This window comes from Eleutherodactylus coqui, chromosome 9 (genome assembly GCF_035609145.1).
Source record: "Eleutherodactylus coqui strain aEleCoq1 chromosome 9, aEleCoq1.hap1, whole genome shotgun sequence".
Classification (NCBI taxonomy): Eukaryota; Metazoa; Chordata; class Amphibia; order Anura; family Eleutherodactylidae; genus Eleutherodactylus; species Eleutherodactylus coqui.
Genome location: NC_089845.1, coordinates 53,012,492 through 53,084,580, shown reverse-complemented (window position 1 = coordinate 53,084,580; position 72,089 = coordinate 53,012,492). Strand labels below are relative to the sequence as shown.

The window sequence follows — 72,089 nt, the reverse complement described above, 5'->3', positions numbered from 1 at the left end:
TACATTGTTATTCTAGATATTTGCCACAAAATTCTCAGTGTTTGAGTTTTCCTCTTAAGCTAATATAGTGCAATCAATTTTCTGGCCATATACAATAATCAGGCCACCAGTGTCTTTTCTCCCTCTGTCGTGGGTAAATCCATAACATATTGTAGGATACAGACCAACATGGAGGTGTCCAACTCAATCCGCTATACAATGTCAGCAAGGTTTACAAGCTCCCTCCAATACCCTTTTCATTTTAGGCTTCACCACATCATGCGACAAAGACCTGCTGAATATACCTTACGCCGAGTGCAGAATAGGCTATCTCTTACCCCAGTATCGTATAGGGATTCTGGGGTCCTGTAAACTCTGAAGCCTATAGAAAGAAGATAAGCGGTGGGCTTCACTTAGTGATTATTTAGAAAAAAGCTGCAGAATATCTCCCCAATGCTTCTGCTCTATAGGACCTACAGGAGGTGAACAAAAATATGCAAACAGTATGAAATGCATGCCTTAAGTTACATGGGATTATAAATCATATTTCAGTAAGACAGGTGGAGACCAATTTTAAATGGAGGTAATATGACACAGATGCTGCCGGGCAGAAGTGAACATTTGTCAGAGCAACAAAGTTCCATTGGTCAGGAGTTTGAGCCACTCTGCTGCTGTTACCAGCCAGCTCCAAAAACCACCCAGAGCAGCACAAGAGGTGACGTAAACAAATTTTGCAGGAAAGCTCTCAGCCAAGCAGGGCTCAAATTTTCTGAACGATAATTGTTCCATCTAAACGGGGCTTAAGAGTCCAACCTTTCAACAGGCGCAGAAAAATATGCAAAAGCATGAAAAGGAAAATGTTTGAATGCGTGAAAGTGAGCGATGGTGGTTCAGTGCGAAAGCAGACAAAAGAAAACGCTCACTTGTTTACGGTTGATAAGCGGACTTTCAGTTAGCTTAAAAAAATCTTGTTCACACTCGCTGGCTTGTCATTCCATGTGAATGCTTCAAGCTCAGTACTTCCCATAGGAGGTGAAGTTTGAATGCTCAGCACAAGCGCTGATGACCTTAGCAGGGATGTCAGCGCTCGGGTAGTCGGCCAAACGACTGTCTGTTTGTGTAAAAGGGCCTTTAAGGTGCTTTCACATCTATGTTGGGGATTCCGCTTTCTGCTCAGGGGAGCAGGAAAGGGGAATTCACATGGCCCAGAGACGGAACTGAACGCGCCGAACAGACTCCATTGACTATAATGGGACCCGTCTGCTTCCTGTTTAGCTGACCGGCTTTTGGATGGAAGATAAAGTGCTGCATGCAGCACTTTTTCTTCCAACATTCTGAGCCGGATGTGTGATGGAACCTCCAGGTGGAGGTTCCAATATAGATGTGAAACTGGCCTTCTCATATATGTCACATCACTGCAACTTTTGCATATAACCTCTAGGCATAGACACCCTTTTCTGAAGCCATAAACCACATTACAGTTCTTCAAAGTAACAGAAACAATGTCAGGGCTCTTGCATTTTTCTTGCACGTTTATTGCTGCGCTTTTTTTTTTTAAAGGAACTTTAATTCCAGAATAAACTGGACAAATAAGCAGGAACAGTGGGCACAACAAGTGTACATCATAATGGTGCCACACAGTACATGAAAACAGACAAAGCGTAATTATTTGCATATGTGCGTACATTCCTTTTAAATCATAACATTTGGCTATATATTTTTATTTTAACTTTAAATTTTTTAATTAGAAGAACTACAGACTGAATAAGTCTGTCCCTAGCGCGGAGTCTGAAAATAACAAAAAATGAGAACTATAGCAACCCTCACCCCCCAAACAACAGCGCAACTTTTATCAAAAAAGGATAGAAAACAGAGTTTAGGTCAAGCAGGTACTCTTCACTCCATCCCCTCACAACACTCAGGCAGATCCCTCTCCCACCGTTACAGGACAGCTCACTCACGTACCCCAAATCTTATCAAACTTCTCTGGGCATCCCCTGGACATATATGTCAGATTATACATAGGAATCACAGAATTTACTACCTGGATCCTTGCCCTCCTGGTAGGCCTCTCTGGGTGTCTCCATTTAGCAATATCACCTTTTTAGCATAAAAAAAGCAGCAATTTATATAAGGTATGGGTTGCCCCAGCGAGCTTTCCAACAAGCCCTGAAGAGGCACACCCCAGGATGCAGGATCCTTGGAGCCTCCAGGGGAGACTTCATGAATATGAGAGCGTCCCTCCAATAATCTCGCAGGACACTGCAGTCCCAGAACATATGCATAACGGTCCCATTAGCCATCAAGCATCGTGGGCATGTTGCTGAGGAAAGCAAACCCATAACGTGCAGTCTGGAGGGAGTGTAATATATCTGATGCAAGAACTTGACCTGACTAAGTCTGTCCCTAGCCCTAATTAGAGTGGGGCCAGAACCCGGCAGTATGTCCCCATCCCCTCCCAACAACAGATCCGGAATATCATTGACCCACTTCCAGGAGGCACAGGGTCTCAAGTTTAATCCTGGGGGATGAACCTTTCCACAGGATAAGCAGCACAATCCCACGGAGTGTGGGGGAAAACGCCATCTGGAACAAGGATAGGGGAGTTATGCAAGACATACAGAATCTTCGGCAATAGTTTTATTTTAATTAAATTAATTCTGCCTATCAGGGTAAGCGGGAGAGAGGCCAAGCGTGCCACCATTCCCTCTGCCCAGTCCAGAAGGGGGGTTAAATTAAGGTCACCAAAGGCAGAGACAACCTCCGACACCCTTATACCGAGATAAGTCATCTGAGTTGACCAGCTCAAAGGGGCGGGCAGGGGAAGCTCGGCAGTCGCCGAGTCCACTGTGACAAGGTGGTTTTTGTCCCAATTGACCTTAATGCCAGAGTGTAGGCCAAATGCATCAAAAAGGGTGAGTGCAGAGTCAATAGACGACTCCGAGCCTTGGAAAAAGAGAAGATTGTCATCCGCATACAGCACTATGCGCTCTTCATAATTGCACAGTCTGAACTCCCTTATAATCGATGACGTCCAGACCCAAATTACAAGGCGCTCTATAGCAAGGGCAAACAAGGCCGGTGACAGAGGTCAGCCCTGTTGCGTGCCTCTACCCAAGGGAAGCTGGGCAGAAACATGGATATTGGTTCTAACATTGGCCACTGGAGAGTCGTACAGGATCCGTATCCATTTAATAAACGTTGACCCAAACTGCCGCATCACTGCCCACAAGTATCTCCACTCCACTGAGTCGAAGGCTTTTGCCTGATCTATAAACACCAGGGTGTGCTTTCCACAGTGTTCATACGTCAGATGGTCAAAAAGTGGCCTTAGATTCATGCCTGGCATAAAATCAGAGTGTTCAGCATGTATAAGCTCTCTGAGGACCGAGTTCATGAGCGTCGCCAGTATTTTTGCAAGAATCTTAACGTCGTTGTGAAGAAGTGAAATGGGCCGGTAGGAGCCACAGTACGCAGGATCTTTTCCAGCTTTAGGGATCGTAACAATTCGGGCCTTGCGCATGGTATCTGGTAAGACTCCATCTTGCAGGATAGAATTATATAACGTTAGGAGTCGGGGGGCCAGGAAATCTGAATTCTTTTTATACCATTCCCCAGGAAGCCCATCTATGTCCGGGGATTTCCTATTGGGGAGCAACTTGATGGCATCCGTTATTTCCTCTACGCTTAGGACACCATCCAGATAGGCCATACTGGACTAGCTCAGCGTAGGAAAGAGAATGTCATCAAGATAGCTTGTGCCTTGTTCATCAGAGCAGCTTAGACGTGTATAGATTTCTATAAAAATGGGCAAACGTTTGGTTGACTAGTTGTGGGTCATCTATCCGGGCGCCCGAGGTGTCTCGCACCATCACAATTGGTGGCAGCAACTGGTCCTCACTGGCCAAGTACGCCAGCAGGTGGCCATTCTTATCCCTCTGTTCAAAAACTTGATGTTGGGAGTAAAGTATCATCTTTTTGGTGTATTCAAGTAATAGTAGTTTATATTCCCATCGTAAGTTGTTTGGGTCTAGGTATGCTTCTGGGGAGGGATTTGTTATGTGCCTGGCCTCTGCAGCAACAAGACAGCACTCCAAGTCAAGCCAGGCGGCCCACAAGGACCTTCTATACTCAGCTATGGCCGATGTGAAGGACCCTCTAGTGAAAGCCTTAAAAGCATCCCATGCAATTAACTCTGAGGCCATGCCCTTGTTAACCCCCCAGTACATTCCCCTCTCTTGATCAGCATATTTTTGTACCTCTCCCTGTGCTAGCCATAGGGGACTAAGTCTCAACAAAGGGCGACTACCCTCCACTCCGAGGTCAAGGACCAATTGGAGCAGGGAATGATCTGATATTCCTCTGGGCACATAGGATACATCATGCACCATGGGGAGATATTCCGGGTGTGAGGATATATATATATATATATATATATATATATATATATATATATATATATATACATTGCCATATGTTTTTTATGCTTTTATACCTGTATGCAAGTTCTATTCAATTCCAAATGAGAGAAAAAACTTATATGTCGCCTTAAATCAGATATTCCTAAGGCTTTGCAAGGCGAAGACAAGATGTTTCTAGAAATTCAGAGAAGATACGGAACCAGACACAAGGCCGCGTGTACTTGGCCGTTTTCCCAGAAGCGCTGGAACAAGATATCAAGATGTTCAACCATGTACATAATTTTCACTGTCTCAGGCCGGAAATCCGGACTTCCCATATATGGTTATGAGCCCATCACCCCTTGCTGGTGATGGGACAAAGGGTATAAGATCTCATGTAATCTGTAATAAAGCACGACGGAAGGAGAGCCATGTCCCGTGTGAGGAATGATACCAGACCTCTGTGTGGTGTTTTTTTCTTTACCGCCGGCAACGGGGCAAGTGGGGTGGGCCTGATTGGTGCTGTACTTAGAATTTTACCCTGACACGGGGAGCCAAAACATAAATCAATGCGGGAAAAGATGTTATCTGTTAAAGAGTGACAGAAGTAGGCGGTGTCGCAGGCGCCATATTTCCTGCAGCAAGTACGATTGAGCCCATACAGGTACCCCGGGCGATCCCAAGGCGGCTGGAGTAAAGCTATCCCACACTGGATCCAAAATAAGGTTAAAGTCCCCTGCAAATATTATTGGGCAAGCTCAAACAAAACCACCCATGCCATCACTTCATTCACAAATTTTAATGGAACTTTCTAATGTTAAAAGCGCATCACAAATTTGTGCTTTGCGAGTTTTGTGTTGCGTTTTTAACATTAGAACATTTGCGCTAAAAAAAACACTCAGCGATATCGCGTGAAACAAAAAGGCGGAAGAAACACGCAAGTGTGCAAGAGCCCTCATAGTGTGTTCAAGTGCTCTGAAGAAACATACTTAGATTGTGCAGATTGGGGGTGCTGAGGCTTCTCCGAATGTGCTTCGTTTTGTTAGAAATTGCTTCCTTCACTGTAACGGCCTGGAAGCAGAGATTAAAAAGGTACAAGAGTTGTAAATTAACTTTACTAGGACAGGAGTTGGGTAAAAATGGGGTAATCTATGAGCAATTCACAATCTGAAAATTCATATGTTGGTCTCCATATTCCTCTTATTTCATGCAGAGGTTTTCCTCTATTTCATTCTGTACAAATCCAGCATATAAAACCATGGTACCCTCCATTGCATGCTGTATTCTATTCTCCCCTAGAAACAGGCATATCTTCAGCCCTTAGCTCTCCTTCCCTGCACCTTATCAGCTGATTTATGACAAAAACAGAGAAAAACTTTCTTGTGGCCAGAAAGTAGATGATATTCACGAGTGAAGAAAGCTGAGGAAAACAACCATGTTGATCTAGCATCACTGGCAGATCTTACATTAACCCCTTAAGGACATGGCCTATTTTGGGCTTAAGGACGCAATGATTTTTGGCGGATTTTCATCTCCATTTTTCAAAAACCATAACTTTTTTACTTATCTTTTGACGCGGCCGTTTAAGGGCTTGTTTTTTGTGTGGCGAACTGTAGTTTTTATTGGTTTTCTTTTTGGGTACATAGACTATATTGTAAAACTTTTTTTTTTTTTTTTATGATAACGGAAAGATTTTGTGTTTCTTTTTTTTTTTTTTACAGCGTTCATCATGCAGCATAAATAACAATATGTTTTTTTTTCTGCAGGTCGGTACGATTACAACGATACCAAAAATCTTTTTTTTAAGGTTTTTTCACTTTTCTGCAATTAAAACCCTTTTTTTGGAAATCTTTTTTCTGAATCGCTGCATTCAAAGTCCTATAACTTTTATTTTCCTATTGCCGGAGCTCTATGAGGGCTTATTTTTAGCGAGACTAGCTGTAATTTTTATTGCTACTATTGTGGGGTACATACGTTTTTTTTAATCACTTGTATTGCATTTTTTGGGAGGCAAAATGCTAAAAATTAGCATTTTGGTTGTTTTTGGTGGGTTTTTTTAAACGCTTTTTGCCGTGTAGGATAAAAAGCATATGCAACTTATTGTACGCATCGTTACGGACATGACAAAACCAAATATGTGGGATTTTATTTTTTTTAATGCTAATATGAGAAAAAGCACAAAGGGGGGGACGTTACATTTTTCTTTTTTGTACATTATCTTTTTTTTTTTTTTTAAACTCCATGTGTGTCCCTGTAGGGAACTTGCATCATAGCGCCGATGATCGCTATGATATGGCATTGCAGGACTTCTCTCCCGCAATGCCTTATTGCTTGTTTCAGCGATCACAGGCGATACAGGACGCCAGTATCTGGCATCCTGCTGCCATGGAAACCAGTTGGGCTCTCCGTGATTATATCTACATAGATCGCGTCAGGGAAGGGGTTAACAGCGGGGGTGGCTGCTCAGATGCACCCCCGCCGTTGCAGCGGGAGGCCGGCTATCAGTGACATCTGGCTCCCGCTGCCGGATAGCATGGGATCCCTTCTGATCTCACGCTATCCACAGGACGTAAGTGGACCCGCTGTTGCAAGAAGTACACTGCTGCCAGGACGTAAACTTGTGTCCTTGTATATAGACTGCAGAGTATATATAGAAGCTGAAGATTATAAATGGTGCAATGTTTTAATTGAATCCTATTACAAAAATGATTGTCAGCCCAAAACACGTGCATTTAAGCCTGCCCCCCACAGCTGATTGCCTGCCATATCCTGGAGGTCACCTCTGTGTATTGCAGCCACTTCTCTGCAGTGTAGCCTCCTGTCTGATGCTCATCAACCACTGCCCTTAGGGTGCGTTCACACAAGCGTGTTTTTGTGCGTACTTAGGTGCGTACATGCGTCCGCACCTAGGTATGAGCAAAAACACGTGTGAACACAGCCGCGTGCTTGTTATCAATGGAGCCGCGGCTGCTGCTGTCCTTCTGCATTCTTTTTCAGGGCAGGTCTTTACATATAAGCTCTTCCCTGAAAAAGAAAAATTTTAGTGTTAAAAAAAAAAAATTTACTTGCCTTTCCGCCACTGCCGTGACCCCTGCTGGCATGAAGAACACATCTGCCTCATGCGGCAGATGTTTTCTTCACCTCCGCTAGTTAAAAGAATACCCTGCTGCTACATCTGCCACAGCTGTGGCAGATGCAGCAAAGGGCATTCTTCAATTCTCAACCGCAGCTGTCACACATGACAGCTGCAGTAGAGAATCCTGCTGCCGGCATCCCGTCAATGGCTTTTCATGCAAGGGCTTCATAAGCCCTTCCCTGAAAAGCCATTTAAAAGGTGTATTAAAGAAAATAAATAAATACTCACCTCCCTTCAGCTGCCGGGGCTCAGCAGTGACTTCTGGCGCTGTCCTCGGCTCTGTAGTTCTGAGCTATCACAGCCGGGGATTTTAAATCCCCGTCTGCTGATAGCTCAGCAACGCTACAGAGCCGGGGACAGTAGCAGAAGTTACTGCTGAGCCCCGGCAGCTGCCAATGGCTTTTCAGTGAAGGGCTTCATAAGCCCTTCCCTGAAAAGCCCTTTAAAATAGTGTACAAAAAATATATATATACTCACCTGCCGGGGCTCAGCCGCCACTTCTGCAGCTGTCCCCGACTCTGTAGTTCTGAACTATCAGCAGGCGGGGATTTAAAATCCCTGCCTGCTGGTAGCTCTGATTGATTGTGATTAGCTGAACTGCTCAGCCAATCACAATTAGAGCTACCAGCAGGCGGGGATTTTAAATTCCTGGCTGCTGATAGCTCAGTACTACAGAGTCGGGGACAGCGGCAGAAGTGGCAGCTGAGCCCCGGCAGCCGTGAATGGCTACCAAAACATACTAAAATAAAAGCAAATACTGACATTGAAATTAATACAGAGTAAATAACTTTTGACCATTGTCCAAATATGCTTTCTAGTCGGCCAGTGAAGGGGTTCTCAATACCAGGATTTTCAACAAGTTTATTAGAGAGTGCTGTGAGGCCCTCCAATGCTCGTGTAACACTACCATCAAGAGCAGTATTATTGGGAATGAATGTGCAACAGTAACCTCCAATCATTTTATAAACACCTCATTTGTCTGCTAGCAACATATCCAGACACATTATGTTCTGCCAGGCCATAAGCGATGTAGGGCCCAGTTGCTCAGCTATACCTTTAGCAGCATCTCTGGTGCAATTGACAAATTGTTGCTGATTATAATATATGTAATTGATTCAGTCAACATTTTTATTCACGGTCATCCACCAGGCCAACAGAGACTCAAACCCCACTGAAATCTGACTCCGGGCCTTGTATTCATCTGGCAAGCCTTGGGGAACTCCTATTGTATCGATGTAAACATTGGCATCAAAAGATCCTTTAGGAGAAGTGTCTCTAGTCTTCCTGATGTGGTAATTAACAGTCCCAGCAGTCATGAGGTTCACGGGCATGACTAGTTGTACTAGCGCACAATCCCCATTTGAATTTGGTACAAGTGTTGCTCGCAATTTCCTGTCTATACACAGCCACCAGACATCTGCACAAGGTCTCTGTGAGCCACTTGGGAAGTTGGAGAAATCCTTTATCTTGTCCACATTGATCCTCTCAGCACAGTAATCTTCAGGTAGACTCCCGTAGTCTACCCTACTTTGGTTGCCAGATAAGCGAAGACAAGTGTAATTCCCGGAGTATGAGACCACAGCGGGGGGAATCTGACTCCTGGCCACGGGGGAAAAAGCAAACAAAGTATGACACGAATCATTAGTCTGAGGTTTGTAGTTATGGTCAAACAGTTTTATCATGCATTTCAACCCTTCAGGATCTATGGCATAACTAAGTGGAAAGGGTAATGTGCCTAGGTGTGGCCTTGCTGTAGCACAAATGATGCAATTCTCTTTTTTTAAGCTATGTGCAGTGTATCTTAACCATTCCAACCACTTATTTTTTCCTTCATAACCCATTTCTAAGGCTAGCTGATCTTCCATTGTGAGATTTGTGAACCTTACAGTGTCACCCAGGTTTTCAACCATAGTTTCACTCTGTCCTTCAGTTATTTTTTTATATTCTGTGTTCTTATTTTGCTTTATCTGTATAAAGAAATATCCTATTGGATCTATTCTAGAAACCCATGCTCCTATAGCAAAGAGCCTTTGATCTTTTAGAGTAGGATTTTGCAGTGTGATCAACAATTGGTTACAGTCTTTGTTATGTGTGCATGGTGAGTGCCCTGCCTTTGTTATTGATAACCTTTGTTTCAAACTTTGTGCATCTCTCCTTGGCATTGTATAAACCCAATCCTGGTCTGCAGTAGTCCATAATGCTTAGGGCTAACCTGTGCATTCAATTCCAATATCAAGGACACATATATATTTGTCTGCCCAGGTAAGTTTCTTTGACGCAGTATGATCCCCACAGTTCATCAACTGACACATGTCTACCAGTATGGTACTTGTCACTCCTTGTTTGAAAGTTAAATTCAGAGCTCTACCAGCACCATTCCATCGTGAAGAATCGGGGTAAATATGATGATGACCTCTGACAATTTCAGGGCTGTCATCAATAGCGTTCCCCAGACTCACCAATACACCAAAAGGAAATGTTATTTCTTTAATTTTGTTTTTACTGATGTTATCGGAGCTAATAGAGCTCCTCTTCCGTTCACTGTGTGGGCCAAATTAGATACTCAGAAATTTTGTGCACAAGAGGTAACAGATTGACACAATGCTCTGTATCAAGCCAGTACGCTTCTGATTTATTCAAAGGAATACAATCGATTTTACGGACAAGCGTTACGTCACAAAATAGGAGGTAATGTGCTCATACAGGATTGGTTAGTCCCAGGATATGGTAATTCACGTGTTAATAAAGTATCAAAAGTGAAAGAATTTGGAAAAAGCATATAATGTTATCAGTAAATGAGAAGCTTATCCAATCAGAATGTACAACTCCTCTGTGGGAAACATGAGGGGGAGGAAGATGCAAGGGCCTAAGAAATTCTGAACAAGTTTGTATATGAACACGTTTAACTGATAACCTTTTACTAAAAGAGTAGATATAACAGTATATGTCTAAGCTGATATAAGAAACACATGATAAGATAATAAATGATAAATATCATTACTACAACAGTCCTTTTTTGTGTCTTAGAGCAGCTAGGCGAACAGCTAGTCAGGTACTTACACCTGCTCTAGTGGCAAGTGCCGGTATTCCCTGGATCCCCCAACTGATGCACCCCTAGCCTTACAAGAAAAAGTGTCATAGGAAGGCACTGAAAATAGAGAGGGTTGATCAAAAGCAGATTCAGCTTCAGAGTCAAAGGCAAAGCATCATCATACATAACAGGGACAGCTTTGTCAAGAGTCTTTGGGAAAAATCCTTGAAGGCACAAAGTAATGCAGTCAATAATAGCAATGTCAGTAAGAATAGTCACTAAAGTTCTAGCAAAAGATGAAATCCGGTGGCTCCATCTGCTGAAAGTATCAGTCCACCAGTCATCAAAATGGGTCAGAGATACCAGAATTTGCTGTTAGTTCTTTAAAGAGGCTAATTAGACCCTTCAGAGCATTAGTTATGAAACCATAGTTGTGAACAGGAATTGAACAACTTAGGAGAAAGCATATGTTCATCATAGTGGGAAGACCCTCTTGCAATGAGAAGCATGTATCTGATTGGATTTGTCCTTCCAGCTGAACATTTGTAGCGGTGGTCAGGAACACTTGCTATGGACCGTCAAGTCTGGGTTCTAGGGCTTTGTGGCTGTGTCTTTTGGTAACCACCCAACCTCCTAGTTTCACAGAATAAGTTCCTTTTAAGATATAAGGATCTGGAAGGGAAGTAAACAGTCAAGAATATACATTAGTTAGGTGTTTTATGAGAGCAAAAGCACAGTTTTTCAGGCTACCAGGCTGCATCTGGAGTTATCATGGTAAGTACAATCCTAACCTTGGGGCTGACCCAAAAAGGACCTCATATGGGCTGAGGCCTATTCTGGCAGGTGTGTACCTTACGGTGAAGAGTACCAAGGGGAGGCACTCGGTCCATGATCTATTGAGCTCTGCGCCATGGCCTTCTGGATCGTAGTTTCTAAGGTACCAGTTAAGCTCTCTGTACCATCCAAAAAGCAGTGATAGAGTAGAACATAAAAGGCCAATTCTACCCCCAATACTTTCATTACTTTCTGCATCACTTCTCCCGTGGAGGGAGTACCTCGGTCACTCAGTTGTCTCCAGTACTCTGTATCTGTATACCACCTCAGAGATCAGTTTCTGGTGGTGGAGTTTGTGAGAGGGTATGCCAGACTGGCTACCCTAAGAACTAGTCTAGGCAGACCAGAACAAACTTGTACCTGGGGGGGTGATGTCTGAGGAGGCACCTGTACCACCCCAACCCCTAGAGGATCAACTCTGGGCTTCCTTGTGGCTGTCTTCACATCCTAATCAGCTGGGTGATTTACGGTTGCCTCTTTTGTCCCATCCTTGGAGTGGCCTTTTGTTGCGTTTTCAGGCCACTTTCTCGGACAGCAAGAGAGCTGACATCAGTGCTTGTACACCTTTGCTGTTTTTTTTTAAATTGCTTGCAAGAAGAATCTCGCTCTCCAGATGGGTAAAGAGAGCACAACAGAACCTGTATAGAGCCTGCCTACTTGAGCATACCTCGATCCATCCACAAAGTGCAAAATCAGGGTTATCTAATAACTGATCAACATGACTGAATCCCCAATCCCCTGGGCCATTAGCTAGTGCATAGTCATGTGTATCAAGTGGAAAGGAAAAAGCTATCAGGTGATTATTCCCACTTCCCTCCTTTTCCAGATGTAGCAAGGTAGCTGGACTGAGGGTGTTGCAACGCTGACACGTTAAGTGGCAAAAGCAGGGCGCATTGTAGGTAAAACTCTGAGCGAAAACCTATAACCGTTTTCTAAATACTATCATATGTAAATTGAAAGCTCTCAGAACTTTGTATACTTTTTTCTTTGCTGCTATGAATGTACCTAACTGAGAAAAGGGCTAATGGAAGGCACTCAGTTCAAGGTTTGCCTGTTTCCTCCCTTGCCTTTTGTATTTTTTTTTTATTTTCGGGTACCGTTCATTCTTACTACTTTTCCCACTACTCTGTTGGTGGTAGGGTGTGTGAAGGGCCTGTTATATACCCAGGGCAGGCATGATGTGTTGCATTATTTCACCTGTGAAGTGTGTACCTCTGATTCAACCACTTCCGGTACCCTGTATCTGCAGATTACCTCATTTATGAGCGTCTTTGCGGCTACCAGCTTATTTACCTTGGTAACCGAGTAGGCCTCCAACCTGAAAAGACATCATCAACAACAAGAGCACATATTCATACTTCCCAACAACTGGGAGCTCAATGTAGTGAATTTGCAATTTTTGAAATGGGTAGAATGGTCTAGGCCAGTGTTATGTGGCCCCTTTACTTTTGCCCTGGGTTGCCTATGGCATAGATCATGCAAGACTGGATAAATGATGCAGGAGCTACAGAGGACCCAGGAGCCACCCGTCCTGAAACGTCGACATCATTGCTGCTTTTGATAGGTGCATCTTTCCGTGTATCAGCTGGGCCATCATGGGGTACAGGGACCGTAGTAGGCAAATTTTGTTGACTGTTTCCCATACACCGTTCTGTCCAGCTGCTCCCATTTTTAGTCCATTTTACATTTTCTTCCTTGCTGGCTTGTAACTGTAAAGTCCTTAGCATATCAATGTACAAATGTTATCAATCTCCAAGTTTTTGTCTCTGACTTGTGTTGTCAGTATCTTCTTTTCTTCCATGGCTTGAGGGCCACTGCCTTTGCTGTGCTTTGTATGAGGGCTTTGCCTCTTGCTTCTCCAGTGTAGGAATTGGTGTGAGCTTTCCACTTTGTGAGGTAGAAGTAGGGCCTCCATGAGACTCTGCACCATCCTTAATTGGCTGTCCTGTGGAGGTCAGAAACCGTCTGGCCTCCCATTTTGAGCCGTAATCATGGGCTATGCCAACTGCATACCGGGAACCAGTGTAAATGTTTGCAGTCTTGCCTTCCACTACACTACACGCCACGCCTCAGTGAGGGCCTTCAATTCTGCTTCTTCTGCTGAGACATGCAGAGACAGAGCTTCTGCTTTTAGGACATCTTGTTGTGTGACCACTGCATATCCGGTGTGGAGTTGTCCATCCTCACCCTGGTACCATTTACAAAAAGCTCAAAATATGCATTGTCAAAAAGGGGTTCCAGTAACAGTTTTTGAAACCAGAATTTTCTTGTTGCATCAATGCTAAACAATCATACTGATATTCTATTTCAAATAGATCAGAATCTTGTTGAAAAAAATTTAAAAATAGTGGATCTGCAATACCTACATCACCTATGCCTCCCCCCTCCCCCATTTGAACCAGGATACTCAATTGGAAGAAGAGTAGCCGGGTTCAAGGTAGTACAATATTGAAAAGAAATATGGGGGGGCATAAAAAGAGCACATTGTAGCCTGATCTGACAAGTCAGAGATAAGTGTTTGGGTTGCACTTGTGAGAGTATTCTCTGGATGTCATGAGGGGTGAGAATCACTAGAGGGTAGTCCAATACCAACTCAGAAGATTTGTCAAGCATTGCCTGTACTGCTGCCACCGCACAAGCACATGAGGGAGCTCCTCGAGCCACTGGATCTAGCCTCAGAGTAGTATCCAAGTGGCCGTGGTCAGCCTCTGTGCTTGTGTGTCAATACTACCGTCGCATTGCCAGAAAGTTCAGTACAGAAAAATGTAAAGGGTAACGTGTAGTTGGGAATACCCAAGGCTGGAGAGCTGAGAATGGAGAGTTTTAGAGTGTAAAAGTTGTCTGTTGCTTCAGGGGTGAGAGAAAAAGGGATGATTGAAAGACAGTCAGAGTGGTTGCATAAGAAAGGGAAGCAGAGTGGATCCATGGGCAGCAGTATGAAACCAGGTCCAGAAAGGTGCAGAGTTTGGCAACGGATCTAGGTACGGATATGACCTGAACAGCAGCCTTTCGTTCCTCTGTCAGATGTCTAATTTCTTGGGCTAAGCAATGACCCAGGAAAACAATCTTTGCTTTGCAAAATTGGAATTTGTCTTTGGAGGCTTTACAGCCATTTTCTGCAAGAAAAATTAACAGTGAAATTGTGGCCCGTTGGCAGGCCTCCAAATCATCACCACACAGCGCCTACATGTGGTAGGTGTCTGGCTGACCCTTCAGCATCTTTTCTTGACTGGAAAAAGAGGGGTGTTTGCTGGAAAACGTATCTCACGCAAAGCCCCCATTGGAACCAAGTCCCCCACTTGTTCCACAATGAGCATTTTTCTTGTGAGAAACTAAGGGGATACTGTTTGACCCGGGGGTGTGTATCCTGGTTTCAGATATGCCATCATAGGGGGTACATTCAGTTTCCCTATGTCTGTCTTGGAGGTGGCCCACCATTTGTCAGGACCTGCGGAAATATGAGTTTCTGCAGCAGCTGTCAGGACAAACACATGAGCCGATCCACCAACAGCAGTTCGTTTACAAAACTCTTCTGAACTGGCACCTGAGGTCTCAACCCGTACCGATCCATCCGGTGAGAATTTGATGAATGCAGATAAGCCTTGTAAGATGTCAATGCAAATATCAGAGATATGAGTTACATCAGAGCAGAATAATCCACAAACATCAATTGAAAGGCATTAAAGTGCATCAGTTCAGCTTAAATAGGGGTGTAATGACTAATGAATCCATCAGGTGAGCTCAGAAGGAAAGAGCTGGGTAACCCTCAGTGCTGGACAAAAGCAGACAGGGAGAACAGAGGGACGTTAGCAAATGGCCGAGTGTGATAAACAAAAAGTTACGGAAGTTCTACAACTCTCCTCATCTTGCATGCAAATGCATTTAATCGCTACCACCTTTCTCTGGAATTCATGTTATCAGGGATAGCAGCAAAGAAGACATTCAAACTTTAACTGTTTGTAATACTAGAGATGTACAACAGATTCCACAGCAACCACTTTGTCATTAATATTTTCCCATAATAGGAACACCCATTTAGCAATTACACACACGTCCAACAAATCACAGAACTGACATTTACACAAACCGCAAGACTATACCTTAAAATTCCTCTCTCTCCTATTTTTAAGACAGTATAATTCACTAGATTCATTACAGGTTCTATTCAAATCACACAAGCAAAGAAATAAGATTTAGGGCGCCCACCCACTGGCGTTTTTTTTTCCCAGCGAAATTCGCAGCATTTTTTTTCTCCTGGGGTCTATGGGACCTGTAATGTTAAAATTGTGATTTTGCGCGATCGCGATTTTAACATTACAAGTCCCATAGACCCCTGCAGAAAAAAAATGTGAATTTCGCAGGGAAAAAAAAACGCCAGTGGGTGGGCGCCCTTACAGTCGGTTTCTCACACTACATCTTTCTGTTGGTTCCCTTATCTATAAGGAGGGGGCTGCGCCCACAGCTCCAGCTCCTCGCAGCACATATTCCCTTTTCTCACTAAAAACGAGAATGACAGCCCCCACCTTTTCAAAATAACTCTGACTTATCTTTGTGAAACAGCATAATAGCTATATTAGCACTGCTACATTAATTACAAGAGGTATATCCCTCTGAATGTCCAAGTAGAAATATGAATAGAATATGAAACAAACTTGGCGTATTTTTTTTCTTTAGCTATTCCCTGCAGTTAAGCTAAAACAACTTTGTTAAGAGCTTCTGATAGCACATCATTTTTTGCATTTTTAACCTTTATATTCTTAAAAACCCCCACAGGATGTGAGTGGGGTATAACTTTCTTACACTTGTATGAAGGAGATGTTAAGGAAATCAACAGTTTCCTTTATATGTTGTTGGGTTCCAAATTGAAATAGCGTGTATGACCGGCCGGAGAAAGCAGTGACAGACAGGTCTATGTGCAAATCAATCTACCTTTATTACATATGTCACAACGTATATAGTAACATCGCGCAGGGCAGGCTTTATGCCCGATGAACTTGTTTTTACATAAGCATACATTGTTGGTTAGAGAGATTGAACAGTAAATGTGTTTTCATATTCCAATGTTAGATTCCATTGTTAGTTACAGCTAAACAGGATATGTGATTAGTAACTTTTTCGGAGTTGTACTGCTAGCAGTATGCCCAGAAAATCCTGTTTAGCTGTGTCAAGAAGTGGTAGACTAGACAAAATCATATTTAGGCCTGAGACCTTCACAAATCCCCTATTTAAAATTGTCCATCGAGAAAGAGTCCATAAGATGATGGTATGTTCTAGGGTTGTATTCCACCCATGCCAGACATCCATTATATTCTTCAATTCTTCTTGACGGATTAACATCAAAAAGGCTCTTTAAGATGGCTGTTTTAACTATATCGTAGGGGCATCTCCAAATTATTAGCTTGCCTTCTCATAGTGCAGAACATTCAGAAATTGTAAACATTCAAAATAACAGAGTAAAAAGTATAAATAAAGGATGGAATACAAAATTCATGACTTTCATGACATCATTGAATGGCTGTGATTGGCTAAAACACACGTGCGCCTTCAGCCAATCACAGCCATTCAATGATGTTATTGAATGGCTGTGATTGGCTGATGGCGTGTGTTAGCCAATCACAGCATTAGCTTTCTGGAGGCGGGGATTTCAAGCCCTGCGTCCAGAAAGCAATGCTCTGCCGGGGACCAGGAGGGAGCAACAGCCTGCAGAACGCCGGGGGAGGTGAGTAATTTTTTTTTTTTTGACACTTTCTTTTTTTGTATATACTGGCGTATAATACGACCACCGACTTCAGAGCAGATTTTTCAGGGTTCAAAAGTCGTCTTATACGCCGTATATATGGTATAGGTGCAACAATCGCTGCAATAGTGGCACACCATTTCACCAAAACCAAAGAGGTTTAAGTAAGCAGCTTCTGCAAAAAAACATCATGGCCACAGTTTTCGGGGACACAAAGAGGGTCTTGCTTTTTGTCTTTCTTGAACACGGGAAGACCCTTATTGTGACACGTCACAATTATCACTCAAAATTCGTTCAAACGGCTAAAAATGAGCGATCATTGTTACATGTAAACATGAACATTGTGCAGTTTTGGCTTGAACAATGATTTTAGGGTGAACTTAAAATCCATCATTCAGCTACTGGAGATAAAGCAAAAACATTGATCTCTCAGACAGCAGGCAGTTATCTCCACGGGAATTGGCAGATAACATTGTAATCTACTGACAGCCACCAAGGGAACAATGCAGTAGGGTGCACAACTGGGCATGTGATTAATCACAGGTTGGGCTCTGCAAACAGCTCTTGAAGCCCTTCTACATGCAAATGAAGTTGATAAAGTGTTAATGGACATTATTGGCCATTAAGACTTTATGCAAAATGATCACAAAATCTTTCAGTCCTTTGAAAGATTATCTTTGCGTGTAAATGGGCCTTTAGACGTGCTATCCAAAACAAAAAAACGAGTTGCTTACCAGTGGAGTTGTACTTTTGCATGATAATGCTCGACCACTCACTACAGCTCAAACTATTGAAATGTTGCAACAATTTTGTGGAGATATTTTTGACCACCTTCCCTACAGCCCCGATCTGGCGCAGAACGACTACCACCTCTTTATGTATTTAAAGAGATGGCTTGCATCACAGCAGTTTGAGGAGGAGGATGAAAGCTAGAATGGTGTTAATGAATGGTTCAGGATACTGGCAGCAGACTTCTTTGACACCGGGATGAAGACACTGGTGACACACTACCAGAAAGGTGTGCAAGTTATATAGATTTTTTCTCATTTTAAAACGCACCTTGTCTATACCAACCTGCCTAAGTCCTCCTCCTCTATAACATGCTGCCTGTGGATAAAGTGATCAACAGGACCGATTCCCTTTAAGCAGGACATGCACATTAAATACTTTGCTATCACGCAAACATTTTCGATAGATATTCCTGACTGTCAGAAGATCTTAATGTGTACTTGTGCAGTCTGTCAGTCCTTCAATGTACTGTCTGACTGTCCCTCTTCAGTACTCACAGAAACATCCATGTTGTGTAACGTATGTCGGGCCAGAGGCAGGGGTTGATTCATAGAATATTACATTATTCCTATTCTTGTTGGTGTTTCATTTAATTTCAGTGTACTTTTTTAGCCTATTATGTTCACATTACTACTGAGAACCATAGTATATGCTGTATTACATTTTTTTAGGGACGCTAACTAGTCTTTATGACTAGTCTAAGGGTATGCTATCTTAGCTATTCACTTACATTATGAATAGTTAATGAATTATTTCTATTATTCGATTACTTACTGCATTAAGGCTCCTTCATACAGGCCATTTTGCGCAAATTAATTTCAATGGGTTCCCTTACCCTCACATTCAGTGTTTTTGAGCACGTATTTCTGTCAGGGGAAAAAAATACTTGACCTACTCCAATTTGTGCACATTTGCACACCAAACACCTACGGCACCAGAGGAGCTAATAGGGGTGCGCAAATGCGCACCCTGTCAGTCTGAAACCACACACATAACACCTGGGACTAATTAGGCTACTCAGCTGGTTCAACAACGGTGCGGATGTGTCCCACGCTGAAGTGAACGGGCCATGCAGCGTAAAAAAGAACAGTAAAATGCACATGATTGCTCTCTATTCACAGCGCAATCAGGTTATGCTCCTGCGAGTGTATACACACATATACGCTCATATGCAGGAGCTCTTAAAGGGGTTGTCCCGCGGCAGCAAGTGGGTCTATACACTTCTGTATGGCCATATTAATGCACTTTGTAATGTACATTGTGCATTAATTATGAGCCATACAGAAGTTATAAGAAGTTTTTCACTTACCTGCTCCGTTGCTAGCGTCCTCGTTTCCATGGAGCCGACTAATTTTCGGCGTCTAATGGCCAAATTAGCCGCGCTTGCGCAGTCCGGGTCTTCTTGTTTTCTCAATGGGGCCGCTCGTGCAGGATGCCGGCTCCGTGTAGCTCCGCCCCATCACGTGCCGATTCCAGCCAATCAGGAGGCTGGAATCGGCAATGGACCGCACAGAAGCCCTGCGGTCCACCGAGGGAGAAGATCCCGGCGGCCATCTTCAACCGGTAAGTAAGAAGTCACCGGAGCACGGGGATTCAGGTAAGCGCTGTGCGGTTTTTTTTTTAAGTCCCTGCATCGGGGTTGTCTCGCGCCGAATGGGGGGGGGGGGGGGGGGGTTGAAAAAAAAAAACCCGTTTCGGCGCGGGACAACCCCTTTAAAGTATTGCCTCCTTGCTATGGTTTTAAATTCCCAATCATTGTTCTAAAGACCTGTATAAAAGGGTCAAACATTGATTTGCAGGAATGCTGCCATTCAATAGGTGGCGCTGCAGAGGTATTGTTCCGTCTTCCTTATGTACATGGTTGGTTTACAAGTGCACACGGGGAAATGGGAATGACTATCAAAATACAAATGTGTCTTATTATATTTTTCACTCATTACGAAGGTGACAAAATTCCTAAACTTGCGTCCATTTTCATCATTAACTTCCCCAAGAGACTGATGACAGCCACTTATCTTAGGACCCTCATACACGGGATGGTCTGTTGGGTGCAGATGTCCGACAGGTCATCCCAAGATAAATCCGTTCTTGTGCTTTACACAGGAACGAACATAGCTCAGTGACTGCAGGTGGGTTGGGCCGGGGATCGTTCTGGTCCGCCCGAGGCCATTGACAATAAACAGCCGTTCGTAAGTGAACGTTTGCCTGTTTATACAGGTCGATGCATCGCTCAGTTTTCTGCATGCAGAAATTGAATGAAGCAAACAAATTCTCATTCGTTGCTCAGTCAGGGCATGCATTTAGATTGGACAATAGTCGTTCAGATTCCCACTGAACATGGGAATCTAGACTATTTCTCGGCCCGTGTAAAAGAACCCTTACACCCTACTGAAATAACACGCCCATCATATTAATCTGGGAGGATACCTATAGGATGAATCATCATTCAAACAACTACTAACTTATGTTATACTAGCTGATATACCCGCTTCGCCAGAGTTAATTTGGTACTGGTGTTTATCTGGTGTTCACATGGAAAATCTTATGAAGTCGTGGTTACTTTAGAGATACCGAGGAATAAACTATGTTTACCATTTTGCATAGTTCTTTGCGTTACCCAGGAAACACCACGTGGAGGTAACCACGCGACGTTTCCTTTATATAAAATGACATCAGGAAGTGAGAGAATTAGATTACATACGTAAAATTTGGACGCTAATTCTTTTGCGCTTAGAATTGAATAATCCAGTTGGGCCCCATTGGCTTTTCCTATTTATTGTTCAAATGGTTTTTATTTAGTCTGCCATGAATAAACATTGGTTACAGAAATGGGAAGAAACGTCATTAACATAATTAACATATACTCAGTCTGTCTTCCTTCTTCCATCCACACACACTGTTTCTAAGGCAGTTTCTTTTTTCTGTATAAACAAATCTATTATAACAATTGTGTGCCTAGGCGGGCTAAAAACTAATTATTTAAACAAAAGAAAGAAACAAAGAGCAGAAAGAAAAAGGAGTAAGAGACAAGAAAGAAGAAAAAGATGAAAGAAAGAAAAAGGGAGGGGGGGGACTTTACATGGGGAGAGGGGGTGGGTGGGGAATAAGCAACCCTGGCTTTCGGGTGAATAACAGTAAGGTTGTGGTTTATAGAATAGTAGAGCTGGCTGTGGTGGTAGTTATATATGAAGCGGGCAGGGCTCCGCTGTCCAACCACGCGTTTAGGTCTGGGGAGAGTCAAAATTGGTTCCAGGTCCACCATGTTGAGATATATTTGTGTCTCATTTCGTCCTTTGCGCAGCTTTTCCTATTTAGGACAATCAATTCTCGTGCCAAATTTCTATGACAGACATCGGGAAGTGAGAATTAGATTCTGTACGTAAAATTTGGGCACTAGTTCTTTTGCGCTTAGAATTGAATAATCGAGTTGGGACCTATTAGCTTTTCATATTTATGGCATATGCTCATGCCAAATTTCAAATTTCTAGGACATCGGGAAGTGAGAGTATTAAATTCCGTGCGTAAAATTTGGACACTAATTCTTTTGCACTAGAATTGAATAATAGAGTTGGAACCACTTTACTTTTCCTATTTTGGACATAATCTAATCTATGCTTGTGCCATATTTCATGCTTCTACGACATCGGGAAGTTGTAGAATTATATATACACTACCGTTCAAAAGTTTGGGGTCACATTGAAATGTCCTTATTTTTGAAGGAAAAGCACTGTACTTTTCAATGAAGATAACTTTAAACTAGTCCTAACTTTAAACAAATGCACTCTATACATTGCTAATGTGGTAAATGACTATTCTAGCTGCAAATGCCAGTTTTTTTGTGCAAAATCTACAAAGGTGAATAGAGGCCCATTTCCAGCAACTATCACTCCAGTGTTCTAATGGTACAATGTGTTTGCTCATTGGCTCAGAAGGCTAATTGATGATTAGAAAACCCTTGTGCAATCATGTTCACACATCTGAAAACAGTCTAGCTTGTTACAGAAGCTACAAAACTGACCTTCCTGTGAGCAGATTGAGTTTCTGGAGCATCACATTTGTGGGGTCAATTAAACGCTCAAAATGGCCAGAAAAAGAGAACTTTCATCTGAAACTCGACAGTCTATTCTTGTTCTTAGAAATGAAGGCTATTCCATGCGAGAAATTGCTAAGAAATTGAAGATTTCCTACAACGGTGTGTACTACTCCCTTCAGAGAACAGCACAAACAGGCTCTAACCAGAGTAGAAAAAGAAGTGGGAGGCCGCGTTGCACAACTAAGCAAGAAGATAAGCACATTAGAGTCTCTAGTTTGAGAAACAGACGCCTCACAGGTACCCAACTGGCATCTTCATTAAATAGTACCCGCAAAACACCAGTGTCAACATCTACAGTGAAGAGGCGGCTGCGGGATTTTGGGCTTCAGGGCAGAGTGGCAAAGAAAAAGCCATATCTGAGACTGGCCAATAAAAGAAAAAGATTAAGATGGGCAAAAGAACACAGACATTGGACAGAGGAAGACTGGAAAAAAGTGTTGTGGATGGATGAATCCAAGTTTGAGGTGTTTGGATCACAAAGAAGAACGTTTGTGAGACGCAGAACAAATGAAAAGATGCTGGAAGAATGCCTGACGCCATCTGTTAAGCATGGTGGAGGTAATGTGATGGTCTGGGGTTGCTTTGGTGCTGGTAAGGTGGGAGATTTGTACAGGGTAAAAGGGATTCTGAATAAGGAAGGCTATCACTCCATTTTGCAACGCCATGCCATACCCAGTGAACAGCGCTTGATTGGAACCAATTTCATCCTACAACAGGACAATGACCCTAAACACATCTCCAAATTGTGTAAGAACTATTTACAGCAGAAGCAGGCAGCTGGTATTCTATCGGTAATGGAGTGGCCAGCGCAGTCACCAGATCTGAACCCCATTGAGCTGTTGTGGGAGCAGCTTGACCGTATGGTACGCCAGAAGTGCCCATCCAACCAATCCAACTTGTGGGAGATGCTTCTAGAAGCGTGGGGTGCAATTTCACAAGCTTACCTCAACAAATTAACAGCTAATATGTCAAAGGTGTGCAATGCTGTAATTGCTGCAAAAGGAGGATTCTTTGACGAAAGCAAAGTTTGATGTAAAAACAATGTTATTTCAAATACAAATCATTATTTCTAACCTTGTCAATGTCTTGACTCTATTTTCTATTCATTTCACAACGCATGGTGGTGAATAAGTGTGACTTTTCATGGAAAACACAAAATTGTTTGGGTGACCCCAAACTTTTGAACGGTAGTGTGTGTGTGTGTGTATATGTATATGTGTGTGTGTATATATATATATATATATATATATATATATATATATATAGATATAGATGTGCCCTCATTAGCCCAAATACAGTGCCAATGGCTGACCCATGTTTGATCCACCTGTAAAGCCTACTGTGTGTAAATACGTTAGATAGTGTTATGCAAGGTATCATGTCTGTAAGCATTTTAGGTGATGGTTCAGTGATGGCAATAGGGAGTGATTTGTTTTAAGCTTCCCTGGTCCGCAGCTTGATTAGCCTTTCCCACCCTCTTCCCAATATATCTCCCCCTCCCCCTTCCCTGCTCCACAAGATCGCTCGCCCTCTTTCCATGTTGTAGTGCAGAGCAGAACTGTGTCCCATGCCTTGGGATTGGAAGCAGCCTCTGTAATAATACCTGGTAACTATCCATATCCTCATCACCACCAACATCATCCTCATCTTTCTGGTAGGAGAGAATACACGATGTAAACAGGACATGCATGGCTTTTATCACATAGTAACAAAGCACTAGTAGTACTAGAACACAATGTTACATACACAATGCTAACTATACAAAAAGGAGAAAAATGCATTTCTAGCACATTGCCTGTCTGTCCAATGCTAATTCACATACTAGAGCTGCGCAAGACAGAATTTTTTAAAATAAAACTGGGATAATGAGGTCAAAGATCACTGATTCCGTTGCAACACTTGGGTTTATGTCCTATCACATATTTCCCCACTTATGTAATAGCTTTCCTACTTTACTATTTAGGTGGTCAAGTTTTATCTCTAGCTGGGTCGCCGACTCCCCCTTTACTAAATTCCCAGCATCCTTCAGCCCATGTACTGACCCCGACTACCCTGTGGCCTGTTCTTGAGTCCAGGAGCACAGAGTTGCTTCTCTTATACAGACTAGAGAAATACATGAATGAAAACTTCCCTACGTACCTCAGGACAAACCATGGCGGGCAGGTATTCTTCCACTGTGTGAATGTTTCACACGGCTGAGAAACTCACCTGAAATTTGTGCGTGAGAATCACGAATCTCACGCAAATATGAGCCCCCATTCAATGGAGTCCTATACATAAGCAATGTTTCCCACATCGCATATCGGTGCAAGAAAAAAAATTGTGGCATGTTCTATCTTTTCGCTGTTCCTTGGTACGCATCAGCCATCGTTTTCAATGGGACAGTGAAACGCATATCACGCCGTGCACTTGAAAACAGCTGCCGATCCTCTAAATGTGCCTGAAAGCCGGGACAGAGGATCGCTACTTCACAAGAGTGAGGAGACGTTCTTCACAGAAAAACACCTTGCATCAGTGTGAAGACACACATTGGCGAGTGTGATATCGGGCAGAATTTCTCGGCCCAAAAATCCCACTCGTCCATATATAGGTGGCCTTAAAGAGCACTGTGCGAGAAAGGTGCATGTTGTTCACATGAGATCAGCAGTTTCCTACGGTTGGGGCAGAAAGGCCGAAAGAAAAACGGGAGTTTTTCTTACAGATAATTCTCTTTCTTGAAGGCATCATGACAGCATACACTTGGAGGTTGCTCCCCTGCTGACCTGAAGGGACAGGAAAAGGCAGAGCATAAAAGGCACCTCCCCTCCACCAACACCAGTGCGTTTCAAATAACCACAGTGACAGAATACTTAACCAGAAGGTGTGTTTTATTGGCATCACACACCTCAGATAAGGAAATCATAAGCATACACATTACCTCATGTGTTAGACAAAACGAGGGTAACCATATCGGTAGGGGGGGGGAGCCTGTATGCTGTCATGATGCCTTCAAGAAAGGGAATTATCGGTAAGAAAAATTCCCATTTTCCCGCCGACATCATGACAGCATACACTTGGAGGAATACCAGATAACTGGCATGGGCTTTTTTAGGGAGGGATTACTGCTTGAAGCACCTTTCTACTGACTAGATTTAAAGTCCAGCCTGTAGTGTCTAATAAATGTATAACTAAAAGTCCACGTGGTCGCGTTACAGATCTGTTCGATCAAGGCGTCCGCTCTTTCTGCTCAGGAAGATGCCACCGCTCGAGTAGAGTGGGCCTTCAATCCTTCTGGGGGAGGGATGCCCCTGGCCTTGAGCCTCCTGAGCCACCGGGCGATCGCATCTTTAGAAGGGGCCTTTCCTTTGGCCTGCCCCTGAAATTGAACGAAAAGTTTATCAGTTTTCCTGAAACTTTCCGTCGCTTCGAGGTACGCTAGTACAGCTCTTTTAACGTTGAGATTATAGAGCCTCTGCTCCTTTTCATTTTTAAAATTTTGGCAGAAGGCTGGAATGACTATTGGTTGGCCTCTGGAAATCTGACAAGACTTTAGGTTGGAAGGAAGGGTCTAAAGAGAATACAATCTTGTTGGGGTGAATAGTCATGTATGGGGGTTTCTGTGAAGGAGCCTGGATTTTACCCACGCACCTAGCTGACATGACCACCACAAGGAGGGCTACCTTATATGTCAGCAAGGCGATGGATAGGCCACTAATTGGTTTGAACGGGGGAGAAGGCCTGAAGGACTATGGTCAGATCCCAGGGGGGGTGCTGTACGCCTTGTAAATGGATGCAATCTAGTTGCCCCTCTAAGAAACCTTCTAATCCACCTATGCTCGGCAAGCGCAAGATCAAAGAATGCCCCCAAAGCTGCCACTTGGACTTTGGATAAAAGGGTTGAGTCCAAATACCCTCAATCTGAAATTTTACAGATGTCTGCCTGGTCTAACTGCTGGATGTCCTGACTTATCCATTCCGAAAATTTTCCTCCAGACTTTGGAATAAATCTTTTTTGTTGAGGACTTAAGGCTCTCGCAAATAGTAGCAATCACATTGGACGATAGACCCTTTCCTAAGAATTTTACCCGTTCAAGATCCAGGCTGTAAGCATGAACTTGTGAACCTCCGGGTAGAGAGGAGGACCCTGCAGCAGGTGGTCCGGTCTTAGCGGAAGATGGGAGGCTCTCCCACTGACAGAGAACTCAGGAGAGGAAACCAAGGTCTTGGGAAAAGAAAAGACGGCACTTGTTTTGTGCTTGATGCAAACAGGTCGATTTCGGGTACCCCCATTTTGTCACGAGAAGGTTGAACACCTCGGGATGGAGTTCCCACTCTCCTGGGTCCACTTTCTTCCTGCTTAGAAAGTCCACGGCTGAATTTTAGGCTCCTTTTAGGTGGAAGGCCGACAGTGACCTGGTTGTGAGTTCCGCCCACTGAAGGATCCTTCCCGCCAGGTGCTGAAGAAGATGATTCCTGGTGGTACCCTGGTGGCGAATGAGTGACACTGCCGTCATGTTATCGGAAAAGATCCTCACATGCTTCATCCCTAAAAGCGATTGCAGGCTACGTAGGGATTTCCATACCGCGTTAAGTTCTCTAAAGTTAGAGGAACTGGATCTCTCATGAGGGTCCCACGTACCCTGTATATGACCGCCTTCACAGTGGGCCCCCCACCCTTTGGCGCTGGCATTGGTTGTTATTATCGTGGGTTCCATTCAGATGCCCGCGAAAGGTTATCTGAGGACAACCACCAGCGGAGTGAGGATCTGGCCCTAGTGGAAATAGGGATTGTCTGGTCTAGTGAGGACTGTAACTTATCCCAATTTTGAAGGATAAGTGCCTGGAGATCACAGTTGTGGAATTGAGCCCAGGGAACTACACCAATACACGAAGTCATTAACCCCAGGATCCGCATTGCCTCTCATTGTTACTCTAGATTGGAACATTCCTTTAAAATGAGCCGTTTCCTTGGAGGAGGAACTTTGGAGATTGGAATCCAAAATAACTCCCAGAAATTTCTTCTGGGTTTCCGGTTTCATGTTGGATTTCGGATCAATGATCCAACCCAGGTCCTTAAAAAGTTGAAGCGTGGAACCCAAGTGGGAATCCACCACTAGCAGGAAGCCATCCAGATAAGGGACGATAATGATCCCGTAATTATGTAAAAAGGCTACCATCTCGATCACCACTTTGGAAAAGATCCGAGGGGCTGAGGAGATTCCAAATAGGAGGCAGATAAACTGGAAGTGACGGATTTCCCCTTCCACTCGCAGTGCAGATCTCAGGAATCTTTGCGAGTTGACGTGAATGGGGATGTGAAAATAAGCATCCTTTAAGTCAATCACGGCCATTACCTTATCCCTGGCAATCAGGGGTGTTGCGGTTTTAAGAGTTTCCATTTAAAATTTTATATACTAAATAAATTTGTTTAGTTCTTTGAGGTTAATTATTGTGCGGTTGTAGCAGTCTGGTTTGGGAACCAGAAAAAGGGGGGAATTAAAGCCTTTCTACCATTTGCTTTTGGGGACCGGGATAACCGCGCCAAGATCTACCAGGTTTTGTACGTCCTTCAGTAGAGCCTGTTCCAGGGTTGGAGATTGTCGAGGTTAAAGTAAATCTATCAGGGGGGGGGGGGGGGCGAGATTCTTGTTCAATCTTGTACCCCTCCGTAACCAGGTGTAAAGCCCATTCATTAGTGGTTATGTTTCGCCAGAGAGATTCCGGGCTCTCCAATGGTTGTGTTAGCTTTGTCCTGTCGCTGCTCGAGGTCATACTCGAAGAATTATTTCGTCTTCGCGGGTGTGTACTATGGGCAGCGACAGGGCATTTCTATGGGCTCTAACACCGCCCCCAACCTACGCTAATATATTTATGTGTCGCTTTGAAGAACAGCATGTACAAACCTCCCGATTCTGGCCTAAGGTTAGGTAATGGCTACGCTACATTGATGATATCTTCCTGATCTGGGATGATTCATTGGCTTCATTGATCGATTTCCAGGGATACTTGAATTCGGTTTGTCCAAAATTGCAGTTTACGTTGGTTTCATCAACTGAAAACGTCCAATCTTTGGCCGTTTTAGTACAGAAAGATGCCAATAGCTTAATTACTGATCTGTTCATTAAAAAAAAAAATAATAGAAACAGCTTGTTACATTACAACAGCTTTCATCCCGTTAAAATGATACTCATTACCCTTTAGCCAAATGCTAAGAGCGTGTAGGGTCACAGATGAATCCCATGTAGACTCCAGATTGGAAGAGATGAGTCTTAAATTTAAGGCAAGAGGATACCCAAGCTCGTTAGACAATGACACAGTTGAAAAGGTGAAAGGAATCAGACGGGAGACCTTATTGATTCCAAAAGTGAAGAACTCAACTAACAGAATCCCTTTTGTTTCCACATATGGTGTGATGAACAAGAAGGTGTCAGGCATCATCAATAGACACTGGCCATTGCTATTCAATGGATGTGAGAACATCAGTGAATTTAAAGAGAAGCCAATTATGGCTTATAGACGAGCACCTAATTTAAAAGACAAACTGGTGAAACCACTCCGATTCAGGGACTTCAACTTCACAGAGGCTATTGGTCCTCCTTAAAAAGACAGGAATTAGGTCCTACCTGTTAATTCCCTTTCTTGAAGTCATCCTGACAGCATACACCTGGAGGTTGTCCGCTGGACACCTGTTGGGCCAGGAAGCAGAAAAACACAAAAGGCAACTCCCACCACTGGCTCACCAGTGTGTACCAAATAACTACAGTGACCCGGCTCTTGCTCAACCAATACTTTTTAATACAGAAATCATAATACAGTACGTTACTTCACGTGAACATAACTCAAGGGGAGGGAAAAGCCCCTATGCTGTCAGGATAACTTCAAGAAAGGGAATTAACAGGTAGGACCTAATTCCTGTCTTCCCCTCGTCATCCTGACAGCATACACCTGGAGAAGTACCAACAATCTGAGGGCTTTTTTAGGGGGGGGAACCACCGCTTGTAGAACCTTACGACCAAAGGCCATATCACAGCTGGCCCCTAAGTCCAGGCGGTAGTGTTTGGTGAATGTGTGGGTATTCGACCACGTGGCGGCCCTGCAGATTTGGTTGGTTGTTGCCTGGGCTCTCTCTGCCCAGGAACAGGCGACCGCCTTGGTGGAATGGGCTTTAACGTTGCCCGGGAGGAAAATCCTTTGGGATCGGTACAAGTCTTCGATAGCCCTTCTGACCCATCGCGCTAAGGAGTCTTTAGTAGCGGCCTCTCCTCTGCCCAGACCCTGAAATTGAACAAAAAGGTTGTTAGACTTTCTGAAGGAATGCGTGACTTCCAAGTACTTTAAGACTGCCCGCCTAACGTCTAACTTATGGAACCGCTGTTCCGTGGTGTTACGGGGTTCCTGGCAGAAGGAGGGAAGAACTATGCGCTGTTCCCTATGAAAGTCCATGAGGACTTTAGGCTGGAAAAAGGGGTCAGGTTTGAACTCTATTTTATCTGGAAAGACGGTCATATATGGAGTCCTGATGGAGAGGGACTGGATCTCCCCAATCCGTCTAGCGGATGTGATGGCAAGTAGGAAGGCTACTTTATAGGAGAGGATCCTGACTGATAGATCCTCCAGGGGCTCAAAGGGGTGTGCACAGAGTGCTTGTAAAACTAGGTTAAGGTCCCAGGAGGGCATAGTTTCCTTCACAAAGGGGTGAAGTCTGACTGGCCCTTTGAGATATTTTCTAATCACTCTATGGTCACCCAAGGGGGAGTCAAAGAAGGCTCCTAAGGCAGCTACCTGGACCTTGAGGGTACTAGGTCTTAGCCCCATATCCAACCAATCTTGCAGGAACTCTAAGATCTGGCTAATGCTAGGTTGTTGGAGGCCATGGATGCTATGACCCAACCACCTAAAAAAGGTATCCCAAACCCTAGCATAGATATCTCTAGTGGATTTTTTAAGGCTCTCGCATAAGGTAGTTACTACCCTTCCTGATAGACCTTGGCTCAGGTATTTTAGCCGTTCAGTTTCCAGGCCGCCAGTCTGAACTTTCGGACCCCTGGGCATATCAGAGGACCTTGCTGCAGGAGGTCGTCTCTCTGAGGAAGATGTAGAGGGTCCTGGTTCGAGAGCGCGGCCAGGAGCGGAAACCAGGGTCTTTTGGGCCAGAATGGAGGCACTAGAATGACAAAGCCTGGGGACCCCTGGATCTTCCTCAGGACCAGTGGGATTAGGGGTATGGGTGGGAAAGCATAGGCGAGATCTGAGTCCCAGGCCTGGGACAGAGAGTCCGCTCCAAAAGAACCCCCGTCTGCTCCCCTGGAGAAAAACGGGGACATTTCGTGTTCTCCTGTGAAGCGAACAAGTCCACTTGATGTGTCCCCCCACTTTTCTATAATCAGCCAAAATGCGTGCGGGTGAAGAGTCCATTCCCCCGGAACTATCTTTCTGCGGCTGAGGAGATCCGCCATAAGGTTTTCTGGGCCCCTTACGTGGAAGGCTGTGACGGAAAGTGTCTGCTGTTCTGTCCAGCCGAGAAGTTTCGCAGCTAGGCCTTGGAGTCGGGGGTTTCGCGTGGATCCCTGGTGATGAATGAGGGACACAGTTGTCACATCTGAAAAACTTTTTGTGTGTACCTCTGACCTCTGCCTCGAAGCCACGAACAGCCTTCCAGACAGCACAAAGTTCTTTATAGTTGGGGGACTGAATAGCCTCCTCCCAGTTCCAGCCCCCCCTGGACGTAATAACGACCTAAGTGGGCCCCCCAGCCAGTTGCACTCGCATCGGTAAAAATGGATATTGGGGATGCGGGTTACCAAACTGTGGACCTGGCAAGGTTGGTAGTGGACATCCACCACTCCAAAGATCTCTTGATCTTGGGGGCAAGGAGAACTAGCTGGTCCAGGGAAGGTGGTGACCTATCCCAGTTACCCAGGATGAAGTCCTGGAGGGTTCTGCAGTGAAGCTGAGCCCATGGGACTACCCCGATGCATGATGTCATGAGGCCGAGGACCCTCATGCCTCTCCTAATGGAAATTTAAGTGGAGAGAGAGAGTGCCCAACACTCATCCAGGATCGCCTTCTGCCTCTCCACGGGGAAGGACAAGCACTGGCGGTGAGAGTCCAGGATAACCCCCAGGAATTTTTTCTTTTGTTCGGGAAGGAGGCTAGACTTATCGGAGTTGACAATCCAGCCCAACAATTCGAACAAGTGGAGCGTGCGATCGATATGGAACCGGAGCTCTGCAGCTGATCCTGCTATGATCAGGAAGTCATCTAGGTACGGGACGATCAAGACTTTGTTTGTCCTCAGTGCCGCCACCATCTCCAACACTAACTTGGAAAACACCCGAGGTGTGGAAGAAATCCTGAACGGCAGGCACGTAAACTGGAAGTGTGAGACTGATCCATCGATAACCAGAGCGAACCGCAGGAACTGCTGGAAATCTGGGTGAATGGGGACGTGGTAGTAGGCGTGCTTTAAGTCCACGGTGACCATAACGCTATCCGGTGCGATTAAGAAGATCGCTGACCGCACTGATTCCATCTTAAATCTCCTGGAAGAGATGAATTTGTTCAGGAATTTCAGATTAATGATAGTTCTAGAAGAACCGTTGGGTTTTTTGACAAGGAACAGGGGGGGAGTAGCAACCCCTGAACTGCTCTTCTGCGGGAACCCGAATGATGGCCCCTAGAGATAACAGCTCCTGCACCCCCAGCTGGAGGGCCTGAGTGAGCAGACGAGGACCAATGGCAGGGGGTGACCACGAACCGAGGAGGAGGAAAATTCGATCTTGTAGCCTTCCCTAACAAGGCGTAGGGCCCAGGGATTGGAGGTCACCTCCTTCAACTTGAGGGCGAACCCCATCAGCCTACACCCGACCTGTAGGGTTCCTGAGGGCGGTATCTCACCCTTTCCGCCCTTGGGGTAGGACCAGCGTCCAGTCTTCTCTTTTCCCTTGTATGTCCTGGAGGAAACAAAGGATGGAGGGTAGGAGGAGGGCCACCTGAATGACTTCTCTGTGGGTAGCCCCTGGCTCTTGTCCGACGCCTTCTCCAATAAGGTATCTATAGAAGGCCCGAAGATCCTATGCCCTTGGAAAGGCAGGGCGCAGAGCCTGTTCTTTGACGTGCTAACGCCCGCCCAGGCCTTGACCCAAACGGCTCTCCTGGCTGTATTGGAGAGAACCGCTGAGCGGGTTCCGAACCTCACGGACTCCATGGAGGCATCCGCCAGAAATCCAGTTGCTTGTTGGAGAAGGGGCAGGCAGCTGGCGATGTCTTTCCTGGAACCCCTCTGGGCAACCAGCGACTGGAGCTGGTCCAGACAGACTGTCATGGACCTTGCAACCGACGTGGCCATGATATTTGCCTTCATGGTCAGGGCTGCGATCTCCCAGGCTCTTTTCATTGCCGAATCCACCTTAGCGTCCAGTGGATCCCGCAACTGTGAGACGTTCTCGAAAGGAAGAGCCGCTTTTTTTCGAAACCCTGGCCACAGCCAGGTCCACCTTGGGGGCGGCTTCCAGAAAGTCAATATCATCTGTTGCAAAGACCATACCGTCTCTGAATTTCTTTGATAGAAAGAACTTCTGCTCCGCCTGCCTCTATTCTGTCAGAATTAGTTGTTTCAGAATGTCGTTTACCGGGAACGTGGGTTTAGGTTGAGGTTGGAGACCCGAAACAGGCTATCCTGGAACGATGGCTGTTGCGGCACCTCTTCCACCTGCATGGTGCGTCTGACTGCGTTTAGCAGTTGACCCATATCTGCTGACGAGAAGTATTTTTTAACATCTTCCGTTGGTGGCAAAGATTCCGAAGGGGAGTCTTCCAGGAGTCTCTCCTCAGAATCGGACACTTCCATATGCATCCGCCTCGCCCTTTTCCTAGGGGGCAGAAGAGGAAGAGAAGAGAGAGAGGCCTCAATTTCTTCCCGAATTACGGAACGAATGTCCGCCATGGCAGAGGAGCCCTCCTCTCGGACCACCTTCGCCGTACAATCCATACACAGCGGTTGCCCATGGCCATCCTCTAGCCGCCGCAAACAGACCGGACATTTACGGATCCGTTTCTTGGCCTCTCTACTCTTTTGCGCATCTGTCAGGTAGACTGCTTTCAGTTTCTTCCCTGGCTGACATCTTGCATTTAAGGTGCAGACAGAAAGATCCCAGCCTTTTAAACTTTGAATTTGGCGCCGACACGTCCCGAGTGAGGCTCCGCCCCCCACGTGACAGCAGCACTGACGTCATGCCGCCGCGCCGGGCAAGAGGGCTACGCTACACACTCTGGGCCGCACACCAGGAGGGAGAGTGAGGCACATACAGCGCTATCGCCTCTGCAGCACCGCAATCGAGACCTCGGCGCTCAGCTGCCCGGACCCTGGGATTGGAGCCCCGGCGCTCCCAAGCCTCCCCTGCTGCACTGCACTAACCCATCCCCGTCCACTGCGGATGGGACGTCCCAGAGGAGACGCCGCCGTACCTTCTGCCCGATGGGCCTGCTGGATCTGGGAGGGAAGTGCCGCACACCTCAGGCTGACCTCTGCTCTGCCGTCCTCAGGTACCGGGGGGTCGTTCCCCCAGCCAGCAACCCTCTGGGCAGCGCACTGGGGGGAGAATTCCTCTTCAGAGGAAGTAGGTGCTGGGTAATCCTGCGGGTGATGGTCCCCTAGCAGGGTCTCACCCGCGCAGACCCTGTCAGCCCAACAGAGGAGTCCCCCCCAGGGCAGACAGGCTGCTTAGAGTTTTCCTTCTTTCTTTATCCTCTGGCATACACTTGGAGGTTCCGCTTGGACTGTCCTGTAGGGACAGGAAGACACTGGTTAGCTGGTGGTGGGAGTTGCCTTTTGTGTTTTTCCACTTCCTGTCCCAACAGTTGTCCAGCGGACAACCTCCAGGTGTATGCTATCAGGATGATGAGGGGAAAGGTAACTACCCCCCTTAAAATCAAGCATAGGTACTCATGTACTTCGACTTTTGTTGTATACTTGAGCACCTTCCCTTGTGGCTTAGGCTACGTAGGTGAGACAACACTAGAAATTAGGACACGAATTATAAATCATAAGAGCACAATATGAAACAAACGTATTAATCTTCTGGTACCAAAACAGGGGGGGGGGGGGCACACATACGATAAGTCTGTTAAGATTCCAAGTGATTGATCATGTTCTCCCTTTAGTTAGGGGTGGTGACCGCCAATTGTTATTAAAAAAAGAATTGAGATGGATATATGAGCTTGATACTTTGTCCCCTAAAGGGCTCAATGCTGAGTACCATTATATGCCGTTCATTTGAGGTTCGTCTTGACGTCAGATTCGTATAGGTTATGCTTGCTATTAGACATATTCATGCTTTTGATTTTAACATGCTGAATATTTTTGGCTTTTTTAGATGGGTGATTTTTGGCTCCATGTTCCAGGGTTGCCCACCTGTGATTTATTGCCTTCTTATTGACTTACTATGTTTCCCCCTGCCCCTCCCCCCACCCCACCCCTGGTTTTCTACTCCGTATAGTTTGGTTTGTGACAATTAATTGAATCAGAGATCTTATATTAAATGAATAAATATAGATGAATATTCCTTAATTAATTGCATTTCGAAACATAGTGGAAAATTAAAAATTGACTTCATGCACTTGATCATAATTGAATGTAATTTATTATATCACAGATTCTATACATATTAGATTAATTGCACTTGAGATGTAGTAGGTATGATTATAAATCAAATTAAATTTTATGCACATTATAATCTAACGTAAACAGCACTGCAATCAAAATTATTTAATATCTATGCACTTTATTATTGTAATTTTATATATTTTGTTATATAGTATAAATTTTATAAACATCTAATGCACTTTATTGAAGTAGTTTTATTATTTTGACATAGGATACAGTGTATATCGATACTTAATTAACACACAATGGGCACTCCTGCTTAATATACTTCATAAGGTAACCAGTTGTTCTGGGTCTGTAATATAACAGATTTAAAACTTGCACCGTTTCTCTGAGAGCCGGTTGAATAATAATGTCAAGGATCAGGAGTTATACTGCAGCGCAATTGAGTAGGACATGGTTGCTGGGACAACCGGGAGAAGCCACGCATACGGGTTGGGTTAGAAGTGATGCGGTGACGCTTGCCGTAACGCAATAACGCAGTTACACAGTGACGTAATGACGCATGGCGCTTTCGCGCATGGGCACTACACGGCACCATTCTCTGTGGGTCAGCAATGACTATGTTGTCACGGCGCTTGCGCAGTGCGCCGTTTTGTGACGTCGGAATCCCCATGCGTTGCCTGCTAATACCGATGACCTTGGAAGTGGAAATTCTCCACACCAGATGGTATGTGCAATAGGGGCGTTCCTGATTGGGTGATATAACTGACCACTACTATTTAAATGATAGCCTGTGTATAGGGTGGGCATCCTGGAGCATGGACTTACCGCCCTGTTTGATACATTAGCGGTATGTATTTTAGTTTGTTTGTATGTGTATACACTGCTGTGTTGATATATGTTTTACCATTTCTGATCTATGTATGGTATATTCATTGTTTGTATTGTCTGGTGTTGATTTGTAGGCTTGATAAAGACCGTAAGCGGTTGAAACGTTGCCTTTTTAAATGAAACGATAAAGAAAGTCATTTTTACAAAAAGATGTTTTGAAGCACCTGTTATGCTGCATCTGCCTCAATAGCTTTACATTTGAACATTACAAGGGGTTGTTGGTCTACAACCTGGAGGTTGGCTTTGCATTGTTTGCGAGTTTATACGCATTTGTTTTCCTCCTTCCCCGATTGGGTAATTCCTCCTGGGGATAAATTGAGTGCTGTTGACATACTACTCTTTGGAACGACAGGAAAAGCACTGGTGTTGGTGGAGGGAAGGTGTCTAATGCTCTGCCTTTTCCTGTCCCTTCAGGTCAGCAGGGAAGCAACCTCCAAGTGTATGCTGTCATGATTAAAGGGAAAAACTGGCTTTTAAAATTTAATTCCAAGAAAACCAACAACCAAAGCACAAATAAGTGCTCGTTCACATGGGCTTATGTGTACAATGCCGCAAGTCTTCCGCAGTATTGTACACATTACAGCCAAAACACTCTGCCGGCAGAGATTATGTACGGGTTGCGTTCCACACCGAGCATGCCCGGGAAACTGGCGTCACGGAAATGCATTTGAAGGGAGGGGAAAAAATAAATAAAATCACACTGCGCATGTGTATCATACGTGCCTTTCAATGGACTGCGTATGATGCGCAGAGAAATAGAGCATGCTGCGATTTATTTCTCCTACGTATTGATACGCAGTGTCCACACGCAGGGGTGAATGGAAGAATGAAAGTTCATTAACTTTCATTGCCTCCATTCGCGGCGTGTTATGCACAGGATCTACGCAAGCATAATATGCGGTGACAATACGCCCGTGTTAATGTGCCCTAATACTCCTTTCTCAGCGCTCACATAGGTGTATGCCACCCGCATATGACATGCATATTTTTCATATGTGAAAAGCCGCAGCCTGTCCTATTTTGGCGCATAATACACACCGACACAGGCTATGGGGACTTAAAATACGCAGCAAATACACGTGTATTTGCGGTGTATATTATGCATACGTACAACACGCGGGTCACATATGCCCATGTGAGTGAGCGCTCAAGCACAGTTCTGAGGACCGATACTTCAACTGCTGCATAAAAGGCACAGAAGCTCGTCCTGTCAGCAGGCCGTACACGGAGGCTGGGTCCACTCAGCGAGGGAATCTCTGCATGCATTCTTAAGCTTAAAAGACTAAGCTGCAACGTGGACGACATTTTCAAAAATCTCATCCCCACGCTGCGGACAAGCTGTGTGAAGTTCAAATCCACGACATGTCAATTGTATCGCCATTTCTGCTGCGGGCTCTCTTCTCTCTATAGGGAGATTCCCACAGCGGAATACAAGTGGAAAAGCCACTTCAAACCCACATCAAATGGCGGGCATTTTGAAAAAGCCTTTCCGCTGTGGAAATAACGCAGTACGTCTGCGCGATCCAACTGCGAACATTCTGTGGGAACCCAGTCTAACAGTTGTGAGCTACTTCACAGGTTTAAAGAAAAGAACACTGCAACAACTCCTCAAGCCCACCTGTCAGCTCCACTTTGCTTCCCGGTTTGGCACTCTGGCACGCGACGCATTTTACAACTTCCGCTTTATTATTCACCAAGCAGACATCGCAGTCCCACGTTCCAGCCGCTTTCTTGAACTGATCCAACAATCCAAGAGGATTCTGAGCCAAAGTTGGAAGTGTAGAAGCGATTGCAGGAGCCGATGATCCTAGATGGTAAAATAAAGAGTCAACCTTATTTTTAACCCCTTAAGGACCGACCTATTAGCTTTCAGACCTAGAAGTTTCTTTCATTGATTCCAAGAGATGTAAAATGTAAAAAATTGCAGTTCCACCGCGGAGAGCGAGGTGTAGAGGAAAATCCCCTCATTTATCAAAAAACCTAAAAAAGGCTTTCCTGGTTGCCGATAGCAACCAATCAGAAGTACTCTTTTATTTCTTAAAACTGCTCTGAAAGTGAAATGAAAACGGAGCTTGGACCGGTTGCTATGGGCAACAAGGACAGACCTAACAACTTTGATAAATGAGGTTCCTAGTTGTCACTATAATACACCATGGACAGCGCAGTAGGAGCGTTCCACGTATCAGAATGATTACGCCAAATTGAGATTTCTACTCATTTATGTTGCAGTACCTTAGCTGGATGGAAGCATCACTCTTAGTCGTATAGGTTCTGTGGGATAAATTCTATAACAAATTACAGCATTGTTTGTGGGGCTTTCCTCACCATGGGAGCCATAAGGTGTTATAATCCTCCCTCGGGTTGTTACAATTGCAGCGGTACCATATGAATTGACTTTCCATTACAAATTATTTTAAAAAATTTATTTTATATATATATATATATATATATAAAATATAAATTTATTTATTTCACACAATTGGGGCGGCTTCACACAAGTGCATACATTTTTTCAGTACAGTATTTGCACTGAGTTTATTTTGCTTACGTATCAGCACATTTTAATATACGTTTCGCGCTTGCACGGTACGTTTTTTTGTGCATTGGACACAACCACAGCCTGATTTAAATGGCTATTCAGCCTAATGCATATTACATGCAAATACACCGACATGAAGCCGCCCTAAAAGGTACGTTCACACAGCAGAAAGTTGACACGGAAACCTCTCATATTCTATGGCAAATCTGCATCCCATTATTTCAAATGGGAATCCGTGCTGTAGTCGATATGGCAACACTGGATTCCATGCCTCATCCATGTGCAATCCACATTGGAAACTACCATGTTTCCCTGAAAATAAGATACTGTCTTATATTTTTTTGCCCAAAAAAGGGTACAGTGTCTTATTTTCAGGGGGGGGGGGGGGGGGGGGGCTTTTACTTACCTGGTCCGCAGCATCCTCCCCGTCTCACAGATGCCTTCTACCGGTGACGGGGCTATGAATACCCCGCCTCCATCAAAGAGAGCGCCGTGATTGGCTGATTGAGCGTTGGCAGCCAATCACAGACGGCGCTCGATGAGCCAATCACAGCCATTCACTGTTGTCATTCACTGAATGGCTGTGATTGGCTCATCAGGCGCCGCATGTGAATGATGCCGGCGCTGGATTAGCCAATCACAGCGCTCTCTTTGCTGGAGGCAGGGTATTCAAAGCCCCGTCGCCAGCAGAAGGCAGCTGTGAGACAGAAGAGGATGCCGGACACCCCCACCGCTGCTGCCGACACCACCGGGACCATGTGAGTATTTTTTTGTTGTTTGTGGGGCACCCGAGAAAGGTCCTATTTTGGGTGGAGGCCTTATATTTAAAGCCTTCCCCGAAAACCCAATAGGTCTTACTACCAGGGCAGGGCCTATTTTCGGGGAAACACGGTACACACAGCTAAAAAAAAAAAACAAGATTTGGTAAGAACTTACCGTAAAATCTCTTTCTCGTCTTGTTCATTGGGGGACACAGCTCTGACCTTGGGTATAGCTTCTGCCACTAGGAGGCGACACTAAGCACAAGTGTTAACTCCTCCCACTAGCTATACCCCTCCTGCAAGCAGCTTGCTAGCTCAGTTTGTGTGCAAGCAGTAGGAGCAGCCAGTAGGATACAACATAGATAATAAACAACAATACTCACGAACTGTAACTCATTCCAACACCGTGTGCGACTGCACCGAGGACCCTCCCCTAGGGAGTATACGTCACAGTTCCAATACCAGACTGGGTGGGTGCTGTGTCCCCCAATGAACAAGACGAGAAAGAGATTTTACGGTAAGTTCTTACCAAATCTTGTTTTCTCGTCTGTTATCATTGGGGGACACAGCTCTGACCTTGGGACGTTCTAGAGCAGTACCCAAGGGGCTTCCGACGAGGCACACGGCTTCCAAATAATACGGCCTGAGAATATGACCTTGCTGGCTTAGTAACCCTGAATTGCTGCAAGGCAGAGTCATTGTAAGGAGTCCACTCTGGAAAAGCAGGGATCCAGTCGGAGTTGTCAGGATTACCGGCAGCGCACCAGCGTGACTGAAGCATGCTACCTGCACGAGGTACTCCGGCGTAGTCAACCGAGAAACCTGCCCTGGAGCGTTCCTTGGAAATACCAAGAAGGCGCTTACCGAAGTGGATCCTGATACCGGCAGTAGGCCATACAGCGGGTAGATAACGACCGTTTCCTGTACCATCCGTACCCAATAGGCATCCGAAGATGAAACTGTGGAGCCATAGGCGCCGAAACATCAGGGTTGTGGACCTTCTACCGGGCGACTTAGTTGTAAATCAGGTCCCGTATACCTCCCGGTATTCAATCTCACCTACACCGTCCTTCCGTGATAAAGGGACATTCGACTCCAGACGCCAGTGGAGAAACGACCTGTTGAGATATGCAACCGTCTCATACTGGAGTCCTGTGTTGACCACGGTTGGAAGGCCTGCCGTATGACCTTGATGCTGTATATGCTGACAGCCTCCGTCCATGGCATCGGCTGTCTGATTAGCTGTAACTTGAAAAAGGGTCGTGAGAGGAAAAAGTTTGGTTCCATGATTCTGCAACAATGCCCACGGCGTCCGCCTCTGCATGGCCCCATGGGCTAGCGAGGACTTCTGCCCATTTCGTGATCAACTAGGGCTGGCCCCGTGCTGGGATGCAATGTAACCGTGTGACTCCACTGGGTACAGAAAAATTGACCGCACAAGACAGCAAGGGTACACTGGTCCGAGACTCACTGATCCCTTTGAGGAAACCTCCACAGTAGGGATGGAGGAACCCTAAAATTGCAGACAGTACAAGTATAGACTGTCTTACGCTGTCCTGCAAGTCATAATGCAGGGAGAACAATGCACGAGAGCCGCAGCGAGTCGCTGGATCTGTCAGTCTTAACCCCATTGGACGTTTTACCTTCCTATACAATCAGTCTCGCAAGCGACTAGGAGGGCCTAGTTTGCTGAGGATCAGCGCTCTACACCTGAACCGACACTAGCGACCGTTTAGAATACCAAGCACTCCTACGGTCAGTCTCCCCATCCCCAATGGGAGAAACGTGGCCTGTTCTGCACCCCACCAGGGTCCGCAGGAGCTGTCTCCTGCAGAGAGCTATCCACGTCCTACTGACACGGCTGTAGAACTAGCAGTCCATGATTCCTAGAGAGTACACATGCCTTGTAGTTCAGAGAACGCCCGAAAGAAACGAACTCGGCATTACAAAGTGCCGCCGGAGGGGCGCCCCGCGTCACTTCTGTCTGTGGTGGGGGCCTAAAAAGTATGCGGCTCTTCTGTCATCGTAGATCGCCCTAAGTTGCCTGTAGGAAGTTGCAGGTGGTCACTCCAGGGAGGCTAGCCGTTAGGAAAAATGTCTGGAGCATAAGCTTCTGTGGGGTGGAGGCGAATACGACGTGTTCACAGAATTCCTGAGAATGGAATATTCCTCAGAAGGGTACCACAAGACTTAGCCAGACCGAAGGAAGCCCAACGGCTGTTTGACTTCCTTAAAGGGGTTGTCCCGCGATAGCAAGTGGGGTTATGCACTTCTGTATGGCCATATTAATGCACTTTGTAATATACATCGTGCATTAAATATGAGCCATACAGAAGTTAGTCTCTTACCTGCTCCGTTGCTGGCGTCCCCGTTGCCATGGTGCCGTCTAACTTCAGCGTCTAATCGCCCGATTAGACGCGCTTGCGCAGATGGGTCTTTTCTCTTCGGCTTGGCTCGGCATCATCGGCGTTCTGGCTCCGCCCCCTTGTATGCGTCATCGCGTAGCGCCGCCCCCTTGTACGCGTCATCGCGTAGCTCCACCCCCGTCACATGTGCCGATTCCAGCCTCCTGATTGGCTGGAATCGGCACATGTGACAGGGCGGAGCTACACGATGACGCGTACAGGGGGGCGGAGCCAGAACGCCGATGATGCCGGAGGGAGCCGAAGGTAAAAGAACCATCTGCGCAAGCGCGTCTAATCCGGCGATTAGATGCTGAAGTTAGACGGCACCATGGCAACGGGGACGCCAGCAACGGAGCAGGTAAGTGAATAACTTCTGTATGGCTCATATTTAATGCACGATGTACATTACAAAGTGCATTAATATGGCCATACAGAAGTGCATAACCCCACTTGCTATCGCGGGACAACCCCTTTAAGAGTTTTGGCCTGCATACTGCTGCCCTAACAGCTTGCTCTACACAAGGCCCAAATACATGTTGTCCATAAGGGGACTAATTTTGGGGGGAATGCAACTCTCGTACAATAGCGAGACCCCATACCGATGTGGTACTAGCCAGACCCTGTCCGCGTGCTATCCCGGCATCGGACATAGCGGTCTGGTTGCCTGCAGGAAAAAGCGGGGGGCTAGCTGTAAAGCCAGGGCAACCCGGTCAGGCCTAACACCAAGGCCGGGGTACCGCTAATAATCAGCTTGTAGACCAGTACGGCAGCAGAGCGCGCACTTTATATGCGGCTCGGTCCCGAACTGCGACTCAGGGTGCAGGAAACTACTGAGGGGACGAAGCAGACTCTTGCTCAAACCAGTGTATGCGCTGCTTCGGGCATGGAAGTACCCCCGGTCTCAGCCGCCTGGGGTACTGCCGACAAGCACCTTGAACCCTGTTGTACGTAGGGCAAGATATTCTCCAGCTGGATGTAGTCTCGTTCCTTAACAAGCGCGCACCTAGTATGTGACCCTTGCCGGCCGCTGTCATCGTGTCCTCCTGGACACGGACACCGTGATGCGATTGTCGGTAGAGGAGTTCAACCGGATTCGGGACAGACGTGAGGAAAAATGAGTCCAGAGACTCCTGTGTGATTACTGACAAGAGATCGCATACTGTTATCTGTAAGACGAGATTCTCTCTGCTTAATCTCGAACTACAGCGCGAGCGCACTTGGTATGTGGCTCTGGTCGCCCCGCCCGCATGTCCTCCTGGACGCGGACACTATGGTACATGTGACCGCGGGGGGGAACCACAGGGGAGCTGCCGACATGTAAGGCTCAACCCGATGCGGAGCCGCCATGGGGAACGATGAATCCAGTCAGCGAGCCCCGAGTAATGCTGACAAGAGTTCGCACACTGTTGTCAGTATATATAGAGCTGTAGCGAGAGCACACCTGGCATGTGGCTCTGGCCGCCCTGTCCGCGTGTCATCCTGGAATTAGACACCGCGGTACTGCTGGCTGGAGGGAACTGCAGGGGGGCAATGGGGGAGCTTCCGTCAGGCAACGCTCAACCCGGTCCGGAGCAGATATGGGTAGCTGTGCGGTACTCCTTCTGTTATGGAAGGGGTTATAGGGGCGCTATCAGCGACCAGGAAGCCACCGATAGTCTGTGTGTAGTACCGAAGGAGTCCCAGCGACCTCAGTTTCACTGAGGGGATTGCGTAAGGAGTGGACAGCTGCTGCCTGCGGGCAAAGCGGGTCGCACAGTAGCATTATACGCCAGCCTATGGCAATCGAACGTCGCGAGCTACGCAATCTGTTCAGCAGTAAGGCAATGGTGGCCGTGCGATACGGTTATCCACCAGCCGTCCTGACCAGTGGCAACGCACGCAGGAAACGTGACCAACTCTGCTGTAGGGGGCGATGCTGGTTTACAACCTCAAAAAATCGCGTGGCCTGTTCTGCTGCGTGTGGCGCCGAGAGTGTGGCCACTTGGAGGGGATTTTAAAATGTCCCTGCGCCGACACGTGGAGTGGGGCCGGCAAACCGGCTGTGCGGCGCTACGGAAAGAGGGACGTGGGGCGCCACAGGGTAATCGCCCGCTCGGCGGGAAAATTCAAACGCCCGTTGGCGGGAAAATTCAAACGCCCGTTGGCGGGAAAATTCAAACGCCCGTTGGCGTCTGCATGCCCAGCCGACGGCGCGAGGAGCCCCTGCACGAAACGAGCAGCAGGCACGCTCCGGGACCGCGGCAACCTCAGCCGCGGGTGGCCGGCAGCGCAAGCCGCAGCCGTCATCAACAGGCGCGGGCGGCCGGTGGCACATCAGCCGCGGGGGGCCGCGCATCAACCGCGGCCGTCACCCACAGGCGATCGGCGGCACATCAGCCGCGGGCGGCCAGCAGCACACCGGCCGCTCACAGCAACCGCAGGGGGGGACATCGCGGGCGGCCAGTGGCACATCAGCTGCGGCCGCCCAACAAGTAGACGCGGGCGGCCAGCAGCACAGCAGACAGTACGGGCGGCCCAGTGGCACATCAGCCGCGGCCGCCCAACACAGCAGCCGCGGACGGCCCCAACAAAATGGCCGCGGCCGAGTCCGGCCGGTAGTGCCTAAGCCGCAGCCGCCGACAGCACATCAGTCGCGTTCACAACTGCGCCAAGTTTAAAAGGGCCGCCCACCATACCGCCGCGGCACATAAGCCGCGGGCGCTCACCGAGACAGCCGCGGGCGCAGCATAAACATCGGTGCTGCGGGTGCATAAGCCGCAGCCGCCCTGTAATAGCGCAGCAGGCGGCATAACTAGCAGCGCAGCTAACAAGCAGCGCAACGGGAAACGAGTAGCGCAGCAGGCGGCATAGCAAGCAGCGCAACGCACATCGGGTGGCAATAACAAAACAAAACCACATACTTACCTCCCTTCCTGAGGTAGGGTGGCTCCCGGGCTCCAGCAGAGCTTCTCCCCATCATCGCCTGCCTTTGGTGGGGCAGTGGATGCGGGACCATAAATAAGGGGGGCTCTATGGCTGGCGGGTCACACTCAGTTTGGTGGCCGAGTGTGCCTCCTTTTCTTCTGAGGGGGCCCGGCAGACAACAGATGTCTATAGTTACCTCTGTTCGCCGCCCTCGGTGGGTTAACGGGGAGAGTCCTGCCTCCTCGTTATGCCCTGGCCTTCCGGAGAAAAAAACTGATAAAAATAAATAAAAAATAGTCTCAGCAGGAGAGACAGTCCTGCCTCCTAGACACTAAGCTAAAAACTGAGCTAGCATGCTGCTTGCAGGAGCGGTATAGCTAGTGGGAGGAGTTAACACTTTTGTGCTTAGTGTCGCCTCCTAGTGGCAGAAGCTATACCCAAGGTCAGAGCTGTGTCCCCCAATGATAACAGACGAGAAAAGCTAATGTCACTATCTGGTGGTCTAGCGCCCCCTATCTTGGTACTCTAGGGTAGACAAGAGGGTTACTGGCCAACAGTCTGCTCCTGTTAAACTTGGTGCTCATTCACATGAGCATTTAAGGACTCTTTGCACCCATGATCAGCAACACAAAGCCAAACGGTCTGGAAGGACCCCGCTGACTAGAGGGGTCCATCTAGTTTCCATTCAGGAATATTCCCACAACATACCGTGCTATTGGACCCTCTATTTAACGGGACCTGCAGAGGAGGCTCCTTAGAGAAGCTTTCATTTCATTTTTAATACCATTGCTGAGATAAAAATAAAAGCTGCGCTGTGATTGGTTGTTATGGGCACCAAAGCTTTCCCTTCATACAGTGCTGATAAGAGCGAGGTGTCGGGCTACTAGGTAGTCATTGCGTTTTGACAGCAACCATTGGGGAAGCAACGGAACCGAGACCCCATCCTGCAACGAGCTTTCTACTAGTAACAGTACTAGACACACCCGGCTCCGCCGCGCATGCAGCTCCGCTACACACCTTTATATTAATGACTACAAATATAATTAGCCAGTATAATAAAACACCTCATGCTGCCCGGGTCTACATCCTACTAGACTTGCCCTATACTTGAGGTATCGCACAGGTTCTTCACACCAGGACTTCTCATCTCCTTACGACTGACACTGCTTCCTGTTGGTGCCCATTTCAGGATGGCCTTCACGGTGGGTGGTCAGTATAGCTCTCTGGAAGCCATCACTGAATGGCTGTGATTGGCTCATTGAGCGCTTGGCAGCCAATCACAGCGCTCGCTTTGCTGGAGGCGGGGTATTCAAAGCCCCGTCTCCAGCCGAAGATAAGCGGTAAGACGAGGAGGATGCCGAGCGACTGCAGCGCCGCCGGAGACCATCGGGACGCCACGGACCGGGTGAGTATTTTTTTTTTTAGGGGGGTGGGGGAGGCAGCTGATATAGGTCCTATTTCTGGGGGAGGCCTTATATTTCAAGCCTCCCCCGAAAACCCGATAGCAAGACCTATCGGGGTAGGACCTATTTTCGGGAAAACACGGTAGTAGCCGAAGCAAGGAGATTTTAAATTTCCCAGGCCCGCCTTAGCTTCTGCGCTTACATCCACCAGTTTGACGACGTAGTTGGGAAAAGGTCCGCAAATAAAGATCCCGTCGGGGGACATTGGCAGAGGCCTTAGGCAAGTCATTTGACCTCCCCTCTTGTTTTGGATATGTGACGGGAGGTGAAACCAAATTTTTATTTATTTATTTTTTTTACTTGTACATGGTCGGCGCTACTTGTACGCCATCATATGAACAAGGACCGCGTACTGTGCCCCCCTGTGAAAACCCCACGCTCTCGGCTATGGAGCAGGGAGATTTTAAATTACCCGGCAATCCGTAGCTTTTGCGCATGAGTTAGCTAGCTTGGCGACGGGCTTGTGCGCAGAAGCTGGGGTGAGGTCCACAGATAAATACGGCGGCCTTATGTACATCATTTTATCTCCCCTCATGGATATGATCCGTGAGGGGAGATGAAAAACACTTTTTTTTTTTTACTTTTACATGAGCGTTGTTACCCATTGGATAACAGCAATCATGTGCCCGGGAAACACATACAGTGGCCTCCCGACCTTAAACGCTTGCGTGTGACGTAATGACACTGGTATAAACAAACGTAATGTGACAGCGTATTACACACGCATAATATGCAGTGAAGTCAAAAGTTACATTGATTTTCATTGATCCATTCACATTGCTTACAAGTGTTTAAGAACGGCGGCAGACGCTTCTATTTTACAGCGTATTATCAGCAACAGAGCTCTATGGGTGCAAAATAAATGCTGTACATACGCAATTACAATTTTGTATGTGCGGCGTTAATACGCAATGTCGTTAAACGATAGAGTGGGAGGAGGAAGAAAAAAAACCACGAAAGACCGTGCATGACAGCGTGCGTGAGATGGCCTATCGCCGCCTATGACAGGCTAGCCCACACAACGGTAAAAAAAGTGCTTTACACAGTGTTTTACAACACGCCCGTGTGAGACGGCCTTAACTGGCATCCTCACAAGAATGGTCCACGTTGCCGGAAGGCAGTGAGAGGGACATCTTTGTTGCCAAGCGACTTCTCACAAGCTCTATATCACACCCATGAAATTGTTTACGTTTGTCAAAAACTACAGCGCAGGCATGTGTAACAGAAAAAATATGTAAGGGCAGAGCTCCTATTTGGGGGTCATAAATCAGTGGGTACTTGTTGAGTGGCTACTTACAGCAAAGACACTTTATGAAAAGCTGATGGTCCAGGTCATGCTATCCACAAAGTGAACACCGTGCCTAAGACTATGAATGTGTGAAAAACAGAAACCCTAAGCTGGTCGCCCAATTTTGAGGGGTTATAAACTTGACTTTATGTCCAACAATGATGTGTTTCACGGTAAAACCCCCTTCTGCTGGAAGTCAGAGAGCTGTAGCAGAGGTGGGCTCAGCTGTCAGACTGCTTCTCTACTAAGCAGACAGCCAAGCCCATACGTCAGCTACAACCGTCTACCTCTAAGCAGTTTGAGGATTTGCTACAAAATCCTGGGGGCTATGTTACTTGCAGTTCTTCTGTCACCCCTCTGATCCACCACTTTCAAACCATGTTTGCTGCAGCCATTTTGGATTGCCGAAATCTTCTATCTAATGCGCACGATGTACTTCAGATTGGCCAGCGCTCATCACAGACCAATGTGTGCGGCATCGCAAGTGTACAATTCGTGCATAACGGAGACACACAGATTGCAATACAAGTCTGTGCAATTGTAAGACTCTGAAATAGATGCATGAGGTGGGAGCCTGCATATCGGTACAATGGTCATCTGTCTCATAGTACTTACCAGGACTGTTGGCGGATATCTTACAACTCTGGAAAGGGAGGGATGATACTTTCATAGCCGGCACACTAAGGCCTAACGCCCACGGCTGTGACAGGAATACCACAGCGGCGCCCGTCGCGGGACTCAGGGAGATGAAATTCATCACCCCTGCATATATTTGGGGAGTCAATAAAGGAAAATATTACTGCTTCAAGGTCCAGTTACTTCACCCGTACCCATTTAAATGCTTCCATATTCTGCTTTTTAGTGTTTATGTATAGAAGACAAGTGCTCAGAACAGTGTATTGTTATAGTAAACCACAGACATGCTCTTCCATTAATTATTTTGAACACTTTACTACAGTGTGCAATCTCCCTTGCACAGAAACATTTCAGGGGGTTGTCCCAGTTTTTCTTTTTTTTTGTCCCTCCTCCCTTTTGAAAGATTCCCGCTCCCCATGACCAAACAAAAGCAGCTGTACTCCCCCTCTCCCGGCTTCCAACATAGCGAGCACAGCCCCCATGTTCTGGCCACTGGGTCTGTTTAAGGGATGTCACAAGCTGCTGCAGCCAATACTGACCAAATGAACAGAGACCCATGATTGGCTGCAGCAGCCTGTAAGCACAGACCTAGAGGTCAGAACACAGGTGCTGGGCTGGACATGTGGGAGGCCAGGAGAGGGGGGGGGGGGGGGGGGGGGGTTTAGAAGAAGTTCAAAAGAAAACACACACTTCTCATAACCAGGGCTGTTCTGGGCATTTGTGTCTATAGCAAAAATTTGACCTTTTGGGAATTCTAAAGGGTCCGCTACTAACACAAAATGAGAAGGAGACTTTTCTCAACTATAACCATCTAATTTGAAATCCCTAGTTCAGCAAAGGGTTATAATATTAGGCCACATACACAGTTTAGACCCAAAACAAAGCGTCTGTCAATGAGAAACGCTACGGCAGAAATTCTACTACGCGCGATATTGGTTCTTATTACTTACAAATGACCCAGGAGGTTGTGCAATGGAGTCAGTTGGTTTTACAATGGGAGCTGAAAATGTGAACTCGGGATTGTTACTGGTGGAGCTGGTGACCTGCGCCTGCCAGGAAGAACAACATGTCACTTTGTGCTTTTCAACAAGTCGCACTGACCGTTACCATCTTTACTAAAATTCACTTTACAAAATAGGAGGAAAAAAATCCAGACAGAAGTCGCATGCAACACAAAACTACACAAAGGACAGACAGTTGTATACAGTCAGATCATGTGCCATATATGAACTCCTAAATAGCATGTGCTGTCAAACTGGAGGCCCCCTAATAACCGAAGCAGTGATCAAGCGTGCATGCTGACGTTCCATTTATTTCGGTGGGACTGCAGGAGATACGGAGTTCAAGTACTCTTCAATGGGACGTCCGAGAATAGCAATGTATACAGCAGTGGTCCTCATTCAGAGATACCTGGGACCCCTGTTCTTGTAATTACGAGGAGTCCCCTTATCCTTTAGTTGGGGGGATAACTACATTTTGGCACAACTCCGCTATATTCTATTTTAAAACCAAAAGCGAAAGAAACTTACTGTGCTAAAAACAGATGGAGGAGGCGGTGTGGTCTTAGTCTGGAGACTAGAGGAAATTGCTGGAAGTGCAGTGGTGCTTATCGGTAAAGATATCTCTGGCAAATCGGGAGCTTCCACATCCTAAAAGGGAAGGCAGACAATGACCATCAATGTGTCGGTGAGATCCAATGATAAAATATAAAACAAGAAGGGGAAGGGGAGGTGGGGGCACACACACAACATACCTCATCTGGTAACTTTGTTGTAGAATGGGATCCTCTCTCCCTCATTATTTTGCCATTAGATGCGGGAGTACTGAACTTGGGGTAGGAGAGGCTGTGGAACGCAAAAGCAAAATAGTTATCTACAAGGCAGCAATATAAAAGAAAGCCATTGACAAACTTTAACCCCTTGCAGTAATGTAACTGATGTAATTGTAGATATATTCAGTGAAATTCTGTTCTACTGACTACACTTCAATGTACCTCGGGGTTTTAGGTTTACCAAAATGCATTTTTGTTTTTTTTGCCAATTGTAACTAATTCTGCACTTCAGCATTAACATCCCAGGCGCATGTGCAAACCAACTCAGAACAAAAATGTTAGGGTGGTTTCACATCTGCGTCGGGGATCCCTCTTTGCTGGTCCGTTCATGGTCAAGCGTCTCCGTCTTAGGACAGAACCAAATAGCGCTGTTCACTCTCCGACCATTGCCAGGCTCTTAGCAGAAGAAAAACAAGGCATGCTGTGTTTTTTCCCCGGTATTTTGCACCAGATCTGTGATGGAGGTTCCAACACAGATGTGAAACCGGCCTGACAAAGACAAAACCTTTAAATATAAAATGAAGTCATGAAAAACGTATTGCCATACTAACCTGTTTGCGAGTTGTCGTGTCGGTGCATCAGGGGCATGATATTTGGGGGGTTCCTGTAACTGAATATTACACAATACATTACAAAAACTTGTCAAAACAAAAGTCCTGTTGATTCCAGTAAGGGGAACACTGAACTCAGTTGCAGAACATCTGACAACGGTCGGCTACTCATACGACGTGATGCAGCTGTTGCTCAATTCCACCTCAACTGTGGGAACTGCATCAGACATGTGAAAATCAAGTTTTCAAGCCCACCCAGTCTGTACAGGTAAGGCTTTCTCCATACTACATTCATGGCTTCTGTTCATATGGATCCTATTAACTTACAGGATCAGTCAGTTTAGTCCCCCCCTTCTAAAAGCAGAAACTGTCTTAGAGAACCTGTCATGGGATAAAGTCAGCAGGGTTTGCTGCAGAGTTCTGCAACCACCCTCCCACCCAGACTGTCCCAGTTAAATTTTTTAAAGGACATTAACCTTTGTTTACTGCGACGGGCTTTTTTATTAGGTCTGGCTCTCTTTACTCTCAATGTGTCAAGTAGGCCGTCCCCATCGCTCACTTTCAATGGCCAACGTCAGACTTTGACTGCCCAAGTCACACGTTGAAAGTGAGTGGTGCGTACTGTCCACTTGATCAGCCAACCCCATTGATTTTATCCCATGACAGATCCTTTCACCCCTTAACGCTGCAGGGCATATAGTTACGTTCTGCAGGTTTAGGGTAAATATAAAGGGAGATCACGGGGCGATCCTGCTCTATACGACACGGGTGCCGACTGTTTCTTACAGCCAACACCCACCGGCAACAGCTTCGATAATCCATGCTGCTCATCCGAGCGGTTAACTCTTTAGATGCCGCCAATTCTGACAGCAGCATTTAAATGCCCCAACCAATGTTCGCAGTATGATATAACACTATAGCATTAAATCTTATTGCAGGAGCGATCAAAGCAGCTAAAGTTCATATTCCCTCTGGAGACAAAAAAAAAAACAAACAAACAACTTTTTAAAAAGCGCAAACGTCAAGTTTAAAAAAGTTGTACTAATTAACAAAAAAAGAAAAAAGGATTAACCCTCCCCCCCTTTGCCATATTTATTATGAAAGAATCTAAACAAAACAAAAACCACATTTTTTATCGCTGCATCCATAAAAGTCTCAAAGTAAGGCATTTTTTTTACCACGCAAGATAAACGTAGTCAGAAAAAAATAAAATAAATTGCTTTTGAGTAGTGCTTTTTTTTGGTCACTCCATCTCCAAGAAAAATGTAATAAAAAGCAATCAAACAATCGTACAGAAACTGTAGGACGTCCCGCACAAAATAAGCCCTTCCACAACTATGTTGATGGAAAAAAAAGTTATGGCTGTCAGAAGATGGCGATAGAAAAAAATGGAAAAAAACCACAACAAATCTCTAAGTTTGGTATCATAGTTATCGTACTGACCCATAGAATAAAATGTCATTTTTGTTGCAGTGTGTACACCGCAGAAACAAGCAGCACTCAAAGATGGTGGAATTTTGGTTTTTTTCCTATTTCACTCCACTTAGAATTTTTTTTTAAGTTACGGTACATTAAATAGTACCATTGAAAAATACAACTTATCCTGCGAAAACACAACCTTCAGACCTCTACATTGATGGATACATAAAAGTTATGAGGAGGAAGAACCGAAAAGAGGTGGGAAGTGCCACGGCCTCAAGGGGTTAAAAATGGGTTGTGTGAGGAGGGGGAAAAAATGTGTTAATCACTGATCAGGCAAAGTAGGACAGTATACTACTCATCCCTCTGGCATCCAGCTGAGCTCCTCATACTGTCCTGTCGTCCTCCCAGTCCATAAACAGCAGCCAGAGGGCTGCTGCAGTCACCATCCAAACTCCTGGCACTCAGGATGTGAGCTTTGATGCCATGATGCCAGAAATTTGTTGCGGCCTCCGATTGGCTGCAGTGGTCACCTGAATTTTGGCTTCTGTCTGTTGATTGGAAGGACGATGGGGTAGTGGTTCAGTTGAGTACCGGAGGCCAAGTAAATTTACAAACTTTACCATTCCATAACTTTTAAATGCTTTATTAAGAGGCGAGGAGCCACGAAGTACCGCTCAGTAGGTTAGCGGCATGTGATCACACTCTGCTTTCTGCCACCAAGTTTTATTTGGTAATGTGATGATTTATGCATAAAGCAGCTCAAAGTTATTGAAGTGTCAGTTTTGTACATTTAGTTGAGCTCTTTTCACTGTCACTGACTTTGGTGCATTACCAGAGGCCGAGGACAGGTGAGTATATGACTTTATTTTATTACCTGCCTGGTCGTTAACATAAATTTTCTTATAATCACACAACCCCTAAATCTTCTGCGAGCAGCGATTTAACCTTTCCGCACTCTGTAACCATTTTATAGGATTTTCTACATTCAGTGACAATGTGGACCCTCAAATGACTGATTCTCAACGACTGCTGTTCCCATTCCATTTTTCAGGACTGGAGCACAATCCTGTTCATTGAATGCTATGGGAGACATGGAAACAGCTGTAACCACCATGAATTGATAAATAGGGGAGGGAAGTGTCAAAAGAAGAACTATTCTCTGAATGGATCCCACCTCCAAATAGAAGTGGGTCCTGTATCAGACGTTTATGACATTCTCACGGTGCCATCAATTTCTACCTGTTTGGAACAACTTTTTAGAAGAAAGGGGGAGAAAAAACAAAAGAAAGGTACAGGTCTAACAAAATTATAGATCCTTCTAAATAAAGTGTATTTTTATACACTTTGCAAATTCATAGTGAATGTCAATGTTATGCAACAGCATTACTAAACCCCTAAAAAAAAAAAAACATTTTGAAATGGCTAAGACAAGAAACATTGAACAAGAAACTTTTAATAATATTAATAATAAAAACTTTTAAAACTAAGGTCGTTTTCTGTCTGCAAAATCTTTTTGTTGAAAGAGCCGCCTGTTTAGGCGGAACCTCTTCGGGACACTCACAGCACTTGGTGTAGAACGTTCTACAGATTTTGGTGTGACAGGATGGTAGGAGGCTTCCACCTAAAATACAGGAAAATTATCTATTAACCCGAGGTGTTACTTCTAATGCAAAACGGCAAAGATTCATCAATGTGTGAGCAACATTCATTTATAGTCAAGGCTTCGCAATTATAGATGAGCGAGTGTACTCGCTAAAGGCAATTGCTCGAGCGAGCATTGCCTTTAGCGAGTACCTGCCTGCTCGAGACTGCAGGTTCGGGTGCCGGCAGCGGGCACGGAGCTGCGGGGTGGAACGGAGATCTCTCCCCCCCCCCCCCTCCCCCGCTGACAGCGGCTACTCACGGCTCCCCGCACTGACACCCGAACCTGCAGTCTCGAGCAGGGGAGATACACACTAAAGGCAATGCTCGCTCGAGCAATTGCCTTCAGCGAGTATACTCGCTCATCTCTATTCGCAATCCAATTTCCCTGCCATCCGTACCTCCCAGCTCTTATTTGGGGTATGCTCACACGAGCATCTGCTAAAATCGTTGTGCATAAAATGCGTATCGCTCGCACACCATCACGCACCGGCTTCCTGTTTTTTTATTTTCTTGCCACGTTTTATTTCCTAGCAACATGGGTATAAAATAACGCACATACACAATGTTATTGCCTATGTACAGCGTTTTCATAGAGATCCATAGACAATAGGGCTCTATTGCGCGTAATAAGTGGTAACATAGAACATGCTGCATTATCTTTTTTATATATGCAAGTCTGAATGAATCGATGTACTTTAATTGACTCAATTCACCACCTTTGATGCGCGGTATTATGCAATGAAATTACGCCCGCGAGAGTCCGGCCTTATTTTGCGCAGGAAATCACATTTTGAATTCCTTGGAATGACTCAGGAGAAACACATAAAATGAACTTTATGAGCAATTTTTTAAAAACAAACCTCCAATCCCATGTTGTCCTTTGGCTGATGAAGAATTCCCTGCATACCTCCCATGTCAGAGCGCTGTCCTGCATAGTGTTAGAAACACGTGTGTCTGATCTTGTCTAACATCAGAGTTATGAAGGGAAATCTTAATGTCAGGCAAGGGCCGACACTGGATTGGAAAGGGTTAAATGTACCTAGGAAATCTGTATTCTTCACATTAGCCCGCTCATTATGCATCAGTCAAGCACTTCCAGATTGTGTGCTGCTGTGCACAGCCCAAAGAAGCTCATGAATGGATAATGTATGTGTGGGACAGCCGCATGTACAAACTGCGGTAACATCCACATGTGTCCGATGGAACAACGCTACACTGTCCTGACAGAAATATGGTCTTGTAGCCGGCCGACAATACTGACTGCAGTATGAGGGACGCGGCAATGCTTCTGCACAGAGAATAGCGGGTACAAATTGGTCTAAGACCGATTTCACATGACCAGATTTGAATTGCAGATTCCACGGTAAAATGGGACCGCAGCAAAATGGAGCATGCTGCAATTTGTTTTCTGGACCAGAAGGTGCGCAAAACAAATCTGCATTCTTTAATTAGGCTGCGGTCTCCCATGTCTCCCTATGGGCAGTCTGAATTGTGAATCGTCCGCAATTCAAATTTGCCCGTGTAAGTGATAAGCGCAGAGCAGTGTACTGTTAAAGGGGTTGTCCCGCGAAATCAAGTGGGGTTATACACTTCTGTATGGCCATATTAATGCACTTTGTAATGTACATTGTGCATTAAATATGAGCCATACAGAAGTTATTCACTTACCTGTTCCGTTACTAGCGTCCTCGTCTCCATGGTGCCGTCTAATCTTCAGCGTCTAATCTCCCGATTAGACGAGCTTGCGCAGTCCGGTCTTCTCTGTGTTAAATGGGGCGCTCGTGCTGGAGAGCTGCTCCTCGTAGCTCCGCCCCGTCACGTGTGCCGATTCCAGCCAATCAGGAGGCTGGAATCGGCAATGGAATGCACAGAAGACCTGCGGTCCATCGTGGGTGAAGATCCCGGCGGCCATCTTCGCAAGGTAAGTAAGAAGTCACCGGAGCGCGGGGATTCGGTAAGTACTACCCGTTTTTTTTTTTTTATCCCTGCATCGGGTTTGTCTCGCGCCGACGGGGGGGGGGGGGGGGGGGGGGGGGGCTATTGAAAACAACCCCTTTAATGGAAGAGCATGCCTGGGGTTTGCTTTAATTATTTTGGACACTTTATTGCAAACAATGTGCAATCTCCCTTGCAGAACATTTCAAGGGGTTGTCCAAGTTTTTTTTCTCTTTCCCTCTTTGTAAGATTCCCGCTCCCCATGAGCAAACATAAGAGCAGCTATACTCCTCTCTCTCGGCTTCCCACATGGCTAGCACAGCCCCCATGTTCTGGCCACTGGGTCTGTTTACAGGATGTCACAAGCTGCTGCAGCCAATACTGACCAAACAGAGACCCATGATTGGCTGCAGCAGCTTGTAAACACAGACCCAGAGGGCAGAACACAGGTGCTGGGATGGACATGTGGGAAGCCAAGAGAGGAGAGTATAGCCTCCTTTAAGTTTGGCCATGTAGAGCAGGGGGTTGTAAAAGAAGTTCAAAAGAAAACACACACACTTCTCATAACCAGGGCTGTTCTGGGCATTTGTGTCTGTAGCAAAAATTTGACCTTTTTGGAATTCTAAAGGGTCCTCTACTAACACAAAATGAGAAGGAGACTTTTCTCAACTATAACCATCTAATTTGAAATCCCTAGTTCAGCAAAGGGTTATAATATTAGGCCACATATACAGTTTAGACCCAAAACAAAGCGTCTGTCAATGAGAAACGCTACGGCAGATATTCTACAACGCGCGATATTGGTTCTTATTACTTACAGATGACCCAGGAGGTTGTGCATTGGATTCAGTTGATTTTACAATGGGAGCTGAAAATGTGAACTCGCGATTGCTACTGGTGGAGTTGGTGACCTGCGCCTGCCAGGAAGAACAACATGTCAGTTTGTGCTTTTCAACAAGTCGCACTGACCGTCACCATCTTTACTAAAATTCACTTTACAAAATAGGAGGAAAAAAATCCAGATAGAAGTCCCATGCAACACAAAACTACACAAAGGACAGACAGTTGTATACAGTCAGATGATGTGCCATATATGAACTCCTAAATAGCATGTGCTGTCAAACTGGAGGCCCCCTAATAACCGGAGCAGCGATCAAGCGTGCATGCTGATGTTCCATTCAATTCGGTGGGGCTGCAGGAGATACGGAGTTCAAGTACTCTTCAATGGGACGTCCGAGAACAGCAATGTATACAGCAGTGGTCCTCATTCAGAGATACCTGGGACCCCTGTTCTTGTAATCACTGGGAGTCCCCTATCCTTTAGTTGGGGATAACTACATTTTTCATTTCAAAACCAAAAGCGAAAAACTTAGTGTGCTAAAAACAGATTTACTAACAGATTGAGGCGGTGTGGTCTTAGTCTGGAGACTGGAAGAAATTGCCTCTGGAAAACCAGAAGCTTCCACATCCTAAAAGGGAAGGCAGCAATGACCATCAATGTGTCGGTGAGATCCAATGATAAGGTATAAAACAAGGAGGGAATGGAGGGGCACACACAACATACCTCATCTGGTAACTTTGTTGTAGAATGGGATCCTCTCTCCCTCATTATTTTGCCAATAGATGCGGGAGTACTGAACTTGGGGTAGGAGAGGCTGTGGAACACAAAAGCAAACGTTACCTACAAGGCAGCAATATAAAAAAAGCCAATGACAAACTTTAACCCCTTGTAGTAATGTAGCTGATGTAATTGTAGATATATTCAGTGAAATTCTGTGCTGACTACACTCCAATGTACCTCGGGGTTTTAGGTTTACCCAAATGCATTTTTGTTTTTTTGCCAATTCTAACTAATTCTGCACTTCAGCATTAACATCCCAGGCGCATGTGCAAACCAACTCAGAACAAAGATGTTAGGGTGGTTTCACATCTGCGTCGGGGATCCCTCTTTGCTGCTCCGTTCATGGCCAAGCGTCTCCGTCTTAGGACAGAACCAAATAGCGCTGTTCACTCTCCGACCACTGCCAGGCTCTTAGCAGAAGAAAAACAAGGCATGCTGTGTTTTTTCCCCCGGTATTTTGCACCAGATCTGTGATGGAGGTTCCAACGCAGATGTGAAACCGGCCTGACAAAGACAAAACCTTTAAATATAAAATGAAGTCATGAAAATGTACTGCCATACTAACCTGTCTGCGAGTTGTCGTGTCGGTGCATCAGGGGCATGATATTTGGGGGGTTCCTGTAATTAAATATTACGCAATACATTACAAAAAACTTTGTAAAGCAAAAGTCCTGTTGCTTCTAGCAAGGGGAACACTGAATTCAGTTGCAGAACATCTGACAACGGTCGCACTACTCATATGACGTGACGCAGCTCAATTCCACCTCACAACTGTGGGAACTGCATCAGACATGTGGAAATTAGTTTTCTAGCCCACCCAGTCTGTACAGGTAAGGCTTTCTTCATACTACATTCATGGCTTCTGTTCATATGGATCCTATTAACTTACAGGATCAGTCAGTTTAGTCCCCCCCTTCTAAGGAGAAACCGTCTTCAAGAACCAGTCATGGGATAAAGTCAGCATATTTAAATCAGTTTTCTGTGGAATGCATTTTATTCATTTTAAAATGTTCCATTTAATATATTGCGGCAAAAGATAAATAAAAGTTTGTGCCGTGGAATTGGGGGAAAATTTGGGGATTTTTTAAAAAGACATTTTTATAAAAATGTGTGGTTAAAAAACAACCATGGACATAAAGCCTAACAACCAACAGGCTTGCATGTAATATATATGTGTGTATAGAATATACATACACCTACCAGGTTTCTTAGTCTGAATCTTCCATTATATAAACATGAGATTTAGACTTAAGAAACAACATGCTTTAATATTTTGAGTTAACATTTCCTTAAAAAGCAAATATTTCAAATACTCTTTAAACGTATTTCTTTATTGCCGTCATTCCAAACATCCATATAAATCAGAAAAACTGAACTTTCAGTACTTTTGCTGACTTGTTCCACCGCTGCTTTACGGCTAGCTTAAGATTTGCACAAAGTTATTTATATGGCTGTTGGGGAGTGCAAAAACTACATCTCCCACAATGCCCCACTGCCAGTTACTGACAACTGCACATTAACAGCTGATTACAGAATCTGAAGGCAGTGAACGTGCCTGAGCAGTAAAACAGCGCAACATAGAGGTCAGAACCATTGGATACCAACAGAGAACTAAGCAGGGGGGACCCACAGGTAAAGCCACATCTCTGAAGCGGTGTAAAACAAGTTAGAACATTATGATGCAAAGTTACATATTTTACCAAGTATCTAACACTCACTTTGTATTGCCGAATACCGCTTACAACAGTTTCTGCTGGTAATCAAATATTTACCTTGTTTTACCTCAACAGACATTTGCTTTCATTTATATTGGGTCAGCGACTACACTGGAGTTTCAAAATCAACCATATAAAGAAGTAAATGCAGTGAGCGGTAATAGCAGTTGGCAACTTACCGCCAAAGGGCTTGACATCTCCCAAGACTGCAGAATTCTCCGGGCAGCGGTGCTCACCACCCCGTAGGACTTGGCAGTCGCTGGCCTAGGTATTGATTGTCTTACAGGTGCCTACAGTGATCAAAGGAAATAAAGATTATAAAGTGATGCACCGATGACATTCCGGGCAAGACAGATTCCAAGACAAAGGAAGTCAATAGAAGTGAAAATCTGCTGTTTGTAAGGCCGCTTTCACACGGCCGAGAAAATCGCACCAGACTTGTCATATACATGGGGTCATAAACATGAGCAATTTTTTTTCCGCATCGCAGGAAAAAAAAAAAATTGCGGCATGTCCTATATTTGGGGGTTACTTCGGAACGCCTAGCCCATTGTTTTCAATGGGGCTAGAAAAAACATTGCATGGCCTTTGTTTTTAACTAGAGATGAGCGAGCGTACTCGTCCGAGCTTGATGCTCGTTCGAGTATTAGGGTGTTCGAGATGCTCGTTACTCGAGACGAGTACCACGCGGTGCTCGACTCCATTACATTTCCTTCCCTGAGAAATTTGCGCGCTTTTCTGGCCAATAGAAGCACAGGGAAGGCATTACAACTTCCTCCTGTGACATTCCAGCCCTATCCCACCCCCCTGCAGTGAGTGGCTGGGGAGATCAGATGACACCCGAGTATTTAAATCGGCCCCTCCCGCGGCTCGCCACAGATGCATGCTGACAGAGATCAGGGAAAGTGCTGCTGATGCTGCTATAGGGAGAGTGTTAGGTGTTATATTCGTCTTCAAGAACCCCAACGGTCCTTCTTAGGGCCACATCTGACCGTGTGCAGTAGTGTTGAGGCTGCTTTTAGCAGTGTTGCACAATTTTTTTTTTGTATATCGGCCGTGCAGAGCATTACGTCCGCAGTCTGCAGTCATTCTACAGAGTATAGGGCCAGTACTGGTGAGGCAGGGAAAGACATATTCAGGCTATATAGGCAGTGGGCTTTTTCCAAAAAATTGGGGAAAACTACTATATTTGGGCTGCCTGTGACCGTGTTCAGTTTACTGCGTGTCTGCTGGGGGTAGTAGTCGCTAATTAATACCCAGCTAAGCATTACAGCAGGCTTGCACATAATTGTTTCCTGGCTCTGCTGTGCCCGTTACATGATCGCCGTCATCCCGCCACAGGGAAACAGTATACATAATATACGCTGCATACAGTATCTGTCTGGTTTTTCACCTCACCATTTTAAAAAATTGAAGCAAAATACTGAAGGCCTACCACTGGCCTTTGGCCACTTGACTGGTTCTGCGCTGTGAATTCCAGTAGCTCAGTCATACGCACCTAGGTCTCACTGCAGGCTTGCGCATAATTGTTTCCTGGCTCTACTGTGCGTTCCTTAAGCGAAGTCAGCCTCCAACCGCAGGCCAATAAGCGGCACATTTAATTACAGCATTCTGTTTCTGCTCTACTCGTAATACACCATGCTGAGGGGCAGTGGTAGGCCTAGAGGGCGTGGACGTGGAGACCCAAGTCAGGGTGTGGGCACAGGCCGAGCTCCTGGTCCAGGTGTATCGCAGCCGACTGCTGTGGGATTAGGAGAGAGGCAAGTTTCTGGGGTCCCCAGATTCATCTCACAATTAATGGGTCCACGCGGTAGACCTTTATTAAAAACTGAGCAGTGTGAGCAGGTCCTGTCGTGGATGGCAGAAAGTGCATCCAGCAATCTATCGACCACCCAGTCTTCTACGCCGTCCACAGCTGCAACTCTGAATCCTCTGGCTGCTGCTCCTCCTTCCTCCCAGCCTCCTCACTCCATTACAATGACACATTCTGAGGAGCAGGCAGACTCCCAGAAACTGTTCTCGGGCCCCTGCCCAGATTGGGCAGCAATGGTTCTTCTCCCTCCGTAGGAGTTTGTCATGACCGATGCCCAACCTTTGGAAAGTTCCCGGGGTCCGGGGGATGAGGCTGGGGACTTCCGACAACTGTGACACAGTTATCTATCAGTGAGGTAGTAGTAAGAGCAGTAAGTCCGAGGGAGGAGCGCACAGAGGATTCGGAGGAAGAGCAGCAGGACAATGAGGTGACTAACCCCACCTGGTTTGCTAAGCCTCCTGAGGACAGGTCTTCAGAGGGGGAGGCAAGTGCAGCAGCAGGGCAGGTTGGAAGAGGTAGTGCGGTGGCCAGGGGTAGAGGCAGGGCCAGACCGAATAATCCACCAACTGTTTCCCAAAGCGCCCCCTGCAGAAGCCGAGGTGCTCAAAGGTGTGGCAGTTTTTCACTGAGACTGCAGACGACCGACGAACTGTGGTGTGCAACCTGTGTCGCGCCAAGATCAGCCGGGGAGCCACCACCACCAGCCTCACCACCACCAGCATGCGCAGGCATATGATGGCCAAGCACCCCACAAGGTGGGATGAAGGCCGTTCACCGCCTCCGGTTTGCACTGCTGCCTCTCTCCCTGTGCCCCAACCTGCCACTGAGATCCAACCCCCCTCTCAGGACACAGGCACGACCGTCTCCCGGCCTGCACCCACACCCTCACCTCCGCTGTCCTCGGCCCCATCCAGCAATGTCTCTCAGCGCAGCGTCCAGCCGTCGCTAGCGCAAGTGTTTGAGCGCAAGCGCAAGTACGCTGCCACGCACCCGCACGCTCAAGCGTTAAACGTGCACATAGCCAAATTGATCAGCCTGGAGATGCTGCCGTATAGGCTTGTGGAAACGGAGGCTTTCAAAAACATGACAGCGGCGGCGGCCCAGCGGTACTCAGTTCCCAGTCGCCACTACTTTTCCCGATGTGCCATCCCAGCCCTGCACGACCACGTCTCCCGCAACATTGTACGCGCCCTCACCAACGCGGTTACTGCCAAAGTCCACTTAACAACGGACACGTGGACAAGCACAGGTGGGCAGGGCCACTATATCTCTGTGAAGGCACATTGGGTGAATTTAGTGGAGGCTGGGACCGAGTCAGAGCCTGGGACCGCTCACGTCCTACCCACCCCCAGAATTGCGGGCCCCCAGCTCGGTGGTGGTATCTGCGGAGGTGTATGCTTCCTCCACTAAACCACCCTCCTCCTTCTCCTCCTACGCAACCTCTGTCTCGCAATCAAGATGTATCAGCAGCAGTACGTCGCCAGCAGTCCGCGGTGTGGCAGCATAGCGGTGGGCAAGCGTCAGCAGGCCGTGCTGAAACTACTCAGCTTAGGAGAGAAGAGGCACATGGCCCACGAACTGCTGCAGGGTCTGACAGAGCAGACCGACCGCTGGCTTGCGCCGCTGAGCCTCCAGCCGGGCATGGTCGTGTGTGACAATGGCCGTAAACCTGGTGGCGGCTCTGCAGCCTCACGCACGTGCCATGCCTGGCCCACATCTTTAATTTGGTGGCTCAGCAGTTTCTGAAAAGCTACCCATGCTTGTCAGACCTGCTCGGAAAGGTGCGCCGGGTCAGCGCACATTTTCGCAAGTCCAACACGGATGCTGCCACCCTGCAACATCGGTTTAATCTGCCAGTGCGACGTGCCCACACGGTGGAACTCTATGTTCCACATGTTGGCCAGGCTCTATGAGCAGCGTAGAGCTATAGTGGAATACCAACTCCAACATGGGCGGCGTAGTGGGAGTCAGCCTCCTCAATTCTTTACAGCGGAGTGGGCCTGGTTGGCAGACATCTGCCAGGTCCTCGGAAACTTTGAGGAGTCTACCCAGATGGTGAGCAGCGATGCTGCAATCATTAGCGTCACCATTCCTCTGCTATGCCTCTTCAGAAGTTCCCTGCAAAGCATAAAGGCAGACGTTTTGCGCTCGGAAACGGAGGCGGGGGAAGACAGTATGTCGCTGGATAGTCAGAGCACCCTCCTGTCTATATCTCAGCGCGTACAGGAGGTGGAGGAGCATGAGGAGGAGGGGGAAGAGACAGCTTGGCCCACTGCTGAGGGTACCCATGATACTTGCCCGTCATCCTTTCAGCGTGTATGGCCTGAGGAGGAGAAGGATCCTGAAAGTGATCTTCCTAGTGAGGACAGCCATGTGTTGCGTACAGGTACACTGGCACACATGGCGGACTTCATGTTAGGATGCCTTTCTAGTGACCCTCACGTTACACGCATTCTGGCCACTGCAGATTACTGGGTGTACACACTGCTCGACCCACGGTATAAGGAGAACCTTTCCACTCTCATACCCGAAGAGGAAAGGGGTTCGAGAGTGATGCTATACCACAGGACCCTGGTGGACAAACTGATGGTAACATTCCCATCCGACAGCGCTAGTGACAGAAGTCGCAGTTCTGAGGGCCACGCAGCAGGGGAGGCGCGGAGATCAGGCAGCATGTACACTGCAGGCAGGGGAACACTCTCCAAGGCCTTTGCCAGCTTTATGGCTCCCCAGCAAGACTGTGTCACCGCTCCCCAGTCAAGGCTGAGTCGGCGGAAGCACTGTAAAGAGATGGTGAGGGAGTATGTAGCCGATCGCACGACCATCCTCCGTGACGCCTCTGCTCCCTACAACTACTGGGTGTCGAAGCTGGACACGTGGCCTGAACTCGCGTTGTATGCCCTGGAGGTGCTTGCTTGCCCTGCGGCTAGCGTCTTGTCACAGAGGGCGTTTAGTGCGGCTGGGGGAATCATCACGGATAAGCGTACCCGCCTGTCAACCGACAGTGCCGACAGGCTTACACATCAAGATGAACAAAGCCTGGATTTCCCCAGACTTCTCTTCTCCACCAGCGGACAGCAGCGGTACCTAAACAATACGTAGGCTGCACCCGCGGATGGAAGCATCGTTCTCTATCACCATCAAAAACGGGGACCTTTTAGCTTCATCAATCTGTGTATTAGATTCATCCTCCTCCTGAAACCTCACGTAATCACGCCGAACGAGCAATTTTTCTTAGGCCCACAAGGCTCAGTCATATTACTTTTGTAAACAATGTTTATACGTTTCAATTCTCATTAAAGCCTTGAAACTTGCACCCGAACCAATTTTTATTTTAACTGGGCTGCCTCCAGGCCTAGTTAGAAATTAAGCCACAGTAACCAAAGCGATTAATGGGTTTCACCTGCCCTCTTGGTTGGGCATGGGCAATTTTTCTGAGGTACATTAGTACTGTTGGTACACCAATTTTTGGGGGCCCTCGCCTACAGTGTAATCCTAGTAATTTTTAAGGGCTTCGCCTGCACTCATGCTACGGCAAGGTGTGTGGGGTTGGCCTACACTTTTGCTACATAAATGTAACTGGGGCCTTGTCTATACTGCAACTACTGAAATGTGAAAGAGACTGTTATCTCCCTAAACTGCTGCAACGGGAATGTTACTGTGGCCTGTCTTAACTGCTACTACTACTGAAATGGAACTAATACTGTGCTCCCCCTATACTGCTGCTAGTGATATGTTACTGTGGCCTGTCTTGACTGCTACTATTACTGAAATAGAACTAAGACTGCGCTCCCCCTATACTGCTGCTTCGGAATTGTTACTGGGGCCTGTCTGGACTTCTACTACTACTGAAATGGAACTAAGACTGTGCTCCCCCTATACTGCTGCTAGTGATATGTTACTGGGGCCTGTCCCTAATGCTACAGCTGAAATGTTACTAATTCTGGGCTCTGCCTATACCGCTACTAATGCTATGTCACTGGGGTGTGGAAACGGAGGCTTCCCAAAGACATGATGGTGGCGAGGCCATTTCCCACCAACGCGGTTACTGTTAAGGTGCATATAACCACGGACACGTGGAGAGGACACGTAGTGCCTCAAAAACATCCCCCTCCTCCTCCAACAATGAAAACATTCTTGGCAAATACCTTTGCATTGGTCCGTCTGGTGGCAGTCCAAGAATTTCACCTTTACCGACACAACAAGAGCCCCCCCACCATCCCCCCGCCACGGCCCACTTAATCCTGGCCACATTCCGAAAACCAACTAAATAAAACCGCGCTACTAGGTCCGCAGTCGCCACCACATTCCCACCAACGCGGTTACTGTTAAGGTACATATTACCAGTCTGACTGGGGCATGCACTGTGGGCCGAAGCCCACCTGTATTGTATCTGACGTTAGCTCTGCTGTCCAGGGCACTGCAATGGGATTTGTTTATGTACCGCCGGTGGGTTCCAGGGAGCCACCCATGCTTGGGTCAACACGGACTTCACATTAGGGATTTGTACCTGCCTGTGTATGTATTAAAAACCCCGGTCAGACTGGGGCATGCAGTGTGGGCCGAAGCCCACCTGTATTTAATCTGACGTTACCTCAGCTGTGCTGGGCAATGCAATGGGATTTATTTATGTAACGCCGGTGGGTTCCTGGGACCCACCCATGCTGTGGGTGCACACGGAGTTGTACCTGTCTGTGTCTACTTATAAAGAACCCCAGTCTGACTGGGGCATGCAGTGTGGGCCAAAGCCCACCTGTATTTCATCTGACATTAGCTCTACTATCCGGGGCACTGCATTGGGACAAACTACAGGAGCAATACAACGCTAATGAGACGTTTACAGCTACGCTAGCATTGGAGTCCGCTGTAGGCACGCGATTGCTGAGGGTTTGTGCAGAGGCCTATGTCCTGGGTGCAGTGAAAGTCCGCTTCCAGCCTAGGATTGCTGAATCTGTGGGCCGAGGCCTATGCCGTGGGCGCGGTGCAAGTCTGCCATGTTTGGCCGCTCAGATCAATTTTTTGTTCATGTCTTGGGTTTCCTAGGACCCACCTATGCGGTTGGTGCACACTTAGTTCCCATTGCGGTGTTTGACCTGTCTGGCACAAAGACACTGACTGACTTGGGTAGGGGGCAGAGCGCTGACGGCTTTCCCCTTGCAGTGTCCATTGAGCTATGCGACACCTTGACAGAATGAATACTGTGTGGCACATGGATTCCCCATTGCTATGCCCACGTGTGCAGCTCCTGATGGAGGTGGCATAGGATTGGAGTTTTCATTGCTTCTGTACAGCATTGTGGGCTATCGCCCCGCCCCTTTTAAAGAGGGTCGCTGCCTGGCCCTGCCAACCCTCTGCAGTGTGTGCCTCCAGTTCTTCCTCATGGCAGACGCACTTATAAATAGACATGAGGGTGGTGTGGCTATGAGGCCAGTGTGTGGCATGAGGGCAGCTGAAGGCTGCGCAGGGATACTTTGGTGTGCGCTGTGGACACTGGGTCGTGCGGGGGGTTGGGCAGCATGTTACCCAGGAGAAGTGGCAGCGGAGTGTCATGCAGGCAGTGATTGTGCTTTGTTGGAGGTAGTGTGATGCTTAGCTAAGGTATCCATTGCTAATGAGGGCTTTTCATATGTAAAAGTTGTTGGGAGGAGGGGGGGGCCCACTCTTGCCGCTATTGTGGCTTAAAAGTGGGACCTGGGAACTTGAGATGCAGCCCAACATGTAGCCCCTCGCCTGCCCTATCCGTTGCTGTGTCGTTCCCATCACTTTCTTGAATTTGCCAGATTTTCACAAATGAAAACCTTAGCGAGCATCGGCGATATACAAAAATGCTCGGGTCGCCCATTGACTTCAATGGGGTTTGTTACTCGAAACGAACCCTCGAGCATCGCGGAAAGTTCGACTCGAGCATTTTGGTGCTCGCTCATCTCTATTTTTAACACAAATGCCTCGCATCCACAGTGACATTGTACCCGAGTGCGATATCAGTCTGAGTTTTACGCCCTGATATCACATTTGTTTGAGTGACAGTTTTGAGCAATCATCTTTGCATACTTTATAATAGCTAATTGGCTACTATAGAGATATGCAGGCACAGTGAGACAGATGTGGCCACTAATGGAACAATACAGACGATTTGTATATGCAGGCAGCTATAGGGTTCTCTGCACTTACAGCCCATGCCCTGCTGTGAATTCACAGCAGGAAACCGGCAGAAAGTCTTGTCAGTGCAGTCGGCTGATTACAGCCTGCTCTGCTAATAACTGATCACTCCAGCTAGAATTCAGCGATCAGCGGCATGTTGTCCCTGTATTAAGACAAAACGAGAATCACTCAAAAATGACAATGGTCGTTGATTTAAGGCCCGCTTTACAATAGCATTTAGAACGCTGCGCTAATCACGGTTAGAGCGGCCTTAAGCATCGTTCTAACGGCAAGTCAGAAGCGTGAAGGATATCAGTCTGTCTTGTTAGGCTGCTGTCACATGAGCACCAGCGGCTGCCACTGAACATACAAGTCAGCCTGGCACTTAGCGCCATTACATGAGCATTAGGCCTCCTTCACAAGGGCAACAAAGACGCACAATTGTCTTGCGTTGCGACAATGCTGCACATCGCATGTATGTGGGGCCCATGCTTTCCTATGGGTTCCTTCACATCTGAGATGTTTTGTAACCTGCGACATTGTGATATGAACCTCACAGGCTTCGCGATACGCCCGCCACTTGTGAGGTTTTGTAGCCGTTTCCTACGGAGCCTTTCTCTATATTGCATCACATGAAAACGCGTTTTTTTGCATGATACAACTTTGACATTAGGAAATTCTACTGTCAAAGCCCTCAACTAAGCCCTGGCTGCGGAAAACCCAAAACACAGACATCACAACTAGAAGCGGTCTCCGACACCGCAGCATCTTCTCCCCAGTACTGCTCTTAAGCATCTCTTCTGGATGAGGATTGGCTGAGGGCTTGACAGTCATTGGGGACAGGACCAAAGTACCATAGCAGTCTTCACTCCCATTAAAGTCCATGGGAGTTGATGCAACTATTACACTTCCACCTCAGGCACTGGGGTCCGATGAGGAAGCGCTATAGCTGCTATGGATGTCAACGGGAGTGAAGCCCGCTACTGCACTTCCGCTTCCGTCCCTAGCAACACTTCCAGCCCCACAGGGAGCAGGGCAATCAGCTGATTGGCAGGGATCCCAAGCAGTGTGTCCCTGGCCATTAACTATTGATGGCCCAACCTAAAAATAGGTCATCAATGGGTTTTGATCATTAAACCCTTCTAACTCCTAAAGACACTGGACATACATTTACATCCTGTGCGCTTGGGGTTTGTACGGAGGGGGGATCAGGAGATAATCCCGTTCCCTACAATGTGGGTGCCGACACCCGCATATAACAGCCGCCATCAGCAATGCTGGGTGAATTGCAGGTTGCCATGGCAGCCTGGGGCTTTCTAGGGTATTACATTATAATGCAGGAGTGATCAAAAGATCGCAAGTTCAAAGTTCCCTATGAGGACTTAAAAAAATGGCAGTTTAAAGAGTTATTAGAAAAAATAGAAGTTCTTAAAACCCTTTTCCTATTTACAATAAAAAAAAACAAACATTTGGCATCGTTGTGTCTGTAAAGTTGCGATCCATGTTATCGAAAAAAAATACACAACGCCAGAATTGCGCTTTTGGTCGCCCCGTCTCCAAGAAAAAATGTAATACAGAGAGATCAAAAAGTCGCACGGACGCCAAAATGATACCCCCCCCCCCCCAAAAAAGCACAACTATGACAAGGAAAAACATTCCTTTTTTTTTTTTTTAAAGTAGAACAAAAAACCCTACTATATAGATTTGGTATCATTATAATTGCGTTAACTAATAGAGTATCATTTTTGCCGCAGCGTATATCATAAAACCAAGACCCTCCTTCCCCAAAGATGACGGAATTTCATTTTTTTTTATTTCACACTAAGTTACAATTTTTTTTCTACATTTTTCAATGCATTTTACATAATGGTATATCACATAGTACAACGCTTGCAATAAACAAACCCTCAGACCGCTACATTGATCTAAAAAGGGATTTTTTTTTTATTAAGTTGGGGAAAATAAAAAAACGCAAATGCAAAAAGTGGGACAGTCCTTAAAAGGTTAATTAAACTTGAATGCCCCTTTAATTACATTTTAATGGCTCACACCATCAGCACTATGCATGCAGATCTGGCTAAAACCAACAAATGAATGCCATTTACAAAATGACTAGTTTTATATAGATAACGGGCTGCATGCAGTAACTAGCAGCGTCCCCGTGCCCCTGTTACTAGAGAATCCACATGCCTAACTACAGGCAGTGGACTACAAGAGGAGCTGGAAGGGAGACCTCTAGTGGCAGACAAGTCAAGCCTGATTTTCAGGTGGTAAATGACAGTTTATAACGCAAGTATATTACAAGGCTGAGGATGCACGCCGGCTGTTAGATGAGCGGAGGTTGTGTGAACCCTTAATGTCCCATTACATATCCGAAAATCACCACTGATATATAGCTTTTCAATAGAGCCTGTCACCGTCTCTTACACCCCTCTCTGAGGTAGTGCCGGTCACACCGATTAGGCTGGGTTCACACAGGGCGGATTTGCCGCGCGGCAAATCCGCCTGCGGCCGCAAATCTCGGGATTAGCCAGCCATGTGGACGAGATTTCTCAGAAACCTCGTCCACACGGGACGGCCAATCCGCTGCATTAAGTCCGGCTGAAACCGCGGCTGCGGCAGCCGCAGTTTCAGGAGATGCAGCATGTCTATTTACCTTTTTTGTTTATTTTCATCACGGCCACGCTCTCCTCTATGGGAGCGCCGGCCGCAACAGAAAAGCGAGCAGCCGGGCCGCTTTAAAGCCGCCGCGGCTCTCCCGGCGGAAATCTCGCGGTTTTTGCTGCGGCCAAACCGTGAGATTTCCGATGGGAATACGCCTAGTGTGAACCCAGCCTTACGGTGATATGTCTGCTGTGAGGATCCGTGCAGTAGCTTTAGAGAAACTTGCATTTTATCAATAGCAGTACATGCATAGAGGACTACAGGAAGTAGTCCTGGATGAGCTGTAGGCTAGTCACACCCACCCTGCCCGCTAGTTATTGATGGCTCTCCACTTATTATAGTGCATAGTGAGAGCTGCCAATCATTGGCTGGTCAGCGGGGTGGGCGTGGCTAACCTGCAGCTCATGAATATGTAGGACTACTTCGGTGTCTGGCTGCTGCTAATAAACGTTTCTCCCAAACTCCTGCACAGATCTATACAGCAGACCTATCACTGTAATCAGCGTCACCAGCACTACCTTATGGTGCCCTCAGTGAGGGCGGAAAAACAGGGTGACTGTCTCTTTAAGGGTGCATCAGCGCCTCCTTCACCCGGCACCTGGCGGGCTCTAGTGAGTAGCGGTGCTAGTCAGGTGATGGCACTTCTGCATCACCTGACCAGCGGCGCTGCACTCAGTACAGGCTACCAGGTGAAGGAGGCGCTGACAGCTGAAGGGCGTACTAACCTCTCCGGGGTCCCCAGCTGACAGTCAGCCCGCGTTTTACCGTGGATCGCCCATTGGGACAGCGGCGACTGCGGAATCCAAAAGCTAGTTCACCAGCGCTCCGCAGGGGGAGGGGCGTATCCAGGTTTATGTAAAATTTACGGCAGAAAAAGGTGTAAATTCCTATTCCGTGCCAAAACGCGCCTAATATGTATGAATAGGGGAGAATTATACCAAAACTGGGGCTGGAAACCCTGAATTTGGTACCTCCCCCCCCCTCCTCACAAACATGCTGACCCCGGTTACCTGAGCGCCCCCACAGTGACTGAGGAGCACAGCCGTATTACATGTCATCTCTGACACCAGCCCGTGCCGCTGACAGGGGCGCCCCGCCCCCGCCGCACATAAACCCTCATGATTCAGCACACAAGACCTGCTGCTGGCGGCTCCGGCTGTACGGGGCTATCGCAGAGCCCATATAGAATCTCCGGGTCCAGAGCCTCCCTTCGGAGACCGAATCTCCTCCGCCACGCGCCGCCATCCGGCTGACTCCTCCGCGGGTCACCCGAGGACCCCGTGCGGCTACTCCACTGGTCGGATGAACGGGATTGGCCGGTCTTACTAGAGTAGTCAGTCTCAGAAAAAATACAAAAACAACCGACCGATGAGGTCAAGAGAACACTTCGCTCAGTCCCCGGTACAAGAAGTGCGCCGAGTACTCAAGCCTTCGCTGCTCACACTCAGTCTCACCGCGCTTTCCCGCGCAGTCAACGATTCGAAGACGTTATGACGCAATTGAGTAGTAGACCGCGCGCAGTGCTTCTCGGGAAATGTAGTTTCGCGCGATCACGCGAGACGCCTACTGGACGTAGCAAAGCGTCATGACGTCGTAAGGAAGGAAGTCATTCGCGACGTCTGATTGGTAGATGAAGGAGGCAGGAACGGAGGCTACGTAACTGTTATTCATGACACCTTGTTGTGACCTATATACTCATATATGCTATAACTATATGGGGGTTGGACTGGCTCTGTCAGGTATATTTAGACGATCTCACCTCATGACAGAATTTTAGTTTTTGTTCTTTTGGAAATTGGTTTGGGGAAGATTTATAAAGAAATAAAAGAAAAACATGTTGTCCACAGCAATTAATTTACATTTTATTTTCATATATAGCTAAGACGAAAGCCCTCACTGACTGACTGACTCGCCACTAATTCTCTCATTTCCCAGTGTCGTAAAAACATGAAATTTGGCACAAGCATAGATTATGTCCAAAATAGGAAAAGCTAATGGGTCCCAACCCGATTATTCAATTCTAAGCGCAAAATAATTAGCGTCCAAATTTTACGTGCGGAATGTAATTTTCTCACTTTCCGGTGTCATAGAAACAGGAAATTTGGCACGAGCATTGATTATGTCATAAATAGGAAAAGCTAATGGGTCCCAACTCCATTATTCAATTCTAAGCGCAAAAGAATTAGCGTCCAAATTTTATATACGTATTCTAATTCTCTCACTTCCTGATGTCATTTTATATAAAGTAAACGTCCATGGTTACCTCCACGTGGTGTTTCCTGGGTAACGCAAGGAGCCATGCAAAATGGTGAACATATTTTTTGTCCCGGTATCTCTAAAGTAACCACGACTTCATAAGATTTTCCAAACACCAGATAAACACCAGTACCAAATTAACTCGGGCGAAGCCGGGTATATCAGCTAGTATATATATATAAAGACGAAAACCCTCACTGACTGACTGACTTGCCACTAATTCTCTCACTTCCCGATTTCGTAAAAACATGAAATTTCGCACAAGCATAGATTATGTCCAAAATAGGAAAAGCTAATGGGTCCCAACTGGATTATTCAATTCTAAGTCCAAAAGAATTAGCGTTCAAATTTTATGTACGTAATCTAATTCTCTCCCTTCCTGATGTCATTTTATATAAAGGAAACATCGCATGGTTACCTCCCCGTGGTATTTCCTGGGTAACGCAGAGAACTATGCCAAATGGTGAACATATGTTTTTCCTCAGTATCTCTAAAGTAACCACGACTTCATAAGATTTTCCGTGTGAACACCAGATAAACACCAGTACCAAATTAACTCGGGCGAAGCGGGTATATCAGCTAGTCTATATATAAATAAAACCACGTTATTAAGCGAGAGTTTAAAAAGAAAATAGTAATATTGCACGACAATCTCGCTTGTCAAAATAAACCATTGAAATTGATGGTTTTGTTTTGTCATGTCACAGCCGTAACATTTGAGTAAATCACGCCTGTGTGTTTTAGCCCTTAGCTGAGAAAAACGCCACAAAATCCGCAAAAAATAGCAACTTTATGCCTTCAGGCTTCGGGACAATTTATCAACTGCCCTGTGGGAATACCGCAGCGTATCCGCTGTGTGACCACAGCCTTGGGCTAGTTTCACAGGGGCGAAGATCTTGTATGAGATTTGTGCGTTGCGAAATGCATAAAACACACGAATATGAACTCCATTCTTCTAAAAGAAGTCGTACACATGAGCCATGTTTGTCGCACTCTTTGGAAGGCATCGCCCATTGATTTCAAT

General features: G+C 46.5%; 1 protein-coding gene across 6 annotated transcripts; it reads right to left on the bottom strand.

The window, feature by feature from the left end:
- Window positions 1–28,513: 28,513 nt before the first annotated feature.
- LOC136579093 (nuclear pore complex protein Nup153-like) lies at window positions 28,514–70,283 on the bottom strand. 6 transcript variants are annotated; one of them, XR_010786705.1, is made up of 12 exons: window positions 69,947–70,283; window positions 58,371–58,481; window positions 57,042–57,094; window positions 56,420–56,510; window positions 55,674–55,772; window positions 52,838–52,897; window positions 49,855–49,913; window positions 49,226–49,316; window positions 49,002–49,121; window positions 48,423–48,521; window positions 37,095–37,283; window positions 28,514–29,253 (listed from the first exon to the last, which is right to left on the bottom strand). XR_010786705.1 is itself a non-coding variant. In XM_066579399.1 (11 exons), exons 1-11 carry the CDS (start codon window positions 70,052–70,054, stop codon window positions 37,167–37,169), a joined length of 1,008 nt encoding a protein of 335 aa, XP_066435496.1. In that variant the 5' UTR covers window positions 70,055–70,283; the 3' UTR covers window positions 34,601–37,166. The 6 variants fall into 6 exon arrangements, 4 of the variants coding, with proteins under 4 accessions (XP_066435496.1, XP_066435497.1, XP_066435499.1 ...); XR_010786706.1 differs by lacking the exon at window positions 28,514–29,253 and adding an exon at window positions 34,601–35,920; XM_066579399.1 differs by lacking the exon at window positions 28,514–29,253 and having other exon boundaries at window positions 34,601–37,283.
- Window positions 70,284–72,089: the final 1,806 nt, after the last annotated feature.

Coding starts and splice junctions, on each gene's coding strand:
- LOC136579093 (XM_066579399.1), bottom strand. CDS start 70,054: ATGGCGGCGCGTGGCGGAGGAGATTCGGTCTCCGAAGGGAGGCTCTGG. Junction 49,317..49,854: donor ACACGACAACTCGCAAACAG/GTTAGTATGGCA, acceptor TGCGTTCCACAG/CCTCTCCTACCCCAAGTTCA. Junction 49,122..49,225: donor CAACAAAGTTACCAGATGAG/GTATGTTGTGTG, acceptor CTTCCCTTTTAG/GATGTGGAAGCTCCCGATTT.